Source organism: Hoplias malabaricus, chromosome 2, assembly GCF_029633855.1.
Source record: "Hoplias malabaricus isolate fHopMal1 chromosome 2, fHopMal1.hap1, whole genome shotgun sequence".
Taxonomy (NCBI): domain Eukaryota; kingdom Metazoa; phylum Chordata; class Actinopteri; order Characiformes; family Erythrinidae; genus Hoplias; species Hoplias malabaricus.
This window is the reverse complement of record NC_089801.1, coordinates 48,244,145-48,316,233: the sequence shown is the minus strand read 5'-3', so window position 1 is coordinate 48,316,233 and position 72,089 is coordinate 48,244,145.

The following is a 72,089-nucleotide window of genomic DNA, read 5'->3' as shown; positions in this document are numbered from 1 at the left end:
AGGGTTTCTTAAGGTGGAATTTTTAAAGAATACCTCATTCACAATATACTGGCTGTCTTTTCGACATTTTAAGCTTTATTTCAAGTGGTCATTTTTAAAGGTGGACGTGTCAATACAACTGTGGGTTTCTTAAGGTGGAATTTTTATTAAGGTGGTATTTAAAATGTATTGGCCATCTTTTTTGCTTTTAAGATTCTTTTGGCCTGTGATGTGGACATTTCAATACAATTCTGGGTTTCTTAAGGTGGAATTGTTTTTAAAGGTGGAATTCAAAATGTATCGTTTTCTATTCACGCCCTACTGAGCTCCATAGAGTCCAATGTAAACTGCTGTGGGAGAGTGCTCTCTTAACATCCCACTACCAACAGCTTAGCAGTAAACTCCTTCACCATAAGCGTCGCCTAGTGACCCACGCGGGTTTACCGTATCGAGGACCTCGCTTTAAGCGGGAAAGACGCGGATCGGGGGACGGGGGTTTAGGCGGCGCAACATCTCGCGTTTCCTCCTGGAAATGCAGACCTCTAGTGTTACGTTTGCTGCCCTTCATTCTGAGGATCGTTCGTTCTTGTCCGGTTAACTCCGCCCACAGTTTTCGAGATATCGACTCCGTTCAAAGTTTCATTCGTAGAGCTTCCCTGTGGGATGCGGGCTTGTATACAGCTTTTGGAAAATTTGCATAGTTTTCGCACAGTAAGCATTTGAAGTTTCATCTTTTCTCCCATAGGAATGAATGGAAAAATGTCCATAAACTTTTGTCAAACTTTCAAACTGCTGTCACACGCTCAGTTTTCGAGCTAGAGACACCAGAACTCAAACGGGCAGACCCGAGAGTCCAAGGTCCCACCACGTGAAATTATGGGCCGATAGCCCACCCGCTTCATGACCTTTGACCCCGTTTTCCATTCACGGCCTACACAGCTCCACATAGTCCAATGTAAACTGCTGTGGGACAGTGCTCTCTTAACATCCCACTACCAACAGCTTAGCAGTAAACTCCTTCACCATAAGCGTCGCCTAGTGACCCACGCGGGTTTACCGTGTCGAGGACCTCGCTTTAAGCGGGAAAGACGCGGATCGGGGGGCGGGGGTTTAGGCGGCGCAACATCTCGCGTTTCCTCCTGGAAATGCAGACCTCTAGTTATGTTGCGCCTGCTGCTGTAAGCAGCGGCGCGATATATTGTTATCCGTAAGTCATATTATTATTATTTTTATTATTATTTTTATTATTCCGCGTTTCCTTGTCCGCTTAACTAGTCCCTCAGCTTTTGAGCTATCGACTCCGTTCCACCTGGAAATCGTGCGTCCTATAGCGACGATGTGGGCTTGTATACAGCTTTCCGATACCCGCACTCGTTCGTCCGCTACACTCGTTTTTCGCTCTGTTTTTCCCCAGTCATTTCTATGGAATTAATTTTCAAAGTGCTCTAACTCGGTCATTTTTCAAGCTACGGACACGGGATTTCAGACGGTCGGACCCGGGCGTACCGGCTCCCATCACTTCCGTTTTCGGAATTTTTGCACTCATCCTTCCCTTTCTTTTCCTCCTTCAAAATCCCTCCATTCATTTCAATGGGAGGCTCTTAGAGTGGGGGTGATGTCATCCACTGTAGTTTCAGTGGCAAAAAGCCGTTTTTTCACTTTTCAGCCGAACAATTCACCATAACTTCCTCATACTTTCACCTAGAAACTTCATTTAAATTTTAAATGGTAGAGAAACTTGTCCTTTCTAACACCTCTAAATTTCAACATTATTGAGAATACGGTTTTTGAGTTATGAATTTTTGTTCGGCACTAGGGAGGGTTTCGGCTCCCATAGGGTTCAATGTATTTTTGGAGCAGCTCAGAGTGCGGTTTCTAAAATTTTCTCCTGTTTTTAACTCGTCATAACATGCTCAATTCTCACTTAATCTGCAAATTTTTTATACCATATCGATCCCCAGACTCTCCTTGTCGCAACGGTATATACGGTTAAGTGATGTGGGGAAAACTTTCCGAGCTATAAGCATTTGTTCGGAGGGTGGGTACGCTCCCATAGGAACCCATTGAAATTATTTTTTTTCTTTTTCAATTTTCTGCCGAACATTTCACCATAACTTCCTTATACTTTCACCTACAGACTTCATTTAAACTTTAAATGGTAGAGAAATTTCCCCTTTCTCACACTTGTAAGTTTCAGACCGTTTGAGAATACCGTTCTTGAGTTATGAATTTTTGTTTGACACTTGGGAGGGTTTTCCTCCCATAGAGCTCAATGTATTTTAAGAGCGGCTCGGCACGCAGATTTTCAAAACTTTGCCTGTTTTTAACTCGTAATTACACCATCAAATCTCACTCAAAGTGCAAAAATTTTTACACCATCTCGAGCACCAGACTCTCCTTGTCGCTACGGTATGCTTTGTTCATTTTTGGACCTGGAAAAGTTTTTGAGATATTTGAGGTTTTTTGGAAGGTGCGCAACCGGTCGAAATTCATTGAATCCTGAGTCTGTCAGTTGTATTCTGTGAGCGTGCGTGTGAGAGAGAGAGAGGGGGGAGGGGGAGGGGCAGAGGCAGAGACTGACGGGGAAGAGGTGTGAGGGCCACAGAAATACACAGGCAGTCTGTAACACTTTAAAGGTCATTTTTAAGGGGGACATCTTAATTATCCAGGGTTTCTTAAGGTGGAATTTTTTAAGAATACCTCATTCACAATATACTGCCTGTCTTTTCGACATTTTAAGCTTTATTTAAAGTGGTCATTTTTAAAGGTGGACGTGTCAATACAACTGTGGGTTTCTTAAGGTGGAATTTTTATTAAGGTGGTATTTAAAATGTATTGGCCATCTTTTTTGCTTTTAAGATTCTTTTGGCCTGTGATGTGGACATTTCAATACAATTCTGGGTTTCTTAAGGTGGAATTGTTTTTAAAGGTGGAATTCAAAATGTATCGTTTTCTATTCACGCCCTACTGAGCTCCATAGAGTCCAATGTAAACTGCTGTGGGAGAGTGCTCTCTTAACATCCCACTACCAACAGCTTAGCAGTAAACTCCTTCACCATAAGCGTCGCCTAGTGACCCACGCGGGTTTACCGTATCGAGGACCTCGCTTTAAGCGGGAAAGACGCGGATCGGGGGACGGGGGTTTAGGCGGCGCAACATCTCGCGTTTCCTCCTGGAAATGCAGACCTCTAGTTATGTTGCGCCTGCTGCTGTAAGCAGCGGCGCGATATATTGTTATCCGTAAGTCATATTATTATTATTATTATTATTCTTATTATTCCGCGTTTCCTTGTCCGCCTAACTAGTCCCGCAGCTTTCGAGCTATCGACTCCGTTCCACCTGGAAATCGTGCGTCCTATAGCGACGATGTGGGCTTGTATACAGCTTTCCGATACCCGCACTCGTTCGTCCGCTACACTCGTTTATCGCTCCGTTTTTCCCCAGTCATTTCTATGGAATTAATTTTCGAACTGCTCTAACTCGGTCAATTTTCAAGCTACGGACACGAGATTTCAGACGGTCGGACCGGGCGCACCGTGACCCGTCACTTCCGTTTTCGGACCTCTCGCACTCATCCCTCTCTTTCTATTCCTCCTTGAATATCCCTCCATTCACTTGTATGGAAGACATTTAGAGTGGGTGACATCATAGACACTCTGGGTTCACTGGCCAAAACCATTTTTTCACTTTTCAGCCGAACAATTCACCATAACGTTCTCATACTTTCACCTAAAAACTTCATTTAAATTTTAAATGATAGAGAAACTTGTCCTTTCTAGCATCTGTAAATTTGAACGTAATCGATAATACGGTTTTTGAGTTATGAATTTTTGTTCGGCACTAGGGAGGGTTTTGGCTCCCATAGAGTTCAATGTATTTTTGGAGCGGCTCAGAGTGCGGTTTCTAAATTTTTCTCCTGTTTTTAACTCGTCATAACACGGTCAATTCTCGCTCAAACTGCTAATTTTTTATACCAGCTTCTTCCTTAGACTCTCCTTGTCGCAACGGTATATGCAGTTTAGCCATTTGGGATAACATTTCTGAGCTATAAGCATTTGTTCGGAGGGTGGGTACGCTCCCATAGGAATACATTGAAATGAATATGCCTGTCCTTTTTCGATATTCAACTTTTAGCCGAACATTTTGCCATAACTTCCTTATACTTTCACCTACAGACTTCATTTTACTTTCAAATGGTAGAGAAACTTCTCCTTTCTAAAATATGTAGATTTGAAATCATTTGAAGATACGGTTCTGGAGTTATGAAGATTTGTTTGGCAGTAGGACGTTTCGGCTCCCATAGAGTTCAATGTATTTTCAGAAAGCCAAATTTTCTCAAATTTGCCCTTTTTTAACTCATTTTTACACCATCAATTCTCGCTCAAACTGAAAAAATTTTTACACCATCTCGAGCGCCAGACTCTCCTTGTCGCTACGGTATGCTTCGTTCAATTTTGGTTGGGAAAAGTTTTCGAGCTACGGGTCATTTTTTGAAGGGTCCCCCCGGTCGAAATTCATTGAATCCTGAGTCTGTCAGTTGTATTCTGTGAGCGTGCGTGTGAGAGACAGAGAGGGGGGAGGGGGAGGGGCAGAGGCAGACACTGACCGGGAGAGGTGTGAGGGCCACAGAAATACACAGGCAGTCTGTAACACTTTAAAGGTCATTTTTAAGGGGGACGTCTTAATTATCCAGGGTTTCTTAAGGTGGAATTTTTAAAGAATACCTCATTCACAATATACTGGCTGTCTTTTCGACATTTTAAGCTTTATTTCAAGTGGTCATTTTTAAAGGTGGACGTGTCAATACAACTGTGTGTTTCTTAAGGTGGAATTTTTATTAAGGTGGTATTTAAAATGTATTGGCCATCGTTTTTTGCTTTTAAGACTCTTTTGGCCTGTGATGTGGACATTTCAATACAATTCTGGGTTTCTTAAGGTGGAATTGTTTTTAAAGGTGGAATTCAAAATGTATCGTTTTCTATTCACACCCTACAGAGCTCCATAGCGTCCAATGTAAACTGCTGTGGGAGAGTGCTCTCTTAACATCCCACTACCGACAGCTTAGCAGTAAACTCCTTCACCATAAGCGTCGCCTAGTGACCCACGCGGGTTTACCGTATCGAGGGCCTCGCTTTAAGCGGTAAAGACGCGGATCGGGGGGCGGGGGTTTAGGCGGCGCAACATCTCGCGTTTCCTCCTGGAAATGCAGACCTCTAGTGTTACGTTTGCTGCCCTTCATTCTGAGGATCTTCATTCCTTGTCCGGTTAACTCCGCCCACAGTTTTCGAGATATCGACTCCGTTCAAAGTTTGTTTCGTAGAGCTTACCTGTGGGATGCGGGCTTGTATACAGCTTTTGGAAAAGTTGCATAGTTTTTGCACAGTAAGCATTTGAAGTTTCATCTTTACTCCCATAGGAATGAATGGGAAAATGTCCATAAACTTTTGTCAAACATTCAAACTGCTGTCACACGCTCAGTTTTCGAGCTAGAGACACCAGAATTCAAACGGGCAGACCCGAGAGTCCAAGGTCCCACCACGTGAAACTATAGGCCGATAGCCCACCCGCTTCATGACCTTTGACCCCGTTTTCCATTCACGGCCTACACAGCTCCATAGAGTCCAATGTAAACTGCTGTGGGAGAGTGCTCTCTTAACATCCCACTACCGACAGCTTAGCAGTAAACTCCTTCACCATAAGCGTCGCCTAGTGACCCACGCGGGTTTACCGTATCGAGGACCTCGCTTTAAGCGGGAAAGACGCGGATCGGGGGGCGGGGGTTTAGGCGGCGCAACATCTCGCGTTTCCTCCTGGAAATGCAGACCTCTAGTGTTACGTTTGCTGCCCTTCATTCTGAGGATCGTTCGTTCTTGTCCGGTTAACTCCGCCCACAGTTTTCGAGATATCGACTCCGTTCAAAGTTTGTTTCGTAGAGCTGCCCTGTGGGATGCGGGCTTGTATACAGCTTTTGGAAAAGTTACATAGTTTTCGCACAGTAAGCATTTTAACTTTCATCTTTACTCCCATAGGAATGAATGGAAAAATGTCCATAAACTTTTGTCAAATATTCAAACTGCTGTCACACGGTCAGTTTTCGAGCTACAGACACCAGAATTCAAATGGGCACACCCGAGAGTCCACGGTCCCACCACGTGAATTTATGGGCCGATAGCCCACCCGCTTCATGACCTTTGACCCCGTTTTCCTTTCACGGCCTACAGAGCTCCATAGAGTCCAATGTAAACTGCTGTGGGAGAGTGCTCTCTTAACATCCCACTACCGACAGCTTAGCAGTAAACTCCTTCACCATAAGCGTCGCCTAGTGACCCACGCGGGTTTACCGTATCGAGGACCTCGCTTTAAGCGGGAAAGACGCGGATCGGGGAACGGGGGTTTAGGCGGCGCAACATCTCGCGTTTCCTCCTGGAAATGCAGACCTCTAGTGTTACGTTTGCTGCCCTTCATTCTGAGGATCGTTCATTCTTGTCCGGTTAACTCCGCCCACAGTTTTCGAGATATCGACTCCGTTCAAAGTTTCATTCGTAGAGCTTCCCTGTGGGATGCGGGCTTGTATACAGCTTTTGGAAAAGTTACATAGTTTTTGCACAGTAAGCATTTGAAGTTTCATATTTTCTCCCATAGGAATGAATGGAAAAATGTCCATAAACTTTTCTCAAACTTTCAAACTGCTGTCACACGGTCAGTTTTCGAGCTAGAGACACCAGAACTCAAACGGGCAGACCCGAGGGTCCACGGTCCCACCACGTAAAATTATGGGCCGATAGCCCACCCGCTTCATGACCTTTGACCCCGTTTTCCATTCACGGCCTACAGAGCTCCATAGAGTCCAATGTAAACTGCTGTGGGACAGTGCTCTATTAACATCCCACTACCGACAGCTTAGCAGTAAACTCCTTCACCATAAGCGTCGCCTAGTGACCCACGCGGGTTTACCGTATCGAGGACCTCGCTTTAAGCGGGAAAGACGCGGATCGGGGGGCGGGGGTTTAGGCGGCGCAACATCTCGCGTTTCCTCCTGGAAATGCAGACCTCTAGTGTTACGTTTGCTGCCCTTCATTCTGAGGATCGTTCGTTCTTGTCCGGTTAACTCCGCCCACAGTTTTCGAGATATCGACTCCGTTCAAAGTTTGTTTCGTAGAGCTGCCCTGTGGGATGCGGGCTTGTATACAGCTTTTGGAAAAGTTACATAGTTTTCGCACAGTAAGCATTTTAACTTTCATCTTTACTCCCATAGGAATGAATGGAAAAATGTCCATAAACTTTTGTCAAATATTAAAACTGCTGTCACACGGTCAGTTTTCGAGCTACAGACACCAGAATTCAAATGGGCACACCCGAGAGTCCACGGTCCCACCACGTGAATTTATGGGCCGATAGCCCACCCGCTTCATGACCTTTGACCCCGTTTTCCTTTCACGGCCTACAGAGCTCCATAGAGTCCAATGTAAACTGCTGTGGGAGAGTGCTCTCTTAACATCCCACTACCGACAGCTTAGCAGTAAACTCCTTCACCATAAGCGTCGCCTAGTGACCCACGCGGGTTTACCGTATCGAGGACCTCGCTTTAAGCGGGAAAGACGCGGATCGGGGGACGGGGGTTTAGGCGGCGCAACATCTCGCGTTTCCTCCTGGAAATGCAGACCTCTAGTGTTACGTTTGCTGCCCTTCATTCTGAGGATCGTTCATTCTTGTCCGGTTAACTCCGCCCACAGTTTTCGAGATATCGACTCCGTTCAAAGTTTCATTCGTAGAGCTTCCCTGTGGGATGCGGGCTTGTATACAGCTTTTGGAAAAGTTACATAGTTTTTGCACAGTAAGCATTTGAAGTTTCATATTTTCTCCCATAGGAATGAATGGAAAAATGTCCATAAACTTTTCTCAAACTTTCAAACTGCTGTCACACGGTCAGTTTTCGAGCTAGAGACACCAGAACTCAAACGGGCAGACCCGAGGGTCCACGGTCCCACCACGTAAAATTATGGGCCGATAGCCCACCCGCTTCATGACCTTTGACCCCGTTTTCCATTCACGGCCTACAGAGCTCCATAGAGTCCAATGTAAACTGCTGTGGGACAGTGCTCTATTAACATCCCACTACCGACAGCTTAGCAGTAAACTCCTTCACCATAAGCGTCGCCTAGTGACCCACGCGGGTTTACCGTATCGAGGACCTCGCTTTAAGCGGGAAAGACGCGGATCGGGGGGCGGGGGTTTAGGCGGCGCAACATCTCGCGTTTCCTCCTGGAAATGCAGACCTCTAGTGTTACGTTTGCTGCCCTTCATTCTGAGGATCGTTCGTTCTTGTCCGGTTAACTCCGCCCACAGTTTTCGAGATATCGACTCCGTTCAAAGTTTCATTCGTAGAGCTTCCCTGTGGGATGCGGGCTTGTATACAGCTTTTGGAAAAGTTGCATAGTTTTCGCACAGTAACCATTTGAAGTTTCATCTTTACTCCCATAGGAATGAATGGAAAAATGTCCATAAACTTTTGTCAAACTTTCAAAGTGCTGTCACACGGTCAGTTTTCGAGCTACAGACACCAGAATTCAAACGGGTAGACCCGAGGGTCCACGGTCCCACCACGTGAAATTATGGGCCGATAGCCCGCCCGCTTCATGACCTTTGACCCCGTTTTCCTTTCACGGCCTACACAGCTCCATAGAGTCCAATGTAAACTGCTGTGGGAGAGTGCTCTCTTAACATCCCACTACCGACAGCTTAGCAGTAAACTCCTTCACCATAAGCGTCGCCTAGTGACCCACGCGGGTTTACCGTGTCGAGGACCTCACTTTAAGCGGGAAAGACGCGGATCGGGGGGCAGGGGTTTAGGCGGCGCAACATCTCGCGTTTCCTCCTGGAAATGCAGACCTCTAGTGTTACGTTTGCTGCCCTTCATTCTGAGGATCGTTCGTTCTTGTCCGGTTAACTCCGCCCACAGTTTTCGAGATATCGACTCCGTTCAAAGTTTCATTCGTAGAGCTTCCCTGTGGGATGCGGGCTTGTATACAGCTTTTGGAAAAGTTGCATAGTTTTCGCACAGTAACCATTTGAAGTTTCATCTTTACTCCCATAGGAATGAATGGAAAAATGTCCATAAACTTTTGTCCAACTTTCAAAGTGCTGTCACACGGTCAGTTTTCGAGCTACAGACACCAGAATTCAAACGGGTAGACCCGAGGGTCCACGGTCCCACCACGTGAAATTATGGGCCGATAGCCCGCCCGCTTCATGACCTTTGACCCCGTTTTCCTTTCACGGCCTACACAGCTCCATAGAGTCCAATGTAAACTGCTGTGGGAGAGTGCTCTCTTAACATCCCACTACCGACAGCTTAGCAGTAAACTCCTTCACCATAAGCGTCGCCTAGTGACCCACGCGGGTTTACCGTGTCGAGGACCTCACTTTAAGCGGGAAAGACGCGGATCGGGGGGCAGGGGTTTAGGCGGCGCAACATCTCGCGTTTCCTCCTGGAAATGCAGACCTCTAGTTATGTTGCGCCTGCTGCTTTAAGCAGCGGCGCAATATATTGTTCTTCTTAAGTCATATTATTATTATTTTTATTCTTATTATTCCGCGTTTCCTTGTCCGCCTAACTAGTCCCGCAGCTTTCGAGCTATCGACTCCGTTCCACCTGGAAATCGTGCGTCCTATAGCGACGATGTGGGCTTGTATACAGCTTTCCGATACCCGCACTCGTTCGTCCGCTACACTCGTTTATCGCTCCGTTTTTCCCCAGTCATTTCTATGGAATTAATTTTCAAAGTGCTCTAACTCGGTCATTTTTCAAGCTACGGACACGGGATTTCAGACGGTCGGACCCGGGCGTACCGGCTCCCATCACTTCCGTTTTCAGATTTTTTGCACTCATCCTTCCCTTTCTATTCCTCCTTCAAAATCCCTCCATTCATTTCAATGGGAGGCTCTTACAGTGGGTGACGTCATACACTGTAGATTCCTTCTCAGAAAACGGGTTTTTCACTTTTCAGCCAAACAAATCACCATAACTTCCTCATACTTTCACCTAGAAACTTCATTTAAATTTTAAATGGTAGAGAAACTTGTCCTTTCTAAGACCTCTAAATTTGAACATTATTGAAAATACGGTTTTTGAGTTATGAATTTTTGTTCGGCACTAGGGAGGGTTTCGGCTCCCATAGGGTTCAATGTATTTTTGGAGCAGCTCAGAGTGCGGTTTCTAAAATTTTCTCCTGTTTTTAACTCGTCATAACATGCTCAATTCTCACTTAATCTGCAAATTTTTTATACCATATCGATCCCCAGACTCTCCTTGTCGCAACGGTATATACGGTTAAGTGATGTGGGGAAAACTTTCCGAGCTATAAGCATTTGTTCGGAGGGTGGGTACGCTCCCATAGGAACCCATTGAAATTTTTTTTTTTCTTTTTCAATTTTCTGCCGAACATTTCACCATAACTTCCTTATACTTTCACCTACAGACTTCATTTAAACTTTAAATGCTAGAGAAATTTCCCCTTTCTCACACTTGTAAGTTTCAGACCGTTTGAGAATACCGTTCTTGAGTTATGAATTTTTGTTTGACACATGGGAGGGTTTTCCTCCCATAGAGCTCAATGTATTTTAAGAGCGGGTCTGCACGCAAATTTTCAAAACTTTGCCTGTTTTTAACTCGTAATTACACCATCAAATCTCGCTCAAAGTGCAAAAATTTTTACACCATCTCGAGCACCAGACTCTCCTTGTCGCTACGGTATGCTTCGTTCAATTTTGGTTGGGAAAAGTTTTCGAGCTACGGGTGATTTTTTGGAGGGTGCTCCCCGGTCGAAATTCATTGAATCGTGAGTTTGTCAGTTGTATTCTGTGAGCGTGCGTGTGAGAGAGACACAGAGGGGGGAGGGGGAGGGGCAGAGGCAGACACTGACGGGGAGAGCTGTGAGGGCCACAGAAATACACAGGCAGTCTGTAACACTTTAAAGGTCATTTTTAAGGGGGACGTCTTAATTATCCAGGGTTTCTTAAGGTGGAATTTTTAAAAAAGACCTCATTCACAATATACTGGCTGTCTTTTCAACATTTTAAGACGCGGATCGGGGGACGGGGGTTTAGGCGGCGCAACATCTCGCGTTTCCTCCTGGAAATGCAGACCTCTAGTGTTACGTTTGCTGCCCTTCATTCTGAGGATCGTTCGTTCTTGTCCGGTTAACTCCGCCCACAGTTTTCGAGATATCGACTCCGTTCAAAGTTTGTTTCGTAGAGCTGCCCTGTGGGATGCGGGCTTGTATACAGCTTTTGGAAAAGTTGCATAGTTTTCGCACAGTAAGCATTTGAACTTTCATCTTTACTCCCATAGGAATGAATGGAAAAATGTCCATAAACTTTTGTCAAACTTTCAAACTGCTGTCACACGCTCAGTTTTCGAGCTAGAGACACCAGAACTCAAACGGGCAGACCCGAGGGTCCACGGTCCCACCACGTAAAATTATGGGCCGATAGCCCACCCGCTTCATGACCTTTGACCCCGTTTTCCTTTCACGGCCTACAGAGCTCCATAGAGTCCAATGTAAACTGCTGTGGGAGAGTGCTCTCTTAACATCCCACTACCGACAGCTTAGCAGTAAACTCCTTCACCATAAGCGTCGCCTAGTGACCCACGCGGGTTTACCGTATCGAGGGCCTCGCTTTAAGCGGAAAAGACGCGGATCGGGGGGCAGGGGTTTAGGCGGCGCAACATCTCGCGTTTCCTCCTGGAAATGCAGACCTCTAGTGTTACGTTTGCTGCCCTTCATTCTGAGGATCGTTCATTCTTGTCCGGTTAACTCCGCCCACAGTTTTCGAGATATCGACTCCGTTCAAAGTTTCATTCGTAGAGCTGCCCTGTGGGATGCGGGCTTGTATACAGCTTTTGGAAAAGTTGCATAGTTTTTGCACAGTAAGCATTTGAAGTTTCATCTTTACTCCCATAGGAATGAATGGAAAAATGTCCATAAACTTTTGTCAAACTTTCAAACTGCTGTCACACGCTCAGTTTTCGAGCTAGAGACACCAGAATTCAAACGGGCAGACCCGAGGGTCCACGGTCCCACCACGTGAAACTATAGGCCGATAGCCCACCCGCTTCATGACCTTTGACCCCGTTTTCCATTCACGGCCTACACAGCTCCATAGAGTCCAATGTAAACTGCTGTGGGACAGTGCTCTCTTAACATCCCACTACCAACAGCTTAGCAGTAAACTCCTTCACCATAAGCGTCGCCTAGTGACCCACGCGGGTTTACCGTATCGAGGACCTCGCTTTAAGCGGTAAAGACGCGGATCGGGGGGCGGGGGTTTAGGCGGCGCAACATCTCGCGTTTCCTCCTGGAAATGCAGACCTCTAGTGTTACGTTTGCTGCCCTTCATTCTGAGGATCGTTCATTCTTGTCCGGTTAACTCCGCCCACAGTTTTCGAGATATCGACTCCGTTCAAAGTTTGTTTCGTAGAGCTGCCCTGTGGGATGCGGGCTTGTATACAGCTTTTGGAAAAGTTGCATAGTTTTTGCACAGTAAGCATTTGAAGTTTCATCTTTACTCCCATAGGAATGAATGGAAAAATGTCCATAAACTTTTGTCAAACTTTCAAACTGCTGTCACACGCTCAGTTTTCGAGCTAGAGACACCAGAACTCAAACGGGCAGACCCGAGGGTCCACGGTCCCACCACGTAAAATTATGGGCCGATAGCCCACCCGCTTCATGACCTTTGACCCCGTTTTCCTTTCACGGCCTACAGAGCTCCATAGAGTCCAATGTAAACTGCTGTGGGAGAGTGCTCTCTTAACATCCCACTACCGACAGCTTAGCAGTAAACTCCTTCACCATAAGCGTCGCCTAGTGACCCACGCGGGTTTACCGTATCGAGGGCCTCGCTTCAAGCGGAAAAGACGCGGATCGGGGGGCAGGGGTTTAGGCGGCGCAACATCTCGCGTTTCCTCCTGGAAATGCAGACCTCTAGTGTTACGTTTGCTGCCCTTCATTCTGAGGATCGTTCATTCTTGTCCGGTTAACTCCGCCCACAGTTTTCGAGATATCGACTCCGTTCAAAGTTTCATTCGTAGAGCTGCCCTGTGGGATGCGGGCTTGTATACAGCTTTTGGAAAAGTTGCATAGTTTTTGCACAGTAAGCATTTGAAGTTTCATCTTTACTCCCATAGGAATGAATGGAAAAATGTCCATAAACTTTTGTCAAACTTTCAAACTGCTGTCACACGCTCAGTTTTCGAGCTAGAGACACCAGAATTCAAACGGGCAGACCCGAGGGTCCACGGTCCCACCACGTGAAACTATAGGCCGATAGCCCACCCGCTTCATGACCTTTGACCCCGTTTTCCATTCACGGCCTACACAGCTCCATAGAGTCCAATGTAAACTGCTGTGGGACAGTGCTCTCTTAACATCCCACTACCAACAGCTTAGCAGTAAACTCCTTCACCATAAGCGTCGCCTAGTGACCCACGCGGGTTTACCGTATCGAGGACCTCGCTTTAAGCGGTAAAGACGCGGATCGGGGGGCGGGGGTTTAGGCGGCGCAACATCTCGCGTTTCCTCCTGGAAATGCAGACCTCTAGTGTTACGTTTGCTGCCCTTCATTCTGAGGATCGTTCATTCTTGTCCGGTTAACTCCGCCCACAGTTTTCGAGATATCGACTCCGTTCAAAGTTTGTTTCGTAGAGCTGCCCTGTGGGATGCGGGCTTGTATACAGCTTTTGGAAAAGTTGCATAGTTTTTGCACAGTAAGCATTTGAAGTTTCATCTTTACTCCCATAGGAATGAATGGAAAAATGTCCATAAACTTTTGTCAAACTTTCAAACTGCTGTCACACGCTCAGTTTTCGAGTTAGAGACACCAGAATTCAAACGGGCAGACCCGAGGGTACACGGTCCCACCACGTGAAACTATAGGCCGATAGCCCACCCGCTTCATGACCTTTGACCCCGTTTTCCATTCACGGCCTACACAGCTCCATAGAGTCCAATGTAAACTGCTGTGGGAGAGTGCTCTCTTAACATCCCACTACCAACAGCTTAGCAGTAAACTCCTTCACCATAAGCGTCGCCTAGTGACCCACGCGGGTTTACCGTATCGAGGACCTCGCTTTAAGCGGGAAAGACGCGGATCGGGGGGCAGGGGTTTAGGCGGCGCAACATCTCGCGTTTCCTCCTGGAAATGCAGACCTCTAGTGTTACGTTTGCTGCCCTTCATTCTGAGGATCGTTCGTTCTTGTCCGGTTAACTCTGCCCACAGTTTTCGAGATATCGACTCCGTTCAAAGTTTCATTCGTAGAGCTTCCCTGTGGGATGCGGGCTTGTATACAGCTTTTGGAAAATTTGCATAGTTTTCGCACAGTAAGCATTTGAAGTTTCATCTTTTCTCCCATAGGAATGAATGGAAAAATGTCCATAAACTTTTGTCAAACTTTCAAACTGCTGTCACACGCTCAGTTTTCGAGCTAGAGACACCAGAACTCAAACGGGCAGACCCGAGAGTCCAAGGTCCCACCACGTGAAATTATGGGCCGATAGCCCACCCGCTTCATGACCTTTGACCCCGTTTTCCATTCACGGCCTACACAGCTCCACATAGTCCAATGTAAACTGCTGTGGGACAGTGCTCTCTTAACATCCCACTACCAACAGCTTAGCAGTAAACTCCTTCACCATAAGCGTCGCCTAGTGACCCACGCGGGTTTACCGTGTCGAGGACCTCGCTTTAAGCGGGAAAGACGCGGATCGGGGGGCGGGGGTTTAGGCGGCGCAACATCTCGCGTTTCCTCCTGGAAATGCAGACCTCTAGTTATGTTGCGCCTGCTGCTTTAAGCAGCGGCGCAATATATTGTTATCCGTAAGTCATATTATTATTATTTTTATTATTATTTTTATTATTCCGCGTTTCCTTGTCCGCTTAACTAGTCCCGCAGCTTTCGAGCTATCGACTCCGTTCCACCTGGAAATCGTGCGTCCTATAGCGACGATGTGGGCTTGTATACAGCTTTCCGATACCCGCACTCGTTCGTCCGCTACACTCGTTTTTCGCTCTGTTTTTCCCCAGTCATTTCTATGGAATTAATTTTCAAAGTGCTCTAACTCGGTCATTTTTCAAGCTACGGACACGGGATTTCAGACGGTCGGACCCGGGCGTACCGGCTCCCATCACTTCCGTTTTCGGAATTTTTGCACTCATCCTTCCCTTTCTTTTCCTCCTTCAAAATCCCTCCATTCATTTCAATGGGAGGCTCTTAGAGTGGGGGTGATGTCATCCACTGTAATTTCAGTGGCAAAAAGCCGTTTTTTCACTTTTCAGCCGAACAAATCGCCATAACTTCCTCATAGTTTCACCTAGAAACTTCATTTAAATTTTAAATGGTAGAGAAACTTGTCCTTTCTGAGACCTCTAAATTTGAACATTATTGAAAATACGGTTTTTGAGTTATGAATTTTTGTTCGGCACTAGGGACGGTTTCGGCTCCCATAGGGTTCAATGTATTTTTGGAGCAGCTCAGAGTGCGGTTTCTAAAATTTTCTCCTGTTTTTAACTCGTCATAACATGCTCAATTCTCACTTAATCTGCAAATTTTTTATACCATATCGATCCCCAGACTCTCCTTGTCGCAACGGTATATACGGTTAAGTGATGTGAGGAAAACTTTCCGAGCTATAAGCATTTGTTCGGAGGGTGGGTACGCTCCCATAGGAACCCATTGAAATTATTTTTTTTCTTTTTCAATTTTCTGCCGAACATTTCACCATAACTTCCTTATACTTTCACCTACAGACTTCATTTAAATTTTAAATGGTAGAGAAATTTCCCCTTTCTCAAACTTGTAAGTTTCAGACCGTTTGAGAATACCGTTCTTGAGTTATGAATTTTTGTTTGACACTTGGGAGGGTTTTCCTCCCATAGAGCTCAATGTATTTTAAGAGCGGGTCGGCACGCAGATTTTCAAAACTTTGCCTGTTTTTAACTCGTAATTACACCATCAAATCTCGCTCAAAGTGCAAAAATTTTTACACCATCTCGAGCACAAGACTCTCCTTGTCGCTACGGTATGCTTCGTTCAATTTTGGTTGGGAAAAGTTTTCGAGCTACGGGTGATTTTTTGGAGGGTGCTCCCCGGTCGAAATTCATTGAATCATGAGTCTGTCAGTTGTATTCTGTGAGCATGCGTGTGAGAGAGACAGAGGGGGGAGGGGGAGGGGCAGAGGCAGAGACTGAGGGGAAGAGCTGTGAGGGCCACAGAAATACACAGGCAGTCTGTAACACTTTAAAGGTCATTTTTAAGGGGGACGTCTTAATTATCCAGGGTTTCTTAAGGTGGAATTTTTAAAGAATACCTCATTCACAATATACTGGCTGTCTTTTCGACATTTTAAGCTTTATTTAAAGTGGTCATTTTTAAAGGTGGACGTGTCAATACAACTGTGGGTTTCTTAAGGTGGAATTTTTATTAAGGTGGTATTTAAAATGTATTGGCCATCTTTTTTTGCTTTTGGCCTGTGATGTGGACATTTCAATACAATTCTGGGTTTCTTAAGGTGGAATTGTTTTTAAAGGTGGAATTCAAAATTTATCGTTTTCTATTCACGCCCTACTGAGCTCCATAGAGTCCAATGTAAACTGCTGTGGGAGAGTGCTCTCTTAACATCCCACTACCAACAGCTTAGCAGTAAACTCCTTCACCATAAGCGTCGCCTAGTGACCCACGCGGGTTTACCGTATCGAGGACCTCGCTTTAAGCGGGAAAGACGCGGATCGGGGGACGGGGGTTTAGGCGGCGCAACATCTCGCGTTTCCTCCTGGAAATGCAGACCTCTAGTGTTACGTTTGCTGCCCTTCATTCTGAGGATCGTTCGTTCTTGTCCGGTTAACTCCGCCCACAGTTTTCGAGATATCGACTCCGTTCAAAGTTTCATTCGTAGAGCTTCCCTGTGGGATGCGGGCTTGTATACAGCTTTTGGAAAAGTTGCATAGTTTTAGCACAGTAAGCATTTGAATTTTCATCTTTTGTCCCATAGGAATGAATGGAAATATGTCCATAAACTTTTGTCAAACTTTCAAACTGCTGTCACACGCTCAGTTTTCGAGCTAGAGACACCAGAATTCAAACGGGCAGACCCGAGAGTCCAAGGTCCCACCACGTGAAACTATAGGCCGATAGCCCACCCGCTTCATGACCTTTGACCCCGTTTTCCATTCACGGCCTACACAGCTCCATAGAGTCCAATGTAAACTGCTGTGGGAGAGTGCTCTCTTAACATCCCACTACCGACAGCTTAGCAGTAAACTCCTTCACCATAAGCGTCACCTAGTGACCCACGCGGGTTTACCGTATCGAGGACCTCGCTTTAAGCGGGAAAGACGCGGATCGGGGGGCGGGGGTTTAGGCGGCGCAACATCTCGCGTTTCCTCCTGGAAATGCAGACCTCTAGTTATGTTGCGCCTGCTGCTTTAAGCAGCGGCGCAATATATTGTTATCCGTAAGTCATATTATTATTATTTTTATTATTATTTTTATTATTCCGCGTTTCCTTGTCCGCTTAACTAGTCCCGCAGCTTTCGAGCTATCGACTCCGTTCCACCTGGAAATCGTGCGTCCTATAGCGACGATGTGGGCTTGTATACAGCTTTCCGATACCCGCACTCGTTCGTCCGCTATACTCGTTTTTCGCTCTGTTTTTCCCCAGTCATTTCTATGGAATTAATTTTCAAAGTGCTCTAACTCGGTCATTTTTCAAGCTACGGACACGGGATTTCAGACGGTCGGACCCGGGCGTACCGGCTCCCATCACTTCCGTTTTCGGAATTTTTGCACTCATCCTTCCCTTTCTTTTCCTCCTTCAAAATCCCTCCATTCATTTCAATGGGAGGCTCTTAGAGTGGGGGTGATGTCATCCACTGTAGTTTCAGTGGCAAAAAGCCGTTTTTTCACTTTTCAGCCGAACAAATCGCCATAACTTCCTCATAGTTTCACCTAGAAACTTCATTTAAATTTTAAATGGTAGAGAAACTTGTCCTTTCTGAGACCTCTAAATTTGAACATTATTGAAAATACGGTTTTTGAGTTATGAATTTTTGTTCGGCACTAGGGACGGTTTCGGCTCCCATAGGGTTCAATGTATTTTTGGAGCAGCTCAGAGTGCGGTTTCTAAAATTTTCTCCTGTTTTTAACTCGTCATAACATGCTCAATTCTCACTTAATCTGCAAATTTTTTATACCATATCGATCCCCAGACTCTCCTTGTCGCAACGGTATATACGGTTAAGTGATGTGAGGAAAACTTTCCGAGCTATAAGCATTTGTTCGGAGGGTGGGTACGCTCCCATAGGAACCCATTGAAATTATTTTTTTTCTTTTTCAATTTTCTGCCGAACATTTCACCATAACTTCCTAATACTTTCACCTACAGACTTCATTTAAATTTTAAATGGTAGAGAAATTTCCCCTTTCTCAAACTTGTAAGTTTCAGACCGTTTGAGAATACCGTTCTTGAGTTATGAATTTTTGTTTGACACTTGGGAGGGTTTTCCTCCCATAGAGCTCAATGTATTTTAAGAGCGGGTCAGCACGCAGATTTTCAAAACTTTGCCTGTTTTTAACTCGTAATTACACCATCAAATCTCGCTCAAAGTGCAAAAATTTTTACACCATCTCGAGCACAAGACTCTCCTTGTCGCTACGGTATGCTTCGTTCAATTTTGGTTGGGAAAAGTTTTCGAGCTACGGGTGATTTTTTGGAGGGTGCTCCCCGGTCGAAATTCATTGAATCATGAGTCTGTCAGTTGTATTCTGTGAGCATGCGTGTGAGAGAGACAGAGGGGGGAGGGGGAGGGGCAGAGGCAGAGACTGAGGGGAAGAGCTGTGAGGGCCACAGAAATACACAGGCAGTCTGTAACACTTTAAAGGTCATTTTTAAGGGGGACGTCTTAATTATCCAGGGTTTCTTAAGGTGGAATTTTTAAAGAATACCTCATTCACAATATACTGGCTGTCTTTTCGACATTTTAAGCTTTATTTAAAGTGGTCATTTTTAAAGGTGGACGTGTCAATACAACTGTGGGTTTCTTAAGGTGGAATTTTTATTAAGGTGGTATTTAAAATGTATTGGCCATCTTTTTTTGCTTTTAAGACTCTTTTGGCCTGTGATGTGGACATTTCAATACAATTCTGGGTTTCTTAAGGTGGAATTGTTTTTAAAGGTGGAATTCAAAATGTATCGTTTTCCATTCACGGCCTACAGAGCTCCATAGAGTCCAATGTAAACTGCTGTGGGACAGTGCTCTCTTAACATCCCACTACCGACAGCTTAGCAGTAAACTCCTTCACCATAAGCGTCGCCTAGTGACCCACGCGGGTTTACCGTATCGAGGACCTCGCTTTAAGCGGGAAAGACGCGGATCGGGGGACGGGGGTTTAGGCGGCGCAACATCTCGTGTTACGTTTGCTGCCCTTCATTCTGAGGATCGTTCATTCTTATCCGGTTAACTCCGCCCACAGTTTTCGAGATATCGACTCCGTTCAAAGTTTGTTTCGTAGAGCTGCCCTGTGGGATGCGGGCTTGTATACAGCTTTTGGAAAAGTTGCATAGTTTTTGCAAAGTAAGCCTTTGAAGTTTCATCTTTTCTCCCATAGGAATGAATGGAAAAATGTCCATAAACTTTTGTCAAACTTTCAAACTGCTGTCACACGGTCAGTTTTCGAGCTACAGACACCAGAACTCAAACGGGCAGACCCGAGGGTCCACGGTCCCGCCACGTAAAGTTATGGGCCGATAGCCCACCCGCTTCATGACCTTTGACCCCGTTTTCCTTTCACGGCCTACAGAGCTCCATAGAGTCCAATGTAAACTGCTGTGGGAGAGTGCTCTCTTAACATCCCACTACCAACAGCTTAGCAGTAAACTCCTTCAGCATAAGCGTCGCCTAGTGACCCACGCGGGTTTACCGTATCGAGGACCTCGCTTTAAGCGGGAAAGACGCGGATCGGGGGGCGGGGGTTTAGGCGGCGCAACATCTCGCGTTTCCTCCTGGTGTTACGTTTGCTGCCCTTCATTCTGAGTATCGTTCGTTCTTGTCCGGTTAACTCCGCCCACAGTTTTCGAGATATCGACTCCGTTCAAAGTTTCATTCGTACAGCTTCCCTGTGGGATGCGGGCTTGTATACAGCTTTTGGAAAAGTTACATAGTTTTTGCACAGTAAGCATTTGAAGTTTCATCTTTACTCTCATAGGAATGAATGGAAAAATGTCCATAAACTTTTGTCAAACTTTCAAACTGCTGTCACACGTTCAGTTTTCGAGCTACAGACACCAGAATTCAAACGGGCAGACCCGAGAGTCCACGGTCCCGCCACGTGAAATTATAGGCCGATACCCCGCCCGCTTCATGACCTTTGACCCCGTTTTCCATTCACGGCCTACACAGCTCCATAGAGTCCAATGTAAACTGCTGTGGGACAGTGCTCTCTTAACATCCCACTACCAACAGCTTAGCAGTAAACTCCTTCACCATAAGCGTCGCCTAGTGACCCACGCGGGTTTACCGTATCGAGGACCTCGCTTTAAGCGGTAAAGACGCGGATCGGGGGGCGGGGGTTTAGGCGGCGCAACATCTCGCGTTTCCTCCTGGAAATGCAGACCTCTAGTGTTACGTCTGCTGCCCTTCATTCTGAGGATCGTTCATTCTTGTCCGGTTAACTCCGCCCACAGTTTTCGAGATATCGACTCCGTTCAAAGTTTGTTTCGTAGAGCTTCCCTGTGGGATGCGGGCTTGTATACAGCTTTTGGAAAAGTTGCATAGTTTTCGCACAGTAAGCCTTTGAAGTTTCATCTTTTCTCCCATAGGAATGAATGGGAAAATGTCCATAAACTTTTGTCAAACTTTAAAACTGCTGTCACACAGTCAGTTTTCGAGCTAGAGACACCAGAATTCAAACGGGCACACCCGAGAGTCCCCGGTCTCACCACGTGAATTTATGGGCCGATAGCCCACCCGCTTCATGACCTTTAACCCCGTTTTCCTTTCACGGCCTACAGAGCTCCATAGAGTCCAATGTAAACTGCTGTGGGAGAGAGCTCTCTTAACATCCCACTACCGACAGCTTAGCAGTAAACTCCTTCACCATAAGCGTCGCCTAGTGACCCACGTGGGTTTACCGTACCGAGGACCTCGCTTTAAGCGGGAAAGACGCGGATCGGAGGACGGGGGTTTAGGCGGCGCAACATCTCGCGTTTCCTCCTGGTGTTACGTTTGCTGCCCTTCATTCTGAGGATAGTTCGTTCTTGTCCGGTTAACTCCGCCCACAGTTTTCGAGATATCGACTCCGTTCAAAGTTTCATTCGTAGAGCTTCCCTGTGGGATGCGGGCTTGTATACAGCTTTTGGAAAAGTTGCATAGTTTTAGCACAGTAAGCATTTGAAGTTTCATCTTTCGTCCCAAAGGAATGAATGGAAATATGTCCATAAACTTTTGTCAAACTTTCAAACTGCTGTCACACGCTCAGTTTTCGAGCTAGAGACACCAGAATTCAAACGGGCAGACCCGAGAGTCCAAGGTCCCACCACGTGAAATTATAGGCCGATACCCCGCCCGCTTCATGACCTTTGACCCCGTTTTCCATTCACGGCCTACAGAGCTCCATAGAGTCCAATGTAAACTGCTGTGGGAGAGTGCTCTCTTAACATCCCACTACCGACAGCTTAGCAGTAAACTCCTTCACCATAAGCGTCGCCTAGTGACCCACGCGGGTTTACCGTATCGAGGACCTCGCTTTAAGCGGGAAAGACGCGGATCGGGGGACGGGGGTTTAGGCGGCGCAACATCTCGCGTTTCCTCCTGGAAATGCAGACCTCTAGTGTTACGTTTGCTGCCCTTCATTCTGAGGATCGTTCATTCTTGTCCGGTTAACTCCGCCCACAGTTTTCGAGATATCGACTCCGTTCAAAGTTTGTTTCGTAGAGCTGCCCTGTGTGATGCGGGCTTGTATACAGCTTTTGGAAAAGTTACATAGTTTTCGCACAGTAAGCATTTGAAGTTTCATCTTATCTCCCATAGGAATGAATGGAAAAATGTCCATAAACTTTTGTCAAACTTTCAAACTGCTGTCACACGGTCAGTTTTCGAGCTAGAGACACCAGAACTCAAACGGTCAGACCCGAGAGTCCACGGTCCCACCACGTAAAATTATGGGCCGATAGGCCACCCGCTTCATGACCTTTGACCCCGTTTTCCATTCACGGCCTACACAGCTCCATAGAGTCCAATGTAAACTGCTGTGGGACAGTGCTCTATTAACATCCCACTACCGACAGCTTAGCAGTAAACTCCTTCACCATAAGCGTCGCCTAGTGACCCACGCGGGTTTACCGTATCGAGGACCTCGCTTTAAGCGGGAAAGACGCGGATCGGGGGACGGGGGTTTAGGCGGCGCAACATCTCGCGTTTCCTCCTGGAAATGCAGACCTCTAGTGTTACGTTTGCTGCCCTTCATTCTGAGGATCGTTCATTCTTGTCCGGTTAACTCCGCCCACAGTTTTCGAGATATCGACTCCGTTCAAAGTTTGTTTCGTAGAGCTGCCCTGTGGGATGCGGGCTTGTATACAGCTTTTGGAAAAGTTGCATAGTTTTCGCACAGTAACCATTTGAAGTTTCATCTTTACTCCCATAGGAATGAATGGAAAAATGTCCATAAACTTTTGTCAAACTTTCAAACTGCTGTCACACGGTCAGTTTTCGAGCTAGAGACACCAGAATTCAAACGGGCAGACCCGAGGGTCCACGGTCCCACCACGTAAAATTAAGAGCCGATAGCCCACCCGCTTCATGACCTTTGACCCCGTTTTCCATTCACGGCCTACAGAGCTCCACAGAGTCCAATGTAAACTGCTGTGGGAGAGTGCTCTCTTAACATCCCACTACCGACAGCTTAGCAGTAAACTCCTTCACCATAAGCGTCGCCTAGTGACCCACGTGGGTTTACCGTATCGAGGATCTCGCTTTAAGTGGGAAAGACCCGGATCAGGGGGCAGGGGTTTAGGCGGCGCAACATCTCGCGTTTCCTCCTGGAAATGCAGACCTCTAGTGTTACGTTTGCTGCCCTTCATTCTGAGGATCGTTCATTCTTGTCCGGTTAACTCCGCCCACAGTTTTCGAGATATCGACTCCGTTCAAAGTTTCATTCGTAGAGCTTCCCTGTGGGATGCGGGCTTGTATACAGCTTTTGGAAAAGTTGCATAGTTTTAGCACAGTAAGCATTTGAAGTTTCATCTTTTGTCCCATAGGAATGAATGGAAATATGTCCATAAACTTTTGTCAAACTTTCAAACTGCTGTCACACGGTCAGTTTTCGAGCTAGAGACACCAGAACTCAAACGGGCAGACCCGAGAGTCCACGGTCCCACCACGTGAAATTATAGGCCGATACCCCGCCCGCTTCATGACCTTTGACCCCGTTTTCCATTCACGGCCTACAGAGCTCCATAGAGTCCAATGTAAACTGCTGTGGGAGAGTGCTCTCTTAACATCCCACTACCGACAGCTTAGCAGTAAACTCCTTCACCATAAGCGTCGCCTAGTGACCCACGCGGGTTTACCGTATCGAGGACCTCGCTTTAAGCGGGAAAGACGCGGATCGGGGGACGGGGGTTTCGGCGGCGCAACATCTCGCGTTTCCTCCTGGAAATGCAGACCTCTAGTGTTACGTTTGCTGCCCTTCATTCTGAGGATCGTTCATTCTTGTCCGGTTAACTCCGCCCACAGTTTTCGAGATATCGACTCCGTTCAAAGTTTCATTCGTAGAGCTTCCCTGTGGGATGCGGGCTTGTATACAGCTTTTGGAAAATTTGCATAGTTTTCGCACAGTAAGCATTTGAAGTTTCATCTTTTCTCCCATAGGAATGAATGGAAAAATGTCCATAAACTTTTGTCAAACGTTCAAACTGCTGTCACAGGGTCAGTTTTCGAGCTAGAGACACCAGAACTCAAACGGGCAGACCCGAGGGTCCACGGTCCCGCCACGTAAAATTATGGGCCGATAGCCCACCCGCTTCATGACCTTTGACCCCGTTTTCCATTCACGGCCTACAGAGCTCCATAGAGTCCAATGTAAACTGCTGTGGGAGAGTGCTCTCTTAACATCCCACTACCAACAGCTTAGCAGTAAACTCCTTCACCATAAGCGTCGCCTAGTGACCCACGCGGGTTTACCGTATCGAGGACCTCGCTTTAAGCGGGAAAGACGCGGATCGGGGGGCAGGGGTTTAGGCGGCGCAACATCTCGCGTTTCCTCCTGGAAATGCAGACCTCTAGTGTTACGTTTGCTGCCCTTCATTCTGAGGATCGTTCATTCTTGTCCGGTTAACTCCGCCCACAGTTTTCGAGATATCGACTCCGTTCAAAGTTTGTTTCGTAGAGCTTCCCTGTGGGATGCGGGCTTGTATACAGCTTTTGGAAAAGTTGCATAGTTTTCGCACAGGAAGCATTTGAAGTTTCATCTTTACTCCCATAGGAATGAATGGAAAAATGTCCATAAACTTTTGTCAAACTTTCAAACTGCTGTCACACGGTCAGTTTTCGAGCTACAGACACCAGAATTCAAACGGGCACACCCGACAGTCCACGGTCCCGCCACGTGAAATTACGGGCCGATAGCCCGCCCGCTTCATGACCTTTGACCCCGTTTTCCTTTCACGGCCTACTGAGCTCCATAGAGTCCAATGTAAACTGCTGTGGGACAGTGCTCTATTAACATCCCACTACCAACAGCTTAGCAGTAAACTCCTTCACCATAAGCGTCGCCTAGTGACCCACGCGGGTTTACCGTATCGAGGACCTCGCTTTAAGCGGGAAAGACGCGGATCGGGGGACGGGGGTTTCGGCGGCGCAACATCTCGCGTTTCCTCCTGGAAATGCAGACCTCTAGTGTTACGTTTGCTGCCCTTCATTCTGAGGATCGTTCATTCTTGTCCGGTTAACTCCGCCCACAGTTTTCGAGATATCGACTCCGTTCAAAGTTTGTTTCGTAGAGCTTCCCTGTGGGATGCGGGCTTGTATACAGCTTTTGGAAAAGTTGCATAGTTTTCGCACAGGAAGCATTTGAAGTTTCATCTTTACTCCCATAGGAATGAATGGAAAAATGTCCATAAACTTTTGTCAAACTTTCAAACTGCTGTCACACGGTCAGCTTTCGAGCTACAGACACCAGAATTCAAACGGGCACACCCGACAGTCCACGGTCCCGCCACGTGAAATTACGGGCCGATAGCCCGCCCGCTTCATGACCTTTGACCCCGTTTTCCTTTCACGGCCTACTGAGCTCCATAGAGTCCAATGTAAACTGCTGTGGGAGAGTGCTCTCTTAACATCCCACTACCGACAGCTTAGCAGTAAACTCCTTCACCATAGGCGTCGCCTAGTGACGCACGAGGGTTTCCGTACCGAGGACCTCGCTTTAAGCGGGAAAGACGCGGATCGGGGGACGGGTGTTTCGGCGGCGCAACATCTCGCGTTTCCTCCTGGAAATGCAGACCTCTAGTGTTACGTTTGCTGCCCTTCATTCTGAGGATCGTTCGTTCTTGTCCGGTTAACTCCGCCCACAGTTTTCGAGATATCGACTCCGTTCAAAGTTTCATTCGTAGAGCTTCCCTGTGGGATGCGGGCTTGTATACAGCTTTTGGAAAAGTTGCATAGTTTTAGCACAGTAAGCATTTGAAGTTTCATCTTTTGTCCCATAGGAATGAATGGATATATGTCCATAAACTTTTGTCAAACTTTCAAACTGCTGTCACACGCTCAGTTTTCGAGCTAGAGACACCAGAATTCAAACGGGCAGACCCGAGGGTCCAAGGTCCCACCACGTAAAATTATAGGCCGATAGCCCACCCGCTTCATGACCTTTGACCCCGTTTTCCATTCACGGCCTACACAGCTCCATAGAGTCCAATGTAAACTGCTGTGGGACAGTGCTCTCTTAACATCCCACTACCGACAGCTTAGCAGTAAACTCCTTCACCATAAGCGTCGCCTAGTGACCCACGCGGGTTTACCGTATCGAGGACCTCGCTTTAAGCGGGAAAGACGCGGATCGGGGGGCAGGGGTTTAGGCGGCGCAACATCTCGCGTTTCCTCCTGGAAATGCAGACCTCTAGTGTTACGCTTGCTGCCCTTCATTCTGAGGATCGTTCATTTTTGTCCGGTTAACTCCGCCCACAGTTTTCGAGATATCGACTCCGTTCAAAGTTTGTTTCGTAGAGCTTCCCTGTGGGATGCGGGCTTGTATACAGCTTTTGGAAAAGTTGCATAGTTTTTGCACAGTAAGCATTTGAAGTTTCATCTTTTCTCCCATAGGAATGAATGGAAAAATGTCCATAAACTTTTGTCAAACTTTCAAACTGCTGTCACATGCTCAGTTTTCGAGCTAGAGACACCAGAACTCAAACGGGCAGACCCGAGGGTCCACGGTCCCACCACGTAAAATTATGGGCCGATAGCCCACCCGCTTCATGACCTTTGACCCCGTTTTCCATTCACGGCCTACAGAGCTCCATAGAGTCCAATGTAAACTGCTGTGGGAGAGTGCTCTCTTAACATCCCACTACCGACGGCTTAGCAGTAAACTCCTTCACCATAAGCGTCGCCTAGTGACCCACGCGGGTTTACCGTATCGAGGACCTCGCTTTAAGCGGGAAAGACGCGGATCGGGGGGCAGGGGTTTCGGCGGCGCAACATCTCGCGTTTCCTCCTGGAAATGCAGACCTCTAGTGTTACGTTTGCTGCCCTTCATTCTGAGGATCTTCATTCCTTGTCCGGTTAACTCCGCCCACAGTTTTCGAGATATCGACTCCGTTCAAAGTTTCATTCGTAGAGCTTCCCTGTGGGATGCGGGCTTGTATACAGCTTTTGGAAAAGTTGCATAGTTTTCGCACAGTAAGCATTTGAAGTTTCATCTTTTCTCCCATAGGAATGAATGGAAAAATGTCCATAAACTTTTGTCAAACTTTCAAACTGCTGTCACACGCTCAGTTTTCGAGCTAGAGACACCAGAACTCAAACGGGCAGACCCGAGAGTCCACGGTCCCCCCACGTGAAATTATGGGCCGATAGCCCACCCGCTTCATGACCTTTGACCCCGTTTTCCATTCACGGCCTACAGAGCTCCATAGAGTCCAATGTAAACTGCTGTGGGAGACTGCTCTCTTAACATCCCACTACCGACAGCTTAGCAGTAAACTCCTTCACCATAAGCGTGGCCTAGTGACCCACGCGGGTTTACCGTATCGAGGACCTCGCTTTAAGCGGGAAAGACGCGGATCGGGGGGCAGGGGTTTAGGCGGCACAACATCTCGCGTTTCCTCCTGGAAATGCAGACCTCTAGTTATGTTGCGCCTGCTGCTGTAAGCAGCGGCGCGATATATTGTTATCCGTAAGTCATATTATTATTATTATTATTATTCTTATTATTCCGCGTTTCCTTGTCCGCCTAACTAGTCCCGCAGCTTTCGAGCTATCGACTCCGTTCCACCTGGAAATCGTGCGTCCTATAGCGACGATGTGGGCTTGTATACAGCTTTCCGATACCCGCACTCGTTCGTCCGCTACACTCGTTTATCGCTCCGTTTTTCCCCAGTCATTTCTATGGAATTAATTTTCGAACTGCTCTAACTCGGTCAATTTTCAAGCTACGGACACGAGATTTCAGACGGTCGGACCCGGGCGCACCGTGACCCATCACTTCCGTTTTCGGACCTCTCGCACTCATCCCTCTCTTTCTATTCCTCCTTGAATATCCCTCCATTCACTTGTATGGAAGACATTTAGAGTGGGTGACATCATAGACACTCTGGGTTCACTGGCCAAAACCGTTTTTTCACTTTTCAGCCGAACAATTCACCATAACGTTCTCATACTTTCACCTAAAAACTTCATTTAAATTTTAAATGATAGAGAAACTTGTCCTTTCTAGCATCTGTAAATTTGAACGTAATCGATAATACGGTTTTTGAGTTATGAATTTTTGTTCGGCACTAGGGAGGGTTTTGGCTCCCATAGAGTTCAATGTATTTTTGGAGCGGCTCAGAGTGCGGTTTCTAAATTTTTCTCCTGTTTTTAACTCGTCATAACATGGTCAATTCTCGCTCAAACTGCTAATTTTTTATACCAGCTTCCTTCTTGGACTCTCCTTGTCGCAACGGTATATGCAGTTTAGCCATTTGGGATATCTTTTCTGAGCTATAAGCATTTGTTCGGAGGGTGGGTACGCTCCCATAGGAATACATTGAAATGAATATGCCTGTCCTTTTTCGATATTCAACTTTTAGCCGAACATTTTGCCATAACTTCCTTATACTTTCACCTACAGACTTCATTTTACTTTCAAATGGTAGAGAAACTTCCCCTTTCTAAAATATGTAGATTTTAAATCATTTGAAGATACGGTTCTGGAGTTATGAAGATTTGTTTGGCAGTAGGACGTTTCGGCTCCCATAGAGTTCAATGTATTTTCAGAAAGCCAAATTTTCTCAAATTTGCCCTTTTTTAACTCATCTTTACACCATCAATTCTCGCTCAAACTGAAAAAATTTTTACACCATCTCGAGCACAAGACTCTCCTTGTCGCTACGGTATGCTTCGTTCAATTTTGGTTGGGAAAAGTTTTCGAGCTACGGGGGATTTTTTGGAGGGTGCTCCCCGGTCGAAATTCATTGAATCATGAGTCTGTCAGTTGTATTCTGTGAGTGTGCGTGTGAGAGAGACAGAGGGGGGAGGGGGAGGGGCAGAAGCAGAGACTGAGGGGAAGAGCTGTGAGGGCCACAGAAATACACAGGCAGTCTGTAACACTTTAAAGGTCATTTTTAAGGGGGACGTCTTAATTATCCAGGGTTTCTTAAGGTGGAATTTTTTAAGAATACCTCATTCACAATATACTGCCTGTCTTTTCGACATTTTAAGCTTTATTTCAAGTGGTCATTTTTAAAGGTGGACGTGTCAATACAACTGTGGGTTTCTTAAGGTGGAATTTTTATTAAGGTGGTATTTAAAATGTATTGGCCATCTTTTTTTGCTTTTAAGACTCTTTTGGCCTGTGATGTGGACATTTCAATACAATTCTGGGTTTCTTAAGGTGGAATTGTTTTTAAAGGTGGAATTCAAAATGTATCGTTTTCTATTCACGCCCTACTGAGCTCCATAGAGTCCAATGTAAACTGCTGTGGGAGACTGCTCTCTTAACATCCCACTACCGACAGCTTAGCAGTAAACTCCTTCACCATAAGCGTCGCCTAGTGACCCACGCGGGTTTACCGTACCGAGGACCTCGCTTTAAGCGGGAAAGACGCGGATCGGGGGACGGGGGTTTAGGTGGCGCAACATCTCGCGTTTCCTCCTGGAAATGCAGACCTCTAGTGTTACGTTTGCTGCCCTTAATTCTGAGGATCGTTCGTTCTTGTCCGGTTAACTCCGCCCACAGTTTTCGAGATATCGACTCCGTTCAAAGTTTGTTTCGTAGAGCTTCCCTGTGGGATGCGGGCTTGTATACAGCTTTTGGTAAAGTTGCATAGTTTTCGCACAGTAAGCATTTGAAGTTTCATCCTTACTCCCATAGGAATGAATGGAAAAATGTCCATAAACTTTTGTCAAACTTTTAAACTGCCGTCACATGGTCAGTTTTCGAGCTAGAGACACCAGAACTCAAACGGGCAGACCCGAGGGTCCACGGTCCCACCACGTGAAATTATAGGCCGATACCCCGCCCGCTTCATGACCTTTGACCCCGTTTTCCATTCACGGCCTACAGAGCTCCATAGAGTCCAATGTAAACTGCTGTGGGAGAGTGCTCTCTTAACATCCCACTACCAACGGCTTAGCAGTAAACTCCTTCACCATAAGCGTCGCCTAGTGACCCACGCGGGTTTACCGTATCGAGGACCTCGCTTTAAGCGGGAAAGACGCGGATCGGGGGGCGGTTGTTTAGGCGGCGCAACATCTCGCGTTTCCTCCTGGAAATGCAGACCTCTAGTGTTACGTTTGCTGCCCTTCATTCTGAGGATCGTTCGTTCTTGTCCGGTTAACTCCGCCCACAGTTTTCGAGATATCGACTCCGTTCAAAGTTTCATTCGTAGAGCTTCCCTGTGGGATGCGGGCTTGTATACAGCTTTTGGAAAAGTTGCATAGTTTTAGCACAGTAAGCATTTGAAGTTTCATCTTTTGTCCCATAGGAATGAATGGAAAAATGTCCATAAACTTTTGTCAAACTTTCAAACTGCTGTCACACGGTCATTTTTCGAGCTACAGACACCAGAATTCAAACGGTCAGACCCGAGAGTCCACGGTCCCACCACCTGAAATTATAGGCCGATAGCCCACCCGCTTCATGACCTTTGACCCCGTTTTCCATTCACGGCCTACTGAGCTCCATAGAGTCCAATGTAAACTGCTGTGGGACAGTGCTCTCTTAACATCCCACTACCAACAGCTTAGCAGTAAACTCCTTCACCATAAGCGTCGCCTAGTGACCCACGCGGGTTTTCCGTATCGAGGACCTCGCTTTAAGCGGGAAAGACGCGGATCGGGGGACGGGGGTTTAGGCGGCGCAACATCTCGCGTTTCCTCCTGGAAATGCAGACCTCTAGTGTTACGTTTGCTGCCCTTCATTCTGAGGATCGTTCCTTCTTGTCCGGTTAACTCCGCCCACAGTTTTTGAGATATCGACTCCGTTCAAAGTTTCATTCGTAGAGCTTCCCTGTGGGATGCGGGCTTGTATACAGCTTTTGGAAAAGTTGCATAGTTTTCGCACAGTAAGCATTTGAAGTTTCATCTTTACTCCCATAGGAATGAATGGAAAAATGTCCATAAACTTTTGTCAAACTTTCAAACTGCTGTCACACGCTCAGTTTTCGAGCTAGAGACACCAGAATTCAAACGGGCAGACCCGAGAGTCCAAGGTCCCACCACGTGAAATTATAGGCCGATAGCCCACCCGCTTCATGACCTTTGACCCCGTTTTCCATTCACGGCCTACACAGCTCCATAGAGTCCAATGTAAACTGCTGTGGGAGAGTGCTCTCTTAACATCCCACTACCGACAGCTTAGCAGTAAACTCCTTCACCATAAGCGTCGCCTAGTGACCCACGCGGGTTTACCGTACCGAGGGCCTCGCTTTAAGCAGGAAAGACGCGGATCGGGGGGCGGGGGTTTAGGCGGCGCAACATCTCGCGTTTCCTCCTGGAAATGCAGACCTCTAGTGTTACGTTTGCTGCCCTTCATTCTGAGGATCGTTCATTCTTGTCCGGTTAACTCCGCCCACAGTTTTCGAGATATCGACTCCGTTCAAAGTTTGTTTCGTAGAGCTTCCCTGTGGGATGCGGGCTTGTATACAGCTTTTGGAAAAGTTACATAGTTTTCGCACAGTAAGCATTTGAAGTTTCATCTTAACTCCCATAGGAATGAATGGAAAAATGTCCATAAACTTTTGTCAAACTTTCAAACTGCTGTCACACGGTCAGTTTTCGAGCTAGAGACACCAGAACTCAAACGGGCAGACCCGAGAGTCCACGGTCCCACCACGTGAAATTATAGGCCGATACCCCGCCCGCTTCATGACCTTTGACCCCGTTTTCCATTCACGGCCTACAGAGCTCCATAGAGTCCAATGTAAACTGCTGTGGGAGAGTGCTCTCTTAACATCCCACTACCGACAGCTTAGCAGTAAACTCCTTCACCATAAGCGTCGCCTAGTGACCCACGCGGGTTTACCGTATCGAGGACCTCGCTTTAAGCGGGAAAGACGCGGATCGGGGGACGGGGGTTTCGGCGGCGCAACATCTCGCGTTTCCTCCTGGAAATGCAGACCTCTAGTGTTACGTTTGCTGCCCTTCATTCTGAGGATCGTTCATTCTTGTCCGGTTAACTCCGCCCACAGTTTTCGAGATATCGACTCCGTTCAAAGTTTCATTCGTAGAGCTTCCCTGTGGGATGCGGGCTTGTATACAGCTTTTGGAAAAGTTACATAGTTTTCGCACAGTAAGCATTTGAAGTTTCATCTTTACTCCCATAGGAATGAATGGAAAAATGTCCATAAACTTTTGTCAAACTTTCAAACTGCTGTCACACGGTCAGTTTTCGAGCTAGAGACACCAGAACTCAAACGGGCAGACCCGAGGGTCCACGGTCCCACCACGTGAAACTATAGGCCGATAGCCCACCCGCTTCATGACCTTTGACCCCGTTTTCCATTCACGGCCTACACAGCTCCATAGAGTCCAATGTAAACTGCTGTGGGACAGTGCTCTCTTAACATCCCACTACCGACAGCTTAGCAGTAAACTCCTTCACCATAAGCGTCGCCTAGTGACCCACGCGGGTTTACCGTATCGAGGACCTCGCTTTAAGCGGGAAAGACGTGGATCGGGGGGCAGGGTTTTAGGCGGCGCAACATCTCGCGTTTCCTCCTGGAAATGCAGACCTCTAGTGTTACGTTTGCTGCCCTTCATTCTGAGGATCGTTCGTTCTTGTCCGGTTAACTCCGCCCACAGTTTTCGAGATATCGACTCCGTTCAAAGTTTCATTCGTAGAGCTTCCCTGTGGGATGCGGGCTTGTATACAGCTTTTGGAAAAGTTGCATAGTTTTAGCACAGTAAGCATTTGAAGTTTCATCTTTTGTCCCATAGGAATGAATGGAAATATGTCCATAAACTTTTGTCAAACTTTCAAACTGCTGTCACACGCTCAGTTTTCGAGCTAGAGACACCAGAATTCAAACGGGCAGACCCGAGAGTCCAAGGTCCCACCACGTGAAATTATAGGCCGATACCCCGCCCATTTCATGACCTTTGACCCCGTTTTCCATTCACGGCCTACAGAGCTCCATAGAGTCCAATGTAAACTGCTGTGGGACAGTGCTCTCTTAACATCCCACTACCAACAGCTTAGCAGTAAACTCCTTCACCATAAGCGTCGCCTAGTGACCCACGCGGGTTTACCGTGTCGAGGACCTCGCTTTAAGCGGGAAAGACGCGGATCGGGGGGCAGGGGTTTAGGCGGCGCAACATCTCGCGTTTCCTCCTGGAAATGCAGACCTCTAGTTATGTTGCGCCTGCTGCTTTAAGCAGCAGCGCGCAATATATTGTTCTTCTTAAGTCATATTATTATTATTATTTTTATTATTCCGCGTTTCCTTGTCCGCCTAACTAGTCCCGCAGCTTTCGAGCTATCGACTCCGTTCCACCTGGAAATCGTGCGTCCTATAGCGACGATGTGGGCTTGTATACAGCTTTCCGATACCCGCACTCGTTCGTCCGCTACACTCGTTTATCGCTCCGTTTTTCCCCAGTCATTTCTATGGAATTAATTTTCAAAGTGTTCTACCTCGGTCATTTTTCAAGCTACGGACACGGGATTTTAGACGGTCGGACCCGGGCGTACCGGCTCCCATCACTTCCGTTTTCAGAATTTTTGCACTCATCCTTCCCTTTCTATACCTCCTTCAAAATCCCTCCATTCATTTCAATGGGAGGCCCTTAGAGTGGGGGTGATGTCATCCACTGTAGTTTCAGTGGCAAAAAGCCGTTTTTTCACTTTTCAGCCGAACAAATCGCCATAACTTCCTTATAGTTTCACCTAGAAACTTCATTTAAATTTTAAATGGTAGAGAAACTTGTCCTTTCTAAGACCTCTAAATTTGAACATTATTGAAAATACGGTTTTTGAGTTATGAAGTTTTGTTCGGCACTAGGGACGGTTTCGGCTCCCATAGGGTTCAATGTATTTTTGGAGCAGCTCAGAGTGCGGTTTCTAAAATTTTCTCCTGTTTTTAACTCGTCATAACATGCTCAATTCTCACTTAATCTGCAAATTTTTTATACCATATCGATCCCCAGACTCTCCTTGTCGCAACGGTATATACGCTTAAGTGATGTGGGGAAAACTTTCCGAGCTATAAGCATTTGTTCGGAGGGTGGGTACGCTCCCATAGGAACCCATTGAAATTATTTTTTTTCTTTTTCAATTTTCTGCCGAACATTTCACCATAACTTCCTTATACTTTCACCTACAGACTTCATTTAAATTTTAAATGGTAGAGAAATGTCCCCTTTCTCACACTTGTAAGTTTCAGACCGTTTGATAATACCGTTCTTGAGTTATGAATTTTTGTTTGACACTTGGGAGGGTTTTCCTCCCATAGAGCTCAATGTATTTTAAGAGCGGGTCGGCACGCAGATTTTCAAAACTTTGCCTGTTTTTAACTCGTAATTACACCATCAAATCTCGCTCAAAGTGCAAAAATTTTTACACCATCTCGAGCACCAGACTCTCCTTGTCGCTACGGTATGCTTCGTTCATTTTTGGACCTGGAAAAGTTTTGGAGATATTTGAGGTTTTTTGGAGGGTGCCCCACCGGTCGAAATTCATTGAATCATGAGTCTGTCAGTTGTATTCTGTGAGCGTGCGTGTGAGAGAGAGAGAGGGGGGAGGGGGAGGGGCAGAGGCAGAGACTGACAGGGAGAGCTGTGAGGGCCACAGAAATACACAGGCAGCCTGTAACACTTTAAAGGTCATTTTTAAGGGGGACGTCTTAATTATCCAGGGTTTCTTAAGGTGGAATTTTTAAAAAACACCTCATTCACAATATACTGGCTGTCTTTTCAACATTTTAAGACGCGGATCGGGGGACGGGGGTTTAGGCGGCGCAACATCTCGCGTTTCCTCCTGGAAATGCAGACCTCTAGTTATGTTGCGCCTGCTGCTGTAAGCAGCGGCGCGATATATTGTTATCCGTAAGTCATATTATTATTATTTTTATTATTATTTTTATTATTCCGCGTTTCCTTGTCCGCTTAACTAGTCCCTCAGCTTTTGAGCTATCGACTCCGTTCCACCTGGAAATCGTGCGTCCTATAGCGACGATGTGGGCTTGTATACAGCTTTCCGATACCCGCACTCGTTCGTCCGCTACACTCGTTTTTCGCTCTGCTTTTCCCCAGTCATTTCTATGGAATTAATTTTCAAAGTGCTCTAACTCGGTCATTTTTCAAGCTACGGACACGGGATTTCAGACGGTCGGACCCGGGCGTACCGGCTCCCATCACTTCCGTTTTCAGAATTTTTGCACTCATCCTTCCCTTTCTTTTCCTCCTTCAAAATCCCTCCATTCATTTCAATGGGAGGCTCTTAGAGTGGGGGTGATGTCATCCACTGTAGTTTCAGTGGCAAAAAGCCGTTTTTTCACTTTTCAGCCGAACAATTCACCATAACTTCCTCATACTTTCACCTAGAAACTTCATTTAAATTTTAAATGGTAGAGAAACTTGTCCTTTCTAACACCTCTAAATTTCAACATTATTGAAAATACGGTTTTTGAGTTATGAATTTTTGTTCGGCACTAGGGAGGGTTTCGGCTCCCATAGGGTTCAATGTATTTTTGGAGCAGCTCAGAGTGCGGTTTCTAAAATTTTCTCCTGTTTTTAACTCGTCATAACATGCTCAATTCTCACTTAATCTGCAAATTTTTTATACCATATCGATCCCCAGACTCTCCTTGTCGCAACGGTATATACGGTTAAGTGATGTGGGGAAAACTTTCCGAGCTATAAGCATTTGTTCGGAGGGTGGGTACGCTCCCATAGGAACCCATTGAAATTATTTTTTTTCTTTTTCAATTTTCTGCCGAACATTTCACCATAACTTCCTTATACTTTCACCTACAGACTTCATTTAAACTTTAAATGGTAGAGAAATTTCCCCTTTCTCACACTTGTAAGTTTCAGACCGTTTGAGAATACCGTTCTTGAGTTATGAATTTTTGTTTGACACTTGGGAGGGTTTTCCTCCCATAGAGCTCAATGTATTTTAAGAGCGGCTCGGCACGCAGATTTTCAAAACTTTGCCTGTTTTTAACTCGTAATTACACCATCAAATCTCGCTCAAAGTGCAAAAATTTTTACACCATCTCGAGCACCAGACTCTCCTTGTCGCTACGGTATGCTTTGTTCATTTTTGGACCTGGAAAAGTTTTTGAGATATTTGAGGTTTTTTGGAAGGTGCGCAACCGGTCGAAATTCATTGAATCCTGAGTCTGTCAGTTGTATTCTGTGAGCGTGCGTGTGAGAGAGAGAGAGGGGGGAGGGGGAGGGGCAGAGGCAGAGACTGACGGGGAAGAGGTGTGAGGGCCACAGAAATACACAGGCAGTCTGTAACACTTTAAAGGTCATTTTTAAGGGGGACATCTTAATTATCCAGGGTTTCTTAAGGTGGAATTTTTTAAGAATACCTCATTCACAATATACTGCCTGTCTTTTCGACATTTTAAGCTTTATTTAAAGTGGTCATTTTTAAAGGTGGACGTGTCAATACAACTGTGGGTTTCTTAAGGTGGAATTTTTATTAAGGTGGTATTTAAAATGTATTGGCCATCTTTTTTGCTTTTAAGATTCTTTTGGCCTGTGATGTGGACATTTCAATACAATTCTGGGTTTCTTAAGGTGGAATTGTTTTTAAAGGTGGAATTCAAAATGTATCGTTTTCTATTCACGCCCTACTGAGCTCCATAGAGTCCAATGTAAACTGCTGTGGGAGAGTGCTCTCTTAACATCCCACTACCAACAGCTTAGCAGTAAACTCCTTCACCATAAGCGTCGCCTAGTGACCCACGCGGGTTTACCGTATCGAGGACCTCGCTTTAAGCGGGAAAGACGCGGATCGGGGGACGGGGGTTTAGGCGGCGCAACATCTCGCGTTTCCTCCTGGAAATGCAGACCTCTAGTGTTACGTTTGCTGCCCTTCATTCTGAGGATCGTTCGTTCTTGTCCGGTTAACTCCGCCCACAGTTTTCGAGATATCGACTCCGTTCAAAGTTTCATTCGTAGAGCTTCCCTGTGGGATGCGGGCTTGTATACAGCTTTTGGAAAATTTGCATAGTTTTCGCACAGTAAGCATTTGAAGTTTCATCTTTTCTCCCATAGGAATGAATGGAAAAATGTCCATAAACTTTTGTCAAACTTTCAAACTGCTGTCACACGCTCAGTTTTCGAGCTAGAGACACCAGAACTCAAACGGGCAGACCCGAGAGTCCAAGGTCCCACCACGTGAAATTATGGGCCGATAGCCCACCCGCTTCATGACCTTTGACCCCGTTTTCCATTCACGGCCTACACAGCTCCACATAGTCCAATGTAAACTGCTGTGGGACAGTGCTCTCTTAACATCCCACTACCAACAGCTTAGCAGTAAACTCCTTCACCATAAGCGTCGCCTAGTGACCCACGCGGGTTTACCGTGTCGAGGACCTCGCTTTAAGCGGGAAAGACGCGGATCGGGGGGCGGGGGTTTAGGCGGCGCAACATCTCGCGTTTCCTCCTGGAAATGCAGACCTCTAGTTATGTTGCGCCTGCTGCTGTAAGCAGCGGCGCGATATATTGTTATCCGTAAGTCATATTATTATTATTTTTATTATTATTTTTATTATTCCGCGTTTCCTTGTCCGCTTAACTAGTCCCTCAGCTTTTGAGCTATCGACTCCGTTCCACCTGGAAATCGTGCGTCCTATAGCGACGATGTGGGCTTGTATACAGCTTTCCGATACCCGCACTCGTTCGTCCGCTACACTCGTTTTTCGCTCTGTTTTTCCCCAGTCATTTCTATGGAATTAATTTTCAAAGTGCTCTAACTCGGTCATTTTTCAAGCTACGGACACGGGATTTCAGACGGTCGGACCCGGGCGTACCGGCTCCCATCACTTCCGTTTTCGGAATTTTTGCACTCATCCTTCCCTTTCTTTTCCTCCTTCAAAATCCCTCCATTCATTTCAATGGGAGGCTCTTAGAGTGGGGGTGATGTCATCCACTGTAGTTTCAGTGGCAAAAAGCCGTTTTTTCACTTTTCAGCCGAACAATTCACCATAACTTCCTCATACTTTCACCTAGAAACTTCATTTAAATTTTAAATGGTAGAGAAACTTGTCCTTTCTAACACCTCTAAATTTCAACATTATTGAGAATACGGTTTTTGAGTTATGAATTTTTGTTCGGCACTAGGGAGGGTTTCGGCTCCCATAGGGTTCAATGTATTTTTGGAGCAGCTCAGAGTGCGGTTTCTAAAATTTTCTCCTGTTTTTAACTCGTCATAACATGCTCAATTCTCACTTAATCTGCAAATTTTTTATACCATATCGATCCCCAGACTCTCCTTGTCGCAACGGTATATACGGTTAAGTGATGTGGGGAAAACTTTCCGAGCTATAAGCATTTGTTCGGAGGGTGGGTACGCTCCCATAGGAACCCATTGAAATTATTTTTTTTCTTTTTCAATTTTCTGCCGAACATTTCACCATAACTTCCTTATACTTTCACCTACAGACTTCATTTAAACTTTAAATGGTAGAGAAATTTCCCCTTTCTCACACTTGTAAGTTTCAGACCGTTTGAGAATACCGTTCTTGAGTTATGAATTTTTGTTTGACACTTGGGAGGGTTTTCCTCCCATAGAGCTCAATGTATTTTAAGAGCGGCTCGGCACGCAGATTTTCAAAACTTTGCCTGTTTTTAACTCGTAATTACACCATCAAATCTCGCTCAAAGTGCAAAAATTTTTACACCATCTCGAGCACCAGACTCTCCTTGTCGCTACGGTATGCTTTGTTCATTTTTGGACCTGGAAAAGTTTTTGAGATATTTGAGGTTTTTTGGAAGGTGCGCAACCGGTCGAAATTCATTGAATCCTGAGTCTGTCAGTTGTATTCTGTGAGCGTGCGTGTGAGAGAGAGAGAGGGGGGAGGGGGAGGGGCAGAGGCAGAGACTGACGGGGAAGAGGTGTGAGGGCCACAGAAATACACAGGCAGTCTGTAACACTTTAAAGGTCATTTTTAAGGGGGACATCTTAATTATCCAGGGTTTCTTAAGGTGGAATTTTTTAAGAATACCTCATTCACAATATACTGCCTGTCTTTTCGACATTTTAAGCTTTATTTAAAGTGGTCATTTTTAAAGGTGGACGTGTCAATACAACTGTGGGTTTCTTAAGGTGGAATTTTTATTAAGGTGGTATTTAAAATGTATTGGCCATCTTTTTTGCTTTTAAGATTCTTTTGGCCTGTGATGTGGACATTTCAATACAATTCTGGGTTTCTTAAGGTGGAATTGTTTTTAAAGGTGGAATTCAAAATGTATCGTTTTCTATTCACGCCCTACTGAGCTCCATAGAGTCCAATGTAAACTGCTGTGGGAGAGTGCTCTCTTAACATCCCACTACCAACAGCTTAGCAGTAAACTCCTTCACCATAAGCGTCGCCTAGTGACCCACGCGGGTTTACCGTATCGAGGACCTCGCTTTAAGCGGGAAAGACGCGGATCGGGGGACGGGGGTTTAGGCGGCGCAACATCTCGCGTTTCCTCCTGGAAATGCAGACCTCTAGTGTTACGTTTGCTGCCCTTAATTTTGAGGATCGTTCATTCTTGTCCGGTTAACTCCGCCCACAGTTTTCGAGATATCGACTCCGTTCAAAGTTTCATTCGTAGAGCTTCCCTGTGGGATGCGGGCTTGTATACAGCTTTTGGAAAAGTTGCATAGTTTTCGCACAGTAAGCATTTGAAGTTTCATCCTTACTCCCATAGGAATGAATGGAAAAATGTCCATAAACTTTTGTCAAACTTTCAAACTGCTGTCACACGGTCAGTTTTCGAGCTAGAGACACCAGAATTCAAACGGGCAGACTCGAGAGTCCACGGTCCCGCCACGTGAAATTATGGGCCGATAGCCCACCCGCTTCATGACCTTTGACCCCGTTTTCCATTCACGGCCTACAGAGCTCCATAGAGTCCAATGTAAACTGCTGTGGGAGAGTGCTCTCTTAACATCCCACTACCAACGGCTTAGCAGTAAACTCCTTCACCATAAGCGTCGCCTAGTGACCCACGCGGGTTTACCGTATCGAGGACCTCGCTTTAAGCGGGAAAGACGCGGATCGGGGGGCAGGGGTTTCGGCGGCGCAACATCTCGCGTTTCCTCCTGGAAATGCAGACCTCTAGTGTTACGTTTGCTGCCCTTCATTCTGAGGATCGTTCATTCTTGTCCGGTTAACTCCGCCCACAGTTTTCGAGATATCGACTCCGTTCAAAGTTTGTTTCGTAGAGCTGCCCTGTGGGATGCGGGCTTGTATACAGCTTTTGGAAAAGTTGCATAGTTTTTGCACAGGAAGCCTTTGAACTTTCATCTTTACTCCCATAGGAATGAATGGAAAAATGTCCATAAACTTTTGTCAAACTTTCAAACTGCTGTCACACGCTCAGTTTTCGAGCTAGAGACACCAGAACTCAAACGGGCAGACCCGAGGGTCCAAGGTCCCACCACGTAAAATTATAGGCCGATAGCCCACCCGCTTCATGACCTTTGACCCCATTTTCCATTCACGGCCTACACAGCTCCATAGAGTCCAATGTAAACTGCTGTGGGACAGTGCTCTCTTAACATCCCACTACCAACAGCTTAGCAGTAAACTCCTTCACCATAAGCGTCGCCTAGTGACCCACGCGGGTTTACCGTATCGAGGACCTCGCTTTAAGCGGTAAAGACGCGGATCGGGGGGCGGGGGTTTAGGCGGCGCAACATCTCGCGTTTCCTCCTGGAAATGCAGACCTCTAGTGTTACGTTTGCTGCCCTTCATTCTGAGGATCGTTCATTTTTGTCCGGTTAACTCCGCCCACAGTTTTCGAGATATCGACTCCGTTCAAAGTTTCATTCGTAGAGCTGCCCTGTGGGATGCGGGCTTGTATACAGCTTTTGGAAAAGTTACATAGTTTTCGCACAGTAAGCATTTGAAGTTCCATCTTTACTCCCATAGGAATGAATGGAAAAATGTCCATAAACTTTTGTCAAACTTTCAAACTGCTGTCACACGCTCAGTTTTCGAGCTAGAGACACCAGAATTCAAACGGGCAGACCCGAGGGTCCACGGTCCCACCACGTAAAAGTATGGGCCGATAGCCCGCCTGCTTCATGACCTTTGACCCCGTTTTCCTTTCACGGCCTACAGAGCTCCATAGAGTCCAATGTAAACTGCTGTGGGAGACTGCTCTCTTAACATCCCACTACCAACAGCTTAGCAGTAAACTCCTTCACCATAAGCGTCGCCTAGTGACCCACACGGGTTTCCGTATCGAGGACCTCGCTTTAAGCGGGAAAGACGCGGATCGGGGGACGGGGGTTTAGGCGGCGCAACATCTCGCATTTCCTCCTGGTGTTACGTTTGCTGCCCTTCATTCTGAGGATCGTTCGTTCTTGTCCGGTTAACTCCGCCCACAGTTTTCGAGATATTGACTCCGTTCAAAGTTTGTTTCGTAGAGCTGCCCTGTGGGATGCGGGCTTGTATACAGCTTTTGGAAAAGTTGCATAGTTTTTGCACAGGAAGCCTTTGAACTTTCATCTTTACTCCCATAGGAATGAATGGAAAAATGTCCATAAACTTTTGTCAAACTTTCAAACTGCTGTCACACGCTCAGTTTTCGAGCTAGAGACACCAGAACTCAAACGGGCAGACCCGAGGGTCCACGGTCCCGCCACGTAAAATTCTGGGCCGATAGACCACCCGCTTCATGACCTTTGACCCCGTTTTCCATTCACGGCCTACAGAGCTCCATAGAGTCCAATGTAAACTGCTGTGGGAGAGTGCTCTCTTAACATCCCACTACCGACAGCTTAGCAGTAAACTCCTTCACCATAAGCGTCGCCTAGTGACCCACGCGGGTTTTTCCGTACCGAGGACCTCGCTTTAAGCGGGAAAGACGCGGATCGGGGGACGGGGGTTTAGGCGGCGCAACATCTCGCGTTTCCTCCTGGAAATGCAGACCTCTAGTTATGTTGCGCCTGCTGCTTTAAGCAGCAGCGCGCAATATATTGTTCTTCTTAAGTCATATTATTATTATTATTTTTATTATTCCGCGTTTCCTTGTCCGCCTAACTAGTCCCGCAGCTTTCGAGCTATCGACTCCGTTCCACCTGGAAATCGTGCGTCCTATAGCGACGATGTGGGCTTGTATACAGCTTTCCGATACCCGCACTCGTTCGTCCGCTACACTCGTTTATCGCTCCGTTTTTCCCCAGTCATTTCTATGGAATTAATTTTCAAAGTACTCTAACTCGGTCATTTTTCAAGCTACGGACACGGGATTTCAGACGGTCGGACCCGGGCGTACCGGCTCCCATCACTTCCGTTTTCGGAATTTTTGCACTCATCCTTCCCTTTCTTTTCCTCCTTCAAAATCCCTCCATTCATTTCAATGGGAGGCTCTTAGAGTGGGGGTGATGTCATCCACTGTAGTTTCAGTGGCAAAAAGCCGTTTTTTCACTTTTCAGCCGAACAAATCGCCATAACTTCCTCATAGTTTCACCTAGAAACTTCATTTAAATTTTAAATGGTAGAGAAACTTGTCCTTTCTGAGACCTCTAAATTTGAACATTATTGAAAATACGGTTTTTGAGTTATGAATTTTTGTTCGGCACTAGGGACGGTTTCGGCCCCCTCAGGGTTCAATGTATTTTTGGAGCAGCTCAGAGTGCGGTTTCTAAAATTTTCTCCTGTTTTTAACTCGTCATAACATGCTCAATTCTCACTTAATCTGCAAATTTTTTATACCATATCGATCCCCAGACTCTCCTTGTCGCAACGGTATATACGGTTAAGTGATGTGAGGAAAACTTTCCGAGCTATAAGCATTTGTTCGGAGGGTGGGTACGCTCCCATAGGAACCCATTGAAATTATTTTTTTTCTTTTTCAATTGTCTGCCGAACATTTCACCATAACTTCCTTATACTTTCACCTACAGACTTCATTTAAATTTTAAATGGTAGAGAAATTTCCCCTTTCTCAAACTTGTAAGTTTCAGACCGTTTGAGAATACCGTTCTTGAGTTATGAATTTTTGTTTGACACTTGGGAGGGTTTTCCTCCCATAGAGCTCAATGTATTTTAAGAGCGGGTCGGCACGCAGATTTTCAAAACTTTGCCTGTTTTTAACTCGTAATTACACCATCAAATCTCGCTCAAAGTGCAAAAATTTTTACACCATCTCGAGCACAAGACTCTCCTTGTCGCTACGGGATGCTTCGTTCAATTTTGGTTGGGAAAAGTTTTCGAGCTACGGGTGATTTTTTGGAGGGTGCTCCCCGGTCGAAATTCATTGAATCATGAGTCTGTCAGTTGTATTCTGTGAGCATGCGTGTGAGAGAGACAGAGGGGGGAGGGGGAGGGGCAGAGGCAGAGACTGACGGGGAGAGCTGTGAGGGCCACAGAAATACACAGGCAGTCTGTAACACTTTAAAGGTCATTTTTAAGGGGGACGTCTTAATTATCCAGGGTTTCTTAAGGTGGAATTTTTAAAGAATACCTCATTCACAATATACTGGCTGTCTTTTCGACATTTTAAGCTTTATTTAAAGTGGTCATTTTTAAAGGTGGACGTGTCAATACAACTGTGGGTTTCTTAAGGTGGAATTTTTATTAAGGTGGTATTTAAAATGTATTGGCCATCTTTTTTTGCTTTTAAGACTCTTTTGGCCTGTGATGTGGACATTTCAATACAATTCTGTGTTTCTTAAGGTGGAATTGTTTTTAAAGGTGGAATTCAAAATGTATCGTTTTCCATTCACGGCCTACAGAGCTCCATAGAGTCCAATGTAAACTGCTGTGGGAGAGTGCTCTCTTAACATCCCACTACCGACAGCTTAGCAGTAAACTCCTTCACCATAAGCGTCGCCTAGTGACCCACGCGGGTTTACCGTATCGAGGACCTCGCTTTAAGCGGGAAAGACGCGGATCGGGGGGCAGGGGCTTAGGCGGCGCAACATCTCGCGTTTCCTCCTGGAAATGCAGACCTCTAGTGTTACGTTTGCTGCCCTTCATTCTGAGGATCGTTCGTTCTTGTCCGGTTAACTCCGCCCACAGTTTTCGAGATATCGACTCCGTTCAAAGTTTCATTCGTAGAGCTTCCCTGTGGGATGCGGGCTTGTATACAGCTTTTGGAAAATTTGCATAGTTTTCGCACAGTAAGCATTTGAAATTTCATCTTTTCTCCCATAGGAATGAATGGAAAAATGTCCATAAACTTTTGTCAAACTTTCAAACTGCTGTCACACGCTCAGTTTTTGAGCTAGAGACACCAGAATTCAAACGGGCAGACCCGAGAGTCCAAGGTCCCACCACGTGAAACTATAGGCCGATAGCCCACCCGCTTCATGACCTTTGACCCCGTTTTCCATTCACGGCCTACACAGCTCCATAGAGTCCAATGTAAACTGCTGTGGGAGAGTGCTCTCTTAACATCCCACTACCGACAGCTTAGCAGTAAACTCCTTCACCATAAGCGTCGCCTAGTGACCCACGCGGGTTTACCGTATCGAGGACCTCGCTTTAAGCGGGAAAGACGCGGATCGGGGGGCGGGGGTTTAGGCGGCGCAACATCTCGCGTTTCCTCCTGGAAATGCAGACCTCTAGTTATGTTGCGCCTGCTGCTGTAAGCAGCGGCGCGATATATTGTTATCCGTAAGTCATATTATTATTATTTTTATTATTATTTTTATTATTCCGCGTTTCCTTGTCCGCTTAACTAGTCCCTCAGCTTTTGAGCTATCGACTCCGTTCCACCTGGAAATCGTGCGTCCTATAGCGACGATGTGGGCTTGTATACAGCTTTCCGATACCCGCACTCGTTCGTCCGCTACACTCGTTTTTCGCTCTGTTTTTCCCCAGTCATTTCTATGGAATTAATTTTCAAAGTGCTCTAACTCGGTCATTTTTCAAGCTACGGACACGGGATTTCAGACGGTCGGACCCGGGCGTACCGGCTCCCATCACTTCCGTTTTCGGAATTTTTGCACTCATCCTTCCCTTTCTTTTCCTCCTTCAAAATCCCTCCATTCATTTCAATGGGAGGCTCTTAGAGTGGGGGTGATGTCATCCACTGTAGTTTCAGTGGCAAAAAGCCGTTTTTTCACTTTTCAGCCGAACAATTCACCATAACTTCCTCATACTTTCACCTAGAAACTTCATTTAAATTTTAAATGGTAGAGAAACTTGTCCTTTCTAACACCTCTAAATTTCAACATTATTGAAAATACGGTTTTTGAGTTATGAATTTTTGTTCGGCACTAGGGAGGGTTTCGGCTCCCATAGGGTTCAATGTATTTTTGGAGCAGCTCAGAGTGCGGTTTCTAAAATTTTCTCCTGTTTTTAACTCGTCATAACATGCTCAATTCTCACTTAATCTGCAAATTTTTTATACCATATCGATCCCCAGACTCTCCTTGTCGCAACGGTATATACGGTTAAGTGATGTGGGGAAAACTTTCCGAGCTATAAGCATTTGTTCGGAGGGTGGGTACGCTCCCATAGGAACCCATTGAAATTATTTTTTTTCTTTTTCAATTTTCTGCCGAACATTTCACCATAACTTCCTTATACTTTCACCTACAGACTTCATTTAAACTTTAAATGGTAGAGAAATTTCCCCTTTCTCACACTTGTAAGTTTCAGACCGTTTGAGAATACCGTTCTTGAGTTATGAATTTTTGTTTGACACTTGGGAGGGTTTTCCTCCCATAGAGCTCAATGTATTTTAAGAGCGGCTCGGCACGCAGATTTTCAAAACTTTGCCTGTTTTTAACTCGTAATTACACCATCAAATCTCGCTCAAAGTGCAAAAATTTTTACACCATCTCGAGCACCAGACTCTCCTTGTCGCTACGGTATGCTTTGTTCATTTTTGGACCTGGAAAAGTTTTTGAGATATTTGAGGTTTTTTGGAAGGTGCGCAACCGGTCGAAATTCATTGAATCCTGAGTCTGTCAGTTGTATTCTGTGAGCGTGCGTGTGAGAGAGAGAGAGGGGGGAGGGGGAGGGGCAGAGGCAGAGACTGACGGGGAAGAGGTGTGAGGGCCACAGAAATACACAGGCAGTCTGTAACACTTTAAAGGTCATTTTTAAGGGGGACATCTTAATTATCCAGGGTTTCTTTAGGTGGAATTTTTTAAGAATACCTCATTCACAATATACTGCCTGTCTTTTCGACATTTTAAGCTTTATTTAAAGTGGTCATTTTTAAAGGTGGACGTGTCAATACAACTGTGGGTTTCTTAAGGTGGAATTTTTATTAAGGTGGTATTTAAAATGTATTGGCCATCTTTTTTGCTTTTAAGATTCTTTTGGCCTGTGATGTGGACATTTCAATACAATTCTGGGTTTCTTAAGGTGGAATTGTTTTTAAAGGTGGAATTCAAAATGTATCGTTTTCTATTCACGCCCTACTGAGCTCCATAGAGTCCAATGTAAACTGCTGTGGGAGAGTGCTCTCTTAACATCCCACTACCAACAGCTTAGCAGTAAACTCCTTCACCATAAGCGTCGCCTAGTGACCCACGCGGGTTTACCGTATCGAGGACCTCGCTTTAAGCGGGAAAGACGCGGATCGGGGGACGGGGGTTTAGGCGGCGCAACATCTCGCGTTTCCTCCTGGAAATGCAGACCTCTAGTGTTACGTTTGCTGCCCTTCATTCTGAGTATCGTTCGTTCTTGTCCGGTTAACTCCGCCCACAGTTTTCGAGATATCGACTCCGTTCAAAGTTTCATTCGTACAGCTTCCCTGTGGGATGCGGGCTTGTATACAGCTTTTGGAAAAGTTACATAGTTTTCGCACAGTAAGCATTTGAAGTTTCATCTTTACTCCCATAGGAATGAATGGAAAAATGTCCATAAACTTTTGTCAAACTTTCAAACTGCTGTCACACGGTCAGTTTTCGAGCTAGAGATACCAGAATTCAAACGGGCAGACCCGAGAGTCCACGGTCCCGCCACGTGAAATTATGGGCCGATAGCCCACCCGCTTCATGACCTTTGACCCCGTTTTCTATTCACGGCCTACACAGCTCCATAGAGTCCAATGTAAACTGCTGTGGGAGAGTGCTCTCTTAACATCCCACTACCGACAGCTTAGCAGTAAACTCCTTCACCATAAGCGTCGCCTAGTGACCCATGTGGGTTTACCGTATCGAGGACCTCGCTTTAAGCGGGAAAGACGCGGATCGGGGGGCAGGGGTTTAGGCGGCGCAACATCTCGCGTTTCCTCCTGGAAATGCAGACCTCTAGTGTTACGTTTGCTGCCATTCATTCTGAGGATCGTTCATTCTTGTCCGGTTAACTCCGCCCACAGTTTTCGAGATATCGACTCCGTTCAAAGTTTCATTCGTAGAGCTTCCCTGTGGGATGCGGGCTTGTATACAGCTTTTGGAAAAGTTGCATAGTTTTCGCACAGTAAGCATTTGAAGTTTCATCTTTTCTCCCATAGGAATGAATGGAAAAATGTCCATAAACTTTTGTCAAACTTTCAAACTGCTGTCACACGCTCAGTTTTCGAGCTAGAGACACCAGAACTCAAACGGGCAGACCCGAGGGTCCACGGTCCCACCACGTGAAATTATAGGCCGATACCCCGCCCGCTTCATGACCTTTGACCCCGTTTTCCATTCACGGCCTACAGAGCTCCATAGAGTCCAATGTAAACTGCTGTGGGAGAGTGCTCTCTTAACATCCCACTACCGACAGCTTAGCAGTAAACTCCTTCACCATAAGCGTCGCCTAGTGACCCACGCGGGTTTACCGTATCGAGTTTTGGAGATATTTGAGGTTTTTTGGAGGGTGCCCCACCGGTCGAAATTCATTGAATCATGAGTCTGTCAGTTGTGTTCTGTGAGCGTGCGTGTGAGAGACAGAGAGGGGGGAGGGGGAGGGGCAGAGGCAGAGACTGACGGGGAGAGCTGTGAGGGCCACAGAAATACACAGGCAGTCTGTAACACTTTAAAGGTCATTTTTAAGGGGGACATCTTAATTATCCAGGGTTTCTTAAGGTGGAATTTTTTAAGAATACCTCATTCACAATATACTGCCTGTCTTTTCAACATTTTAAGACGCGGATCGGGGGACGGGGGTTTCGGCGGCGCAACATCTCGCGTTTCCTCCTGGAAATGCAGACCTCTAGTTATGTTGCGCCTGCTGCTTTAAGCAGCGGCGCAATATATTGTTATCCGTAAGTCATATTATTATTATTTTTATTATTATTTTTATTATTCCGCGTTTCCTTGTCCGCCTAACTAGTCCCGCAGCTTTCGAGCTATCGACTCCGTTCCACCTGGAAATCGTGCGTCCTATAGCGACGATGTGGGCTTGTATACAGCTTTCCGATACCCGCACTCGTTCGTCCGCTACACTCGTTTTTCGCTCTGTTTTTCCCCAGTCATTTCTATGGAATTAATTTTCAAAGTGCTCTAACTCGGTCATTTTTCAAGCTACGGACACGGGATTTCAGACGGTCGGACCCGGGCGTACCGGCTCCCATCACTTCCGTTTTCGGAATTTTTGCACTCATCCTTCCCTTTCTTTTCCTCCTTCAAAATCCCTCCATTCATTTCAATGGGAGGCTCTTAGAGTGGGGGTGATGTCATCCACTGTAGTTTCAGTGGCAAAAAGCCGTTTTTTCACTTTTCAGCCGAACAAATCGCCATAACTTCCTCATAGTTTCACCTAGAAACTTCATTTAAATTTTAAATGGTAGAGAAACTTGTGCTTTCTGAGACCTCTAAATTTGAACATTATTGAAAATACGGTTTTTGAGTTATGAATTTTTGTTCGGCACTAGGGACGGTTTCGGCTCCCATAGGGTTCAATGTATTTTTGGAGCAGCTCAGAGTGCGGTTTCTAAAATTTTCTCCTGTTTTTAACTCGTCATAACATGCTCAATTCTCACTTAATCTGCAAATTTTTTATACCATATCGATCCCCAGACTCTCCTTGTCGCAACGGTATATACGGTTAAGTGATGTGAGGAAAACTTTCCGAGCTATAAGCATTTGTTCGGAGGGTGGGTACGCTCCCATAGGAACCCATTGAAATTATTTTTTTTCTTTTTCAATTTTCTGCCGAACATTTCACCATAACTTCCTTATACTTTCACCTACAGACTTCATTTAAATTTTAAATGGTAGAGAAATTTCCCCTTTCTCAAACTTGTAAGTTTCAGACCGTTTGAGAATACCGTTCTTGAGTTATGAATTTTTGTTTGACACTTGGGAGGGTTTTCCTCCCATAGAGCTCAATGTATTTTAAGAGCGGGTCGGCACGCAGATTTTCAAAACTTTGCCTGTTTTTAACTCGTAATTACACCATCAAATCTCGCTCAAAGTGCAAAAATTTTTACACCATCTCGAGCACAAGACTCTCCTTGTCGCTACGGTATGCTTCGTTCAATTTTGGTTGGGAAAAGTTTTCGAGCTACGGGTGATTTTTTGGAGGGTGCTCCCCGGTCGAAATTCATTGAATCATGAGTCTGTCAGTTGTATTCTGTGAGCATGCGTGTGAGAGAGACAGAGGGGGGAGGGGGAGGGGCAGAGGCAGAGACTGAGGGGAAGAGCTGTGAGGGCCACAGAAATACACAGGCAGTCTGTAACACTTTAAAGGTCATTTTTAAGGGGGACGTCTTAATTATCCAGGGTTTCTTAAGGTGGAATTTTTAAAGAATACCTCATTCACAATATACTGGCTGTCTTTTCGACATTTTAAGCTTTATTTAAAGTGGTCATTTTTAAAGGTGGACGTGTCAATACAACTGTGGGTTTCTTAAGGTGGAATTTTTATTAAGGTGGTATTTAAAATGTATTGGCCATCTTTTTGTGCTTTTGGCCTGTGATGTGGACATTTCAATACAATTCTGGGTTTCTTAAGGTGGAATTGTTTTTAAAGGTGGAATTTAAAATTTATCGTTTTCTATTCACGCCCTACTGAGCTCCATAGAGTCCAATGTAAACTGCTGTGGGAGAGTGCTCTCTTAACATCCCACTACCAACAGCTTAGCAGTAAACTCCTTCACCATAAGCGTCGCCTAGTGACCCACGCGGGTTTACCGTATCGAGGACCTCGCTTTAAGCGGGAAAGACGCGGATCGGGGGACGGGGGTTTAGGCGGCGCAACATCTCGCGTTTCCTCCTGGAAATGCAGACCTCTAGTGTTACGTTTGCTGCCCTTCATTCTGAGGATCGTTCATTCTTGTCCGGTTAACTCCGCCCACAGTTTTCGAGATATCGACTCCGTTCAAAGTTTCATTCGTAGAGCTTCCCTGTGGGATGCGGGCTTGTATACAGCTTTTGGAAAAGTTACATAGTTTTAGCACAGGAAGCATTTGAAGTTTCATCTTTACTCCCATAGGAATGAATGGAAAAATGTCCATAAACTTTTGTCAAACATTAAAACTGCTGTCACACGGTCAGTTTTCGAGCTAGAGACACCAGAACTCAAACGGGCAGACCCGAGGGTCCACGGTCCCACCACATAAAATTATGGGCCGATAGCCCACCCGCTTCATGACCTTTGACCCCGTTTTCGTTTCACGGCCTACAGAGCTCCATAGAGTCCAATGTAAACTGCTGTGGGAGAGTGCTCTCTTAACATCCCACTACCGACGGCTTAGCAGTAAACTCCTTCACCATAAGCGTCGCCTAGTGACCCACGCGGGTTTACCGTATCGAGGACCTCGCTTTAAGCGGGAAAGACGCGGATCGGGGGACGGGGGTTTAGGCGGCGCAACATCTCGCGTTTCCTCCTGGAAATGCAGACCTCTAGTGTTACGTTTGCTGCCCTTCATTCTGAGGATCGTTCATTCTTGTCCGGTTAACTCCGCCCACAGTTTTCGAGATATCGACTCCGTTCAAAGTTTGTTTCGTAGAGCTTCCCTGTGGGATGCGGGCTTGTATACAGCTTTTGGAAAAGTTACATAGTTTTCGCACAGTAAGCATTTGAAGTTTCATCTTAACTCCCATAGGAATGAATGGAAAAATGTCCATAAACTTTTGTCAAACATTCAAACTGCTGTCACACGGTCAGTTTTCGAGCTAGAGACACCAGAACTCAAACGGGCAGACCCGAGAGTCCACGGTCCCACCACGTGAAATTATAGGCCGATACCCCGCCCGCTTCATGACCTTTGACCCCGTTTTCCATTCACGGCCTACAGAGCTCCATAGAGTCCAATGTAAACTGCTGTGGGAGAGTGCTCTCTTAACATCCCACTACCGACAGCTTAGCAGTAAACTCCTTCACCATAAGCGTCGCCTAGTGACCCACGCGGGTTTACCGTATCGAGGACCTCGCTTTAAGCGGGAAAGACGCGGATCGGGGGACGGGGGTTTCGGCGGCGCAACATCTCGCGTTTCCTCCTGGAAATGCAGACCTCTAGTGTTACGTTTGCTGCCCTTCATTCTGAGGATCGTTCATTCTTGTCCGGTTAACTCCGCCCACAGTTTTCGAGATATCGACTCCGTTCAAAGTTTGTTTCGTAGAGATTCTCTGTGGGATGCGGGCTTGTATACAGCTTTTGGAAAAGTTACATAGTTTTCGCACAGTAAGCATTTGAAGTTTCATCTTAACTCCCATAGGAATGAATGGAAAAATGTCCATAAACTTTTGTCAAACTTTCAAACTGCTGTCACACGGTCAGTTTTCGAGCTAGAGACACCAGAACTCAAACGGGCAGACCCGAGAGTCCACGGTCCCACCACGTGAAATTATAGGCCGATACCCCGCCCGCTTCATGACCTTTGACCCCGTTTTCCATTCACGGCCTACAGAGCTCCATAGAGTCCAATGTAAACTGCTGTGGGAGAGTGCTCTCTTAACATCCCACTACCGACAGCTTAGCAGTAAACTCCTTCACCATAAGCGTCGCCTAGTGACCCACGCGGGTTTACCGTATCGAGGACCTCGCTTTAAGCGGGAAAGACGCGGATCGGGGGACGGGGGTTTCGGCGGCGCAACATCTCGCGTTTCCTCCTGGAAATGCAGACCTCTAGTGTTACGTTTGCTGCCCTTCATTCTGAGGATCGTTCATTCTTGTCCGGTTAACTCCGCCAACAGTTTTCGAGATATCGACTCCGTTCAAAGTTTGTTTCGTAGAGCTTCCCTGTGGGATGCGGGCTTGTATACAGCTTTTGGAAAAGTTACATAGTTTTTGCACAGTAAGCATTTGAAGTTTCATCTTTACTCTCATAGGAATGAATGGAAAAATGTCCATAAACTTTTGTCAAACTTTCAAACTGCTGTCACACGCTCAGTTTTCGAGCTAGAGACACCAGAATTCAAACGGGCAGACCCGAGAGTCCAAGGTCCCACCACGTGAAACTATAGGCCGATAGCCCACCCGCTTCATGACCTTTGACCCCGTTTTCCATTCACGGCCTACACAGCTCCTTAGAGTCCAATGTAAACTGCTGTGGGAGAGTGCTCTCTTAACATCCCACTACCGACAGCTTAGCAGTAAACTCCTTCACCATAAGCGTCGCCTAGTGACCCACGCGGGTTTACCGTATCGAGGACCTCGCTTTAAGCGGGAAAGACGCGGATCGGGGGGCGGGGGTTTAGGCGGCGCAACATCTCGCGTTTCCTCCTGGAAATGCAGACCTCTAGTTATGTTGCGCCTGCTGCTTTAAGCAGCGGCGCAATATATTGTTATCCGTAAGTCATATTATTATTATTTTTATTATTATTTTTATTATTCCGCGTTTCCTTGTCCGCTTAACTAGTCCCGCAGCTTTCGAGCTATCGACTCCGTTCCACCTGGAAATCGTGCGTCCTATAGCGACGATGTGGGCTTGTATACAGCTTTCCGATACCCGCACTCGTTCGTCCGCTACACTCGTTTTTCGCTCTGTTTTTCCCCAGTCATTTCTATGGAATTAATTTTCAAAGTGCTCTAACTCGGTCATTTTTCAAGCTACGGACACGGGATTTCAGACGGTCGGACCCGGGCGTACCGGCTCCCATCACTTCCGTTTTCGGAATTTTTGCACTCATCCTTCCCTTTCTTTTCCTCCTTCAAAATCCCTCCATTCATTTCAATGGGAGGCTCTTAGAGTGGGGGTGATGTCATCCACTGTAGTTTCAGTGGCAAAAAGCCGTTTTTTCACTTTTCAGCCGAACAAATCGCCATAACTTCCTCATAGTTTCACCTAGAAACTTCATTTAAATTTTAAATGGTAGAGAAACTTGTGCTTTCTGAGACCTCTAAATTTGAACATTATTGAAAATACGGTTTTTGAGTTATGAATTTTTGTTCGGCACTAGGGACGGTTTCGGCTCCCATAGGGTTCAATGTATTTTTGGAGCAGCTCAGAGTGCGGTTTCTAAAATTTTCTCCTGTTTTTAACTCGTCATAACATGCTCAATTCTCACTTAATCTGCAAATTTTTTATACCATATCGATCCCCAGACTCTCCTTGTCGCAACGGTATATACGGTTAAGTGATGTGAGGAAAACTTTCCGAGCTATAAGCATTTGTTCGGAGGGTGGGTACGCTCCCATAGGAACCCATTGAAATTATTTTTTTTCTTTTTCAATTTTCTGCCGAACATTTCACCATAACTTCCTTATACTTTCACCTACAGACTTCATTTAAATTTTAAATGGTAGAGAAATTTCCCCTTTCTCAAACTTGTAAGTTTCAGACCGTTTGAGAATACCGTTCTTGAGTTATGAATTTTTGTTTGACACTTGGGAGGGTTTTCCTCCCATAGAGCTCAATGTATTTTAAGAGCGGGTCGGCACGCAGATTTTCAAAACTTTGCCTGTTTTTAACTCGTAATTACACCATCAAATCTCGCTCAAAGTGCAAAAATTTTTACACCATCTCGAGCACAAGACTCTCCTTGTCGCTACGGTATGCTTCGTTCAATTTTGGTTGGGAAAAGTTTTCGAGCTACGGGTGATTTTTTGGAGGGTGCTCCCCGGTCGAAATTCATTGAATCATGAGTCTGTCAGTTGTATTCTGTGAGCATGCGTGTGAGAGAGACAGAGGGGGGAGGGGGAGGGGCAGAGGCAGAGACTGAGGGGAAGAGCTGTGAGGGCCACAGAAATACACAGGCAGTCTGTAACACTTTAAAGGTCATTTTTAAGGGGGACGTCTTAATTATCCAGGGTTTCTTAAGGTGGAATTTTTAAAGAATACCTCATTCACAATATACTGGCTGTCTTTTCGACATTTTAAGCTTTATTTAAAGTGGTCATTTTTAAAGGTGGACGTGTCAATACAACTGTGGGTTTCTTAAGGTGGAATTTTTATTAAGGTGGTATTTAAAATGTATTGGCCATCTTTTTGTGCTTTTGGCCTGTGATGTGGACATTTCAATACAATTCTGGGTTTCTTAAGGTGGAATTGTTTTTAAAGGTGGAATTTAAAATTTATCGTTTTCTATTCACGCCCTACTGAGCTCCATAGAGTCCAATGTAAACTGCTGTGGGAGAGTGCTCTCTTAACATCCCACTACCAACAGCTTAGCAGTAAACTCCTTCACCATAAGCGTCGCCTAGTGACCCACGCGGGTTTACCGTATCGAGGACCTCGCTTTAAGCGGGAAAGACGCGGATCGGGGGACGGGGGTTTAGGCGGCGCAACATCTCGCGTTTCCTCCTGGAAATGCAGACCTCTAGTGTTACGTTTGCTGCCCTTCATTCTGAGGATCGTTCATTCTTGTCCGGTTAACTCCGCCCACAGTTTTCGAGATATCGACTCCGTTCAAAGTTTCATTCGTAGAGCTTCCCTGTGGGATGCGGGCTTGTATACAGCTTTTGGAAAAGTTACATAGTTTTAGCACAGGAAGCATTTGAAGTTTCATCTTTACTCCCATAGGAATGAATGGAAAAATGTCCATAAACTTTTGTCAAACATTAAAACTGCTGTCACACGGTCAGTTTTCGAGCTAGAGACACCAGAACTCAAACGGGCAGACCCGAGGGTCCAAGGTCCCACCACATAAAATTATGGGCCGATAGCCCACCCGCTTCATGACCTTTGACCCCGTTTTCGTTTCACGGCCTACAGAGCTCCATAGAGTCCAATGTAAACTGCTGTGGGAGAGTGCTCTCTTAACATCCCACTACCGACGGCTTAGCAGTAAACTCCTTCACCATAAGCGTCGCCTAGTGACCCACGCGGGTTTACCGTATCGAGGACCTCGCTTTAAGCGGGAAAGACGCGGATCGGGGGACGGGGGTTTAGGCGGCGCAACATCTCGCGTTTCCTCCTGGAAATGCAGACCTCTAGTGTTACGTTTGCTGCCCTTCATTCTGAGGATCGTTCATTCTTGTCCGGTTAACTCCGCCCACAGTTTTCGAGATATCGACTCCGTTCAAAGTTTGTTTCGTAGAGCTTCCCTGTGGGATGCGGGCTTGTATACAGCTTTTGGAAAAGTTACATAGTTTTCGCACAGTAAGCATTTGAAGTTTCATCTTAACTCCCATAGGAATGAATGGAAAAATGTCCATAAACTTTTGTCAAACATTCAAACTGCTGTCACACGGTCAGTTTTCGAGCTAGAGACACCAGAACTCAAACGGGCAGACCCGAGAGTCCACGGTCCCACCACGTGAAATTATAGGCCGATACCCCGCCCGCTTCATGACCTTTGACCCCGTTTTCCATTCACGGCCTACAGAGCTCCATAGAGTCCAATGTAAACTGCTGTGGGAGAGTGCTCTCTTAACATCCCACTACCGACAGCTTAGCAGTAAACTCCTTCACCATAAGCGTCGCCTAGTGACCCACGCGGGTTTACCGTATCGAGGACCTCGCTTTAAGCGGGAAAGACGCGGATCGGGGGACGGGGGTTTCGGCGGCGCAACATCTCGCGTTTCCTCCTGGAAATGCAGACCTCTAGTGTTACGTTTGCTGCCCTTCATTCTGAGGATCGTTCATTCTTGTCCGGTTAACTCCGCCCACAGTTTTCGAGATATCGACTCCGTTCAAAGTTTGTTTCGTAGAGATTCTCTGTGGGATGCGGGCTTGTATACAGCTTTTGGAAAAGTTACATAGTTTTCGCACAGTAAGCATTTGAAGTTTCATCTTAACTCCCATAGGAATGAATGGAAAAATGTCCATAAACTTTTGTCAAACTTTCAAACTGCTGTCACACGGTCAGTTTTCGAGCTAGAGACACCAGAACTCAAACGGGCAGACCCGAGAGTCCACGGTCCCACCACGTGAAATTATAGGCCGATACCCCGCCCGCTTCATGACCTTTGACCCCGTTTTCCATTCACGGCCTACAGAGCTCCATAGAGTCCAATGTAAACTGCTGTGGGAGAGTGCTCTCTTAACATCCCACTACCGACAGCTTAGCAGTAAACTCCTTCACCATAAGCGTCGCCTAGTGACCCACGCGGGTTTACCGTATCGAGGACCTCGCTTTAAGCGGGAAAGACGCGGATCGGGGGACGGGGGTTTCGGCGGCGCAACATCTCGCGTTTCCTCCTGGAAATGCAGACCTCTAGTGTTACGTTTGCTGCCCTTCATTCTGAGGATCGTTCATTCTTGTCCGGTTAACTCCGCCAACAGTTTTCGAGATATCGACTCCGTTCAAAGTTTGTTTCGTAGAGCTTCCCTGTGGGATGCGGGCTTGTATACAGCTTTTGGAAAAGTTACATAGTTTTTGCACAGTAAGCATTTGAAGTTTCATCTTTACTCTCATAGGAATGAATGGAAAAATGTCCATAAACTTTTGTCAAACTTTCAAACTGCTGTCACACGCTCAGTTTTCGAGCTAGAGACACCAGAATTCAAACGGGCAGACCCGAGAGTCCAAGGTCCCACCACGTGAAACTATAGGCCGATAGCCCACCCGCTTCATGACCTTTGACCCCGTTTTCCATTCACGGCCTACACAGCTCCTTAGAGTCCAATGTAAACTGCTGTGGGAGAGTGCTCTCTTAACATCCCACTACCGACAGCTTAGCAGTAAACTCCTTCACCATAAGCGTCGCCTAGTGACCCACGCGGGTTTACCGTATCGAGGACCTCGCTTTAAGCGGGAAAGACGCGGATCGGGGGGCGGGGGTTTAGGCGGCGCAACATCTCGCGTTTCCTCCTGGAAATGCAGACCTCTAGTTATGTTGCGCCTGCTGCTTTAAGCAGCGGCGCAATATATTGTTATCCGTAAGTCATATTATTATTATTTTTATTATTATTTTTATTATTCCGCGTTTCCTTGTCCGCTTAACTAGTCCCGCAGCTTTCGAGCTATCGACTCCGTTCCACCTGGAAATCGTGCGTCCTATAGCGACGATGTGGGCTTGTATACAGCTTTCCGATACCCGCACTCGTTCGTCCGCTACACTCGTTTTTCGCTCTGTTTTTCCCCAGTCATTTCTATGGAATTAATTTTCAAAGTGCTCTAACTCGGTCATTTTTCAAGCTACGGACACGGGATTTCAGACGGTCGGACCCGGGCGTACCGGCTCCCATCACTTCCGTTTTCGGAATTTTTGCACTCATCCTTCCCTTTCTTTTCCTCCTTCAAAATCCCTCCATTCATTTCAATGGGAGGCTCTTAGAGTGGGGGTGATGTCATCCACTGTAGTTTCAGTGGCAAAAAGCCGTTTTTTCACTTTTCAGCCGAACAAATCGCCATAACTTCCTCATAGTTTCACCTAGAAACTTCATTTAAATTTTAAATGGTAGAGAAACTTGTGCTTTCTGAGACCTCTAAATTTGAACATTATTGAAAATACGGTTTTTGAGTTATGAATTTTTGTTCGGCACTAGGGACGGTTTCGGCTCCCATAGGGTTCAATGTATTTTTGGAGCAGCTCAGAGTGCGGTTTCTAAAATTTTCTCCTGTTTTTAACTCGTCATAACATGCTCAATTCTCACTTAATCTGCAAATTTTTTATACCATATCGATCCCCAGACTCTCCTTGTCGCAACGGTATATACGGTTAAGTGATGTGAGGAAAACTTTCCGAGCTATAAGCATTTGTTCGGAGGGTGGGTACGCTCCCATAGGAACCCATTGAAATTATTTTTTTTCTTTTTCAATTTTCTGCCGAACATTTCACCATAACTTCCTTATACTTTCACCTACAGACTTCATTTAAATTTTAAATGGTAGAGAAATTTCCCCTTTCTCAAACTTGTAAGTTTCAGACCGTTTGAGAATACCGTTCTTGAGTTATGAATTTTTGTTTGACACTTGGGAGGGTTTTCCTCCCATAGAGCTCAATGTATTTTAAGAGCGGGTCGGCACGCAGATTTTCAAAACTTTGCCTGTTTTTAACTCGTAATTACACCATCAAATCTCGCTCAAAGTGCAAAAATTTTTACACCATCTCGAGCACAAGACTCTCCTTGTCGCTACGGTATGCTTCGTTCAATTTTGGTTGGGAAAAGTTTTCGAGCTACGGGTGATTTTTTGGAGGGTGCTCCCCGGTCGAAATTCATTGAATCATGAGTCTGTCAGTTGTATTCTGTGAGCATGCGTGTGAGAGAGACAGAGGGGGGAGGGGGAGGGGCAGAGGCAGAGACTGAGGGGAAGAGCTGTGAGGGCCACAGAAATACACAGGCAGTCTGTAACACTTTAAAGGTCATTTTTAAGGGGGACGTCTTAATTATCCAGGGTTTCTTAAGGTGGAATTTTTAAAGAATACCTCATTCACAATATACTGGCTGTCTTTTCGACATTTTAAGCTTTATTTAAAGTGGTCATTTTTAAAGGTGGACGTGTCAATACAACTGTGGGTTTCTTAAGGTGGAATTTTTATTAAGGTGGTATTTAAAATGTATTGGCCATCTTTTTGTGCTTTTGGCCTGTGATGTGGACATTTCAATACAATTCTGGGTTTCTTAAGGTGGAATTGTTTTTAAAGGTGGAATTTAAAATTTATCGTTTTCTATTCACGCCCTACTGAGCTCCATAGAGTCCAATGTAAACTGCTGTGGGAGAGTGCTCTCTTAACATCCCACTACCAACAGCTTAGCAGTAAACTCCTTCACCATAAGCGTCGCCTAGTGACCCACGCGGGTTTACCGTATCGAGGACCTCGCTTTAAGCGGGAAAGACGCGGATCGGGGGACGGGGGTTTAGGCGGCGCAACATCTCGCGTTTCCTCCTGGAAATGCAGACCTCTAGTGTTACGTTTGCTGCCCTTCATTCTGAGGATCGTTCATTCTTGTCCGGTTAACTCCGCCCACAGTTTTCGAGATATCGACTCCGTTCAAAGTTTCATTCGTAGAGCTTCCCTGTGGGATGCGGGCTTGTATACAGCTTTTGGAAAAGTTACATAGTTTTAGCACAGGAAGCATTTGAAGTTTCATCTTTACTCCCATAGGAATGAATGGAAAAATGTCCATAAACTTTTGTCAAACATTAAAACTGCTGTCACACGGTCAGTTTTCGAGCTAGAGACACCAGAACTCAAACGGGCAGACCCGAGGGTCCACGGTCCCACCACATAAAATTATGGGCCGATAGCCCACCCGCTTCATGACCTTTGACCCCGTTTTCGTTTCACGGCCTACAGAGCTCCATAGAGTCCAATGTAAACTGCTGTGGGAGAGTGCTCTCTTAACATCCCACTACCAACAGCTTAGCAGTAAACTCCTTCACCATAAGCGTCGCCTAGTGACCCACACGGGTTTACCGTATCGAGGACCTCGCTTTAAGCGGGAAAGACGCGGATCGGGGGACGGGGGTTTAGGCGGCGCAACATCTCGTGTTACGTTTGCTGCCCTTCATTCTGAGGATCGTTCATTCTTGTCCGGTTAACTCCGCCCACAGTTTTCGAGATATCGACTCCGTTCAAAGTTTCATTCGTAGAGCTTCCCTGTGGGATGCGGGCTTGTATACAGCTTTTGGAAAAGTTGCATAGTTTTCGCACAGTAAGCATTTGAAATTTCATCTTTTCTCTCATAGGAATGAATGGAAAAATGTCCATAAACTTTTGTCAAACTTTCAAATTGCTGTCACACGGTCATTTTTCGAGCTACAGACACCAGAATTCAAACGGTCAGACCCGAGGGTCCATGGTCCCACCACGTGAAATTATAGGCCGATATCCCGCCCGCTTCATGACCTTTGACCCCGTTTTCCATTCACGGCCTACTGAGCTCCATAGAGTCCAATGTAAACTGCTGTGGGAGAGTGCTCTCTTAACATCCCACTACCGACAGCTTAGCAGTAAACTCCTTCACCATAAGCGTCGCCTAGTGACCCACGCGGGTTTACCGTATCGAGGACCTCGCTTTAAGCGGGAAAGACGCGGATCGGGGGGCGGGGGTTTAGGCGGCGCAACATCTCGCGTTTCCTCCTGGAAATGCAGACCTCTAGTGTTACGTTTGCTGCCCTTCATTCTGAGGATCGTTCATTATTGTCCGGTTAACTCCGCCCACAGTTTTCGAGATATCGACTCCGTTCAAAGTTTGTTTCGTAGAGCTTCTCTGTGGGATGCGGGCTTGTATACAGCTTTTGGAAAAGTTACATAGTTTTCGCACAGTAAGCATTTGAAGTTTCATCTTAACTCCCATAGGAATGAATGGAAAAATGTCCATAAACTTTTGTCAAACTTTCAAACTGCTGTCACACGGTCAGTTTTCGAGCTAGAGACACCAGAACTCAAACGGGCAGACCCGAGAGTCCACGGTCCCACCACGTGAAATTATAGGCCGATATCCCGCCCGCTTCATGACCTTTGACCCCGTTTTCCATTCACGGCCTACAGAGCTTCATAGAGTCCAATGTAAACTGCTGTGGGAGAGTGCTCTCTTAACATCCCACTACCGACAGCTTAGCAGTAAACTCCTTCACCATAAGCGTCGCCTAGTGACCCACGCGGGTTTACCGTATCGAGGACCTCGCTTTAAGCGGGAAAGACGCGGATCGGGGGACGGGGGTTTCGGCGGCGCAACATCTCGCGTTTCCTCCTGGAAATGCAGACCTCTAGTGTTACGTTTGCTGCCCTTAATTCTGAGGATCGTTCGTTCTTGTCCGGTTAACTCCGCCCACAGTTTTCGAGATATCGACTCCGTTCAAAGTTTGTTTCGTAGAGCTTCCCTGTGGGATGCGGGCTTGTATACAGCTTTTGGAAAAGTTGCATAGTTTTCGCACAGTAAGCATTTGAAGTTTCATCCTTACTCCCATAGGAATGAATGGAAAAATGTCCATAAACTTTTGTCAAACTTTCAAACTGCCGTCACACGGTCAGTTTTCGAGCTAGAGACACCAGAACTCAAACGGGCAGACCCGAGAGTCCACGGTCCCACCACGTGAAATTATAGGCCGATACCCCGCCCGCTTCATGACCTTTGACCCCGTTTTCCATTCACGGCCTACAGAGCTCCATAGAGTCCAATGTAAACTGGTGTGGGAGAGTGCTCTCTTAACATCCCACTACCGACAGCTTAGCAGTAAACTCCTTCACCATAAGCGTCGCCTAGTGACCCACGCGGGTTTACCGTATCGAGGACCTCGCTTTAAGCGGGAAAGACGCGGATCGGGGGGCAGGGGTTTAGGCGGCGCAACATCTCGCGTTTCCTCCTGGAAATGCAGACCTCTAGTGTTACGTTTGCTGCCCTTCATTCTGAGGATCGTTCATTCTTGTCCGGTTAACTCCGCCCACAGTTTTCGAGATATCGACTCCGTTCAAAGTTTGTTTCGTAGAGCTGGCCTGTGGGATGCGGGCTTGATTACAGCTTTTGGAAAAGTTGCATAGTTTTTGCACAGTAAGCCTTTGAAGTTTCATCTTTTCTCCTATAGGAATGAATGGAAAAATGTCCATAAACTTTTGTCAAACTTTCAAACTGCTTTCACACGCTCAGTTTTCGAGCTACAGACACCAGAATTCAAACGGGCAGACCCGAGAGTCCACGGTCCCGCCACGTGAAATTATGGGCCGATAGCGCACCCGCTTCATGACCTTTGACCCCGTTTTCCATTCACGGCCTACAGAGCGCCATAGAGTCCAATGTAAACTGCTGTGGGAGAGTGCTCTCTTAACATCCCACTACCGACAGCTTAGCAGTAAACTCCTTCACCATAAGCGTCGCCTAGTGACCCACGCGGGTTTACCGTATCGAGGACCTCGCTTTAAGCGGGAAAGACGCGGATCGGGGGACGGGGGTTTCGGCGGCGCAACATCTCGCGTTTCCTCCTGGAAATGCAGACCTCTAGTGTTACGTTTGCTGCCCTTAATTCTGAGGATCGTTCGTTCTTTTCCGGTTAACTCCGCCCACAGTTTTCGAGATATCGACTCCGTTCAAAGTTTGTTTCGTAGAGCTTCCCTGTGGGATGCGGGCTTGTATACAGCTTTTGGAAAAGTTGCATAGTTTTCGCACAGTAAGCATTTGAAGTTTCATCCTTACTCCCATAGGAATGAATGGAAAAATGTCCATAAACTTTTGTCAAACTTTCAAACTGCCGTCACACGGTCAGTTTTCGAGCTAGAGACACCAGAACTCAAACGGGCAGACCCGAGAGTCCACGGTCCCACCACGTGAAATTATAGGCCGATACCCCGCCCGCTTCATGACCTTTGACCCCGTTTTCCATTCACGGCCTACAGAGCTCCATAGAGTCCAATGTAAACTGGTGTGGGAGAGTGCTCTCTTAACATCCCACTACCGACAGCTTAGCAGTAAACTCCTTCACCATAAGCGTCGCCTAGTGACCCACGCGGGTTTACCGTATCGAGGACCTCGCTTTAAGCGGGAAAGACGCGGATCGGGGGGCAGGGGTTTAGGCGGCGCAACATCTCGCGTTTCCTCCTGGAAATGCAGACCTCTAGTTATGTTGCGCCTGCTGCTGTAAGCAGCGGCGCGATATATTGTTATCCGTAAGTCATATTATTATTATTTTTATTATTATTTTTATTATTCCGCGTTTCCTTGTCCGCTTAACTAGTCCCTCAGCTTTTGAGCTATCGACTCCGTTCCACCTGGAAATCGTGCGTCCTATAGCGACGATGTGGGCTTGTATACAGCTTTCCGATACCCGCACTCGTTCGTCCGCTACACTCGTTTTTCGCTCTGTTTTTCCCCAGTCATTTCTATGGAATTAATTTTCAAAGTGCTCTAACTCGGTCATTTTTCAAGCTACGGACACGGGATTTCAGACGGTCGGACCCGGGCGTACCGGCTCCCATCACTTCCGTTTTCGGAATTTTTGCACTCATCCTTCCCTTTCTTTTCCTCCTTCAAAATCCCTCCATTCATTTCAATGGGAGGCTCTTAGAGTGGGGGTGATGTCATCCACTGTAGTTTCAGTGGCAAAAAGCCGTTTTTTCACTTTTCAGCCGAACAATTCACCATAACTTCCTCATACTTTCACCTAGAAACTTCATTTAAATTTTAAATGGTAGAGAAACTTGTCCTTTCTAACACCTCTAAATTTCAACATTATTGAGAATACGGTTTTTGAGTTATGAATTTTTGTTCGGCACTAGGGAGGGTTTCGGCTCCCATAGGGTTCAATGTATTTTTGGAGCAGCTCAGAGTGCGGTTTCTAAAATTTTCTCCTGTTTTTAACTCGTCATAACATGCTCAATTCTCACTTAATCTGCAAATTTTTTATACCATATCGATCCCCAGACTCTCCTTGTCGCAACGGTATATACGGTTAAGTGATGTGAGGAAAACTTTCCGAGCTATAAGCATTTGTTCGGAGGGTGGGTACGCTCCCATAGGAACCCATTGAAATTATTTTTTTTCTTTTTCAATTTTCTGCCGAACATTTCACCATAACTTCCTTATACTTTCACCTACAGACTTCATTTAAACTTTAAATGGTAGAGAAATTTCCCCTTTCTCACACTTGTAAGTTTCAGACCGTTTGAGAATACCGTTCTTGAGTTATGAAATTTTGTTCCACACTTGGGAGGGTTTTCCTCCCATAGAGCTCAATGTATTTTAAGAGCGGCTCGGCACGCAGATTTTCAAAACTTTGCCTGTTTTTAACTCGTAATTACACCATCAAATCTCGCTCAAAGTGCAAAAATTTTTACACCATCTCGAGCACCAGACTCTCCTTGTCGCTACGGTATGCTTCGTTCGTTTTTGGACCTGGAAAAGTTTTTGAGATATTTGAGGTTTTTTGGAAGGTGCCCCACCGGTCGAAATTCATTGAATCATGAGTCTGTCAGTTGTATTCTGTGAGCGTGCGTGTGAGAGAGCGAGAGGGGGGAGGGGGAGGGGCAGAGGCAGAGACTGAGGGGAAGAGCTGTGAGGGCCACAGAAATACACAGGCAGTCTGTAACACTTTAAAGGTCATTTTTAAGGGGGACATCTTAATTATCCAGGGTTTCTTAAGGTGGAATTTTTTAAGAATACCTCATTCACAATATACTGCCTGTCTTTTCGACATTTTAAGCTTTATTTAAAGTGGTCATTTTTAAAGGTGGACGTGTCAATACAACTGTGGGTTTCTTAAGGTGGAATTTTTATTAAGGTGGTATTTAAAATGTATTGGCCATCTTTTTTGCTTTTAAGACTCTTTTGGCCTGTGATGTGGACATTTCAATACAATTCTGGGTTTCTTAAGGTGGAATTGTTTTTAAAGGTGGAATTCAAAATGTATCGTTTTCCATTCACGGCCTACACAGCTCCATAGAGTCCAATGTAAACTGCTGTGGGAGAGTGCTCTCTTAACATCCCACTACCGACAGCTTAGCAGTAAACTCCTTCACCATAAGCGTCGCCTAGTGACCCACGCGGGTTTACCGTATCGAGGACCTCGCTTTAAGCGGGAAAGACGCGGATCGGGGGACGGGGGTTTAGGCGGCGCAACATCTCGCGTTTCCTCCTGGAAATGCAGACCTCTAGTGTTACGTTTGCTGCCCTTCATTCTGAGGATCGTTCATTCTTGTCCGGTTAACTCCGCCCACAGTTTTCGAGATATCGACTCCGTTCAAAGTTTGTTTCGTACAGCTTCCCTGTGGGATGCGGGCTTGTATACAGCTTTTGGAAAAGTTACATAGTTTTAGCACAGTAAGCATTTGAAGTTTCATCTTTTCTCTCATAGGAATGAATGGAAAAATGTCCATAAACTTTTGTCAAACTTTCAAAGTGCTGTCACACGGTCAGTTTTCGAGCTAGAGACACCAGAACTCAAACGGGCAGACCCGAGGGTCCACGGTCCCTCCACGTAAAATTATGGGCCGATAGCCCACCCGCTTCATGACCTTTGACCCCGTTTTCCATTCACGGCCTACAGAGCTCCATAGAGTCCAATGTAAACTGCTGTGGGAGAGTGCTCTCTTAACATCCCACTACCAACAGCTTAGCAGTAAACTCCTTCACCATAAGCGTCGCCTAGTGACCCACGCGGGTTTACCGTGTCGAGGACCTCGCTTTAAGCGGGAAAGACGCGGATCGGGGGGCAGGGGTTTAGGCGGCGCAACATCTCGCGTTTCCTCCTGGAAATGCAGACCTCTAGTGTTACGTTTGCTGCCCTTCATTCTGAGGATCGTTCATTCTTGTCCGGTTAACTCCGCCCACAGTTTTCGAGATATCGACTCCGTTCAAAGTTTCATTCGTACAGCTTCCCTGTGGGATGCGGGCTTGTATACAGCTTTTGGAAAAGTTGCATAGTTTTCGCACAGTAAGCATTTGAAGTTTCGTGTTTTCTCCCATAGGAATGAATGGAAAAATGTCCATAAACTTTTGTCAAACTTTCAAACTGCTGTCACACGCTCAGTTTTCGAGCTAGAGACACCAGAATTCAAACGGGCAGACCCGAGCGTCCACGGTCCCGCCACGGGAAATTATGGGCCGATAGCCCACCCGCTTCATGACCTTTGACCCCGTTTTCCATTCACGGCCTACAGAGCTCCATAGAGTCCAATGTAAACTGCTGTGGGAGAGTGCTCTCTTAACATCCCACTACCGACAGCTTAGCAGTAAACTCCTTCACCATAAGCGTCGCCTAGTGACCCACGCGGGTTTACCGTATCGAGGGCCTCGCTTTAAGCGGGAAAGACGCGGATCGGGGGGCAGGGGTTTAGGCGGCGCAACATCTCGCGTTTCCTCCTGGAAATGCAGACCTCTAGTGTTACGTTTGCTGCCCTTCATTCTGAGGATCGTTCATTCTTGTCCGGTTAACTCCGCCCACAGTTTTCGAGATATCGACTCCGTTCAAAGTTTGTTTCGTAGAGCTTCCCTGTGGGATGCGGGCTTGTATACAGCTTTTGGAAAAGTTGCATAGTTTTCGCACAGTAAGCCTTTGAAGTTTCATCTTTTCTCCCATAGGAATGAATGGGAAAATGTCCATAAACTTTTGTCAAACTTTAAAACTGCTGTCACACGGTCAGTTTTCGAGCTAGAGACACCAGAACTCAAACGGGCAGACCCGAGAGTCCACGGTCCCCCCACATGAAATTATGGGCCGATAGCCCACCCGCTTCATGACCTTTGACCCCGTTTTCCATTCACGGCCTACAGAGCTCCATAGAGTCCAATGTAAACTGCTGTGGGAGACTGCCCTCTTAACATCCCACTACCAACAGCTTAGCAGTAAACTCCTTCACCATAAGCGTCGCCTAGTGACCCACGTGGGTTTACCGTATCGAGGACCTCGCTTTAAGCGGGAAAGACGCGGATCGGGGGGCAGGGGTTTAGGCGGCGCAACATCTCGCGTTTCCTCCTGGAAATGCAGACCTCTAGTTATGTTGCGCCTGCTGCTGTAAGCAGCGGCGCGATATATTGTTATCCGTAAGTCATATTATTATTATTATTATTATTCTTATTATTCCGCGTTTCCTTGTCCGCCTAACTAGTCCCGCAGCTTTCGAGCTATCGACTCCGTTCCACCTGGAAATCGTGCGTCCTATAGCGACGATGTGGGCTTGTATACAGCTTTCCGATACCCGCACTCGTTCGTCCGCTACACTCGTTTATCGCTCCGTTTTTCCCCAGTCATTTCTATGGAATTAATTTTCGAACTGCTCTAACTCGGTCAATTTTCAAGCTACGGACACGAGATTTCAGACGGTCGGACCCGGGCGCACCGTGACCCGTCACTTCCGTTTTCGGACCTCTCGCACTCATCCCTCTCTTTCTATTCCTCCTTGAATATCCCTCCATTCACTTGTATGGAAAACATTTAGAGTGGGTGACATCATAGACACTCTGGGTTCACTGGCCAAAACCGTTTTTTCACTTTTCAGCCGAACAATTCACCATAACGTTCTCATACTTTCACCTAAAAACTTCATTTAAATTTTAAATGATAGAGAAACTTGTCCTTTCTAGCATCTGTAAATTTGAACGTAATCGATAATACGGTTTTTGAGTTATGAATTTTTGTTCGGCACTAGGGAGGGTTTTGGCTCCCATAGAGTTCAATGTATTTTTGGAGCGGCTCAGAGTGCGGTTTCTAAATTTTTCTCCTGTTTTTAACTCGTCATAACACGGTCAATTCTTGCTCAAACTGCTAATTTTTTATACCAGCTTCTTCCTTAGACTCTCCTTGTCGCAACGGTATATGCAGTTTAGCCATTTGGGATATCATTTCTGAGCTATAAGCATTTGTTCGGAGGGTGGGTACGCTCCCATAGGAATACATTGAAATGAATATGCCTGTCCTTTTTCGATATTCAACTTTTAGCCGAACATTTTGCCATAACTTCCTTATACTTTCACCTACAGACTTCATTTTACTTTCAAATGGTAGAGACACTTCTCCTTTCTAAAATATGTAGATTTGAAATCATTTGAAGATACGGTTCTGGAGTTATGAAGATTTGTTTGGCAGTAGGACGTTTCGGCTCCCATAGAGTTCAATGTATTTTCAGAAAGCCAAATTTTCTCAAATTTGCCCTTTTTTAACTCATTTTTACACCATCAATTCTCGCTCAAACTGAAAAAATTTTTACACCATCTCGAGCGCCAGACTCTCCTTGTCGCTACGGTATGCTTCGTTCAATTTTGGTTGGGAAAAGTTTTCGAGCTACGGGTGATTTTTTGGAGGGTGCTCCCCGGTCGAAATTCATTGAATCATGAGTCTGTCAGTTGTATTCTGTGAGCGTGCGTGTGAGAGAGAGACAGAGGGGGGAGGGGGAGGGGCAGAGTCAGAGACTGACGGGGAGAGCTGTGAGGGCCACAGAAATACACAGGCAGTCTGTAACACTTTAAAGGTCATTTTTAAGGGGGACGTCTTAATTATCCAGGGTTTCTTAAGGTGGAATTTTTTAAGAATACCTCATTCACAATATACTGCCTGTCTTTTCGACATTTTAAGCTTTATTTCAAGTGGTCATTTTTAAAGGTGGACGTGTCAATACAACTGTGGGTTTCTTAAGGTGGAATTTTTATTAAGGTGGTATTTAAAATGTATTGGCCATCTTTTTTGCTTTTAAGACTCTTTTGGCCTGTGATGTGGACATTTCAATACAATTCTGGGTTTCTTAAGGTGGAATTGTTTTTAAAGGTGGAATTCAAAATTTATCGTTTTCTATTCACGCCCTACTGAGCTCCATAGAGTCCAATGTAAACTGCTGTGGGAGAGTGCTCTCTTAACATCCCACTACCAACAGCTTAGCAGTAAACTCCTTCACCATAAGCGTCGCCTAGTGACCCACGCGGGTTTTCCCTACCTACGACTTCGCTTTAAGCGGGAAAGACGCGGATCGGGGGACGGGGGTTTTGGCGGCGCAACATCTCGCGTTTCCTCCTGGAAATGCAGACCTCTAGTGTTACGTTTGCTGCCCTTCATTCTGAGGATCGTTCATTCTTGTCCGGTTAACTCCGCCCACAGTTTTCGAGATATCGACTCCGTTCAAAGTTTGTTTCGTACAGCTTCCCTGTGGGATGCGGGCTTGTATACAGCTTTTGGAAAAGTTACATAGTTTTCGCACAGTAAGCATTTGAAGTTTCGTGTTTTCTCCCATAGGAATGAATGGAAAAATGTCCATAAACTTTTGTGAAACTTTCAAACTGCTGTCACACGCTCAGTTTTCGAGCTAGAGACACCAGAACTGAAACCGTCAGACCCGAGAGTCCACGGTCCCACCACGTGAAATTAGGCCGATAGCCCACCCGCTTCATGACCTTTGACCCCGTTTTCCATTCACGGCCTACAGAGCTCCATAGAGTCCAATGTAAACTGCTGTGGGAGAGTGCTCTCTTAACATCCCACTACCAACAGCTTAGCAGTAAACTCCTTCACCATAAGCGTCGCCTAGTGACCCACGCGGGTTTACCGTATCGAGGATCTCGCTTTAAGCGAGAAAGACGCGGATCGGGGGGCAGGGGTTTAGGCGGCGCAACATCTCGCATTTCCTCCTGGAAATGCAGACCTCTAGTGTTACGTTTGCTGCCCTTCATTCTGAGGATCGTTCATTCTTGTCCGATTAACTCCGCCCACAGTTTTCGAGATATCGACTCCGTTCAAAGTTTCATTCGTAGAGCTTCCCTGTGGGATGCGGGCTTGTATACAGCTTTTGGAAAAGTTGCATAGTTTTCGCACAGTAAGCATTTGAAGTTTCATCTTTTCTCCCATAGGAATGAATGGAAAAATGTCCATAAACTTTTGTCAAACTTTCAAACTGCTGTCACACGCTCAGTTTTCGAGCTAGAGACACCAGAACTCAAACGGGCAGACCCGAGAGTCCAAGGTCCCACCACGTGAAATTATGGGCCGATAGCCCACCCGCTTCATGACCTTTGACCCCGTTTTCCATTCACGGCCTACACAGCGCCACATAGTCCAATGTAAACTGCTGTGGGACAGTGCTCTCTTAACATCCCACTACCAACAGCTTAGCAGTAAACTCCTTCACCATAAGCGTCGCCTAGTGACCCACGCGGGTTTACCGTGTCGAGGACCTCGCTTTAAGCGGGAAAGACGCGGATCGGGGGGCAGGGGTTTAGGCGGCGCAACATCTCGCGTTTCCTCCTGGAAATGCAGACCTCTAGTGTTACGTTTGCTGCCCTTCATTCTGAGGATCGTTCGTTCTTGTCCGGTTAACTCCGCCCACAGTTTTCGAGATATCGACTCCGTTCAAAATTTCATTCGTAGAGCTTCCCTGTGGGATGCGGGCTTGTATACAGCTTTTGGAAAAGTTGCATAGTTTTAGCACAGTAAGCATTTGAAGTTTCATCTTTTGTCCCATAGGAATGAATGGAAATATGTCCATAAACTTTTGTCAAACTTTCAAACTGCTGTCACACGGTCAGTTTTCGAGCTAGACACACCAGAATTCAAACGGGCGGACCCGAGAGTCCACGGTCCCGCCACGTGAAATTATGGGCCGATAGCCCACCCGCTTCATGACCTTTGACCCCGTTTTCCATTCACGGCCTACAGAGCTCCATAGAGTCCAATGTAAACTGCTGTGGGAGAGTGCTCTCTTAACATCCACCTACCAACAGCTTAGCAGTAAACTCCTTCACCATAAGCGTCGCCTAGTGACCCACGCGGGTTTACCGTATCGAGGACCTCGCTTTAAGCGGGAAAGACGCGGATCGGGGGGCGGGGGTTTAGGCGGCGCAACATCTCGCGTTTCCTCCTGGAAATGCAGACCTCTAGTGTTACGTTTGCTGCCCTTCATTCTGAGGATCGTTCATTCTTGTCCGGTTAACTCCGCCCACAGTTTTCGAGATATCGACTCCGTTCAAAGTTTCATTCGTAGAGCTTCCCTGTGGGATGCGGGCTTGTATACAGCTTTTGGAAAATTTGCATAGTTTTCGCACAGTAAGCATTTGAAGTTTCATCTTTTCTCCCTTAGGAATGAATGGAAAAATGTCCATAAACTTTTGTCAAACTTTCAAACTGCTGTCACACGGTCAGTTTTCGAGCTAGAGACACCAGAACTCAAACGGGCAGACCCGAGGGTCCACGGTCCCACCACGTGAAACTATGGGCCGATAGCCCACCCGCTTCATGACCTTTGACCCCGTTTTCCTTTCACGGCCTACAGAGCTCCATAGAGTCCAATGTAAACTGCTGTGGGAGAGTGCTCTCTTAACATCCCACTACCGACAGCTTAGCAGTAAACTCCTTCACCATAAGCGTCGCCTAGTGACCCACGCGGGTTTACCGTACCGAGGACCTCGCTTTAAGCGGGAAAGACGCGGATCGGGGGACGGGAGTTTAGGCGGCGCAACATCTCGCGTTTCCTCCTGGAAATGCAGACCTCTAGTGTTACGTTTGCTGCCCTTCATTCTGAGGATCTTCATTCCTTGTCCGGTTAACTCCGCCCACAGTTTTCGAGATATCGACCCGTTCAAAGTTTGTTTCGTAGAGCTTCCCTGTGGGATGCGGGCTTGTATACAGCTTTTGGAAAAGTTACATAGTTTTCGCACAGTAAGCATTTGAAGTTTCAACTTTTCTCCCATAGGAATGAATGGAAAAATGTCCATAAACTTTTGTCAAACTTTCAAAGTGCTGTCACACGGTCAGTTTTCGAGCTAGAGACACCAGAACTCAAACGGGCAGACCCGAGGGTCCACGGTCCCACCACGTAAAACTATGGGCCGATAGCCCACCCGCTTCATGACCTTTGACCCCTTTTCCATTCACGGCCTACAGAGCTCCATAGAGTCCAATGTAAACTGCTGTGGGACAGTGCTCTATTAACATCCCACTACCAACAGCTTAGCAGTAAACTCCTTCACCATAAGCGTCGCCTAGTGACCCACACGGGTTTACCGTATCGAGGACCTCGCTTTAAGCGGGAAAGACGCGGATCGGGGGGCAGGGGTTTAGGCGGCGCAACATCTCGCGTTTCCTCCTGGAAATGCAGACCTCTAGTGTTACGTTTGCTGCCCTTCATTCTGAGGATCGTTCATTCTTGTCCGGTTAACTCCGCCCACAGTTTTTGAGATATCGACTCCGTTCAAAGTTTGTTTCGTAGAGCTTCCCTGTGGGATGCGGGCTTGTATACAGCTTTTAGAAAAGTTACATAGTTTTCGCACAGGAAGCATTTGAAATTTCATCTTTTCTCACATAGGAATGAATGGAAAAATGTCCATAAACTTTTGTCAAACATTCAAACTGCTGTCACACGGTCAGTTTTCGAGCTAGAGACACCAGAACTCAAACGGGCAGACCCGAGGGTCCACGGTCCCACCACGTAAAATTATGGGCCGATAACCCACCCGCTTCATGACCTTTGACCCCGTTTTCCTTTCACGGCCTACAGAGCTCCATAGAGTCCAATGTAAACTGCTGTGGGAGAGTGCTCTCTTAACATCCCACTACCGACAGCTTAGCAGTAAACTCCTTCACCATAAGCGTCGCCTAGTGACCCAC